At 43.3% G+C, this 72,089-nt stretch overlaps 1 protein-coding gene across 1 annotated transcript; it reads left to right on the top strand.

Annotated features, from left to right (window-relative positions):
* The first annotated feature begins 20,561 nt into the window (after positions 1-20,561).
* CCDC62 (coiled-coil domain containing 62) lies at positions 20,562-71,273 on the top strand. Its single transcript, XM_082262252.1, has 13 exons — positions 20,562-20,627; positions 20,763-20,832; positions 34,055-34,247; positions 35,729-35,895; positions 41,472-41,573; positions 41,810-41,981; positions 42,840-42,941; positions 55,728-55,816; positions 57,747-57,832; positions 62,637-62,781; positions 66,975-67,094; positions 69,701-69,783; positions 71,116-71,273. Coding segments are annotated over exons 1-13 (1,356 nt in total). The 5' UTR covers positions 20,562-20,601; the 3' UTR covers positions 71,117-71,273.
* Positions 71,274-72,089: the final 816 nt, after the last annotated feature.

Here is a 72,089-nt window from a genome sequence, read left to right as displayed (position 1 = left end):
ATGTGCTTTCTGCAACCAGGAATGAGTTAGAATCTCTGTCTGTGTGTAAATTGATGATCTAGAAAAGAATAAATTCTTCAGAATAAAGGAACCTTTGTTTTTATAGCTCTCTGTGTCTGCTGACAGCAGGGACTCAGAACACACTGATCAGCACTGCAGCCTATTGCTGACAGCTGCTGATTGATTGAAATTTTTCCAACATTCCCATTTGTCAAAAGTCAATCATTAGATCAACTTCTATCGAGCGGGAAAGGCCATAAATGGATCGAAATTCAGCCAATTCCAAGTCCACCGACAAGCTTTTTTACAGGGTGGGTGTAATATTGAGGTTTGCAGATTTATGGCTCTGCGTCATCCTGGATAATGTGGGAAAGCTGTGGTCCATTTACCAAGTTAAGGCTGTTTTTATTAAAAAGAAAAAAAAATGTGTGTGTGTGTATCCATGTTTTTTCTACATCAGTGCTTTCTGTGCTTTGTAATGGGGAGCTATGCTTACAGTTTGCATGGCTCTATCATTTGATCTGCTCTGCCCCAGCTGCAAGAGTATTCACACATGTTTTGAGTCTGGTCTTAAGAACCAGAAGAATTTCAGTCATCACTTATCTTGGCAATCTCATCATTATAGCCCCCATGAACCTGGTACTTGGCTTACAAATGTTACAGAAACCCTTATGGAACTTTGTGTTTTGGCCGGAGACACTGTACGAAATCTCTTTCTCAAGGCACATTTACACTATTGGGTTGAGGTTAAGCGCAGAAAAACACGTTACAAATGATGCCTTTCTTCCTGGATGGCGCCCCAATGCACCTTGCCAACAGGTGTGCATTGCAGCACAGCTCAATGCACTAATGTATGTTGTATTGCATTACCAGAAATGGCACAGGCACTCTTCCTAGTATACAGTATCTCACAAAAGTGAGTACACACCTCACATTTTTATTAATATTTTATTGTATCTTTTCATGTAACAACACTGAAGAAAGGACACTTTGCTACAATGAAAAGTAGTGAGTGTTTAGCTTGTATAAAAGTGTAAATTTGCTGTCTCCTCAAAATAACTCAACACACAGCCATTAATGTCTAAACCGCTGGCAACAAAAGTGAGTACACCCCTAAGTGAAAATGTCCAAAGTTGGCCCAATTGTGTTACAAGGTCTCAGGTGTGAATGGGGCAGCAGGTGTGTTGAATTTGGTGTTTTCGCTCTCACTCTGGTCACTGGAAGTTCAACATGGCACCTCATGGCAAAGAACTCTCTGAGGATCTGAAAAAAGAATTGTTGCTGTACAAAAAGATGGATAAAGGCTAGGCTATAAGATTGCCAAGACCCTGAAACTGAGCTGCAGCACAGTGGCCAAGACCATACAGCGGTTTAAAAGGACAAGTTCCACTCAGAGCAGGCCTCGCCATGGTTGACCAAAGAAGTTGAGTGCATGTGCCCAGAGTCATATCCAGAGGTTGTCTTTGGGAAATAGACATATGGGTGCTGCTAGCATTGCTTCAGAGGTTGAAGGGGTGGGGGGTCAGCCTGTCAGTGCTCAGACCATACGCTGCACACTGCATCAAGTTGGTCTGCATTGCCATCGTCCCAGAAGGAAGCCTCTTCTAAAGATGATGCACAAGAAAGCCTGCAAACAGGTTGCTGAAGACAAGTAGACTAAGGACAAGGATTACTGGAACCATGTCCTGTGGTCTGATGAGACCAAGATAAACTTATTTGGCTCAGATGGTGTCAAGCGTGTGTGGTGGCAACCAGGTGAGGAGTACAAAGACAAGTGTGTCTTGCCTACAGTCAAGCATGGTGGTGGGAGTATCATGGTCGGGGGCTGCATGAGTGCTGCCGACACTGGGGAGCTACAGTTCATTGAGGGAACCATGAATGCCAACATGTACTGTGACATACTGAAGCAGAGCATGATCCCCTCCCTTCGGAGACTGGGCCGCAGGGCAGTATTCAAACATAACGGCCCCAAACACACCTCCAAGAAGACCACTGCCTTGCTAAAGAAGCTGAGGGTAAAGGTGATGGACTGGCCAAGCATGTCTCTAGACCTAAACCCTATTGAGCATCTGTGGGGCATCCTCAAACGTAAGGTGGAGGAGCGCAAGGTCTCTAACATCCATCAGCTCCGTGATGTCGTCATGGAGGAGTGGAAAAGGACTCCAGTGGCAACCTGTGAAGCTCTGGCGAACTCCATGCCCAAGAGGGTTAAGGCAGTGCTGGAAAATAATGGTAGCCACACAAAATATTGACACTTTGGGCCTAGTTTGGACATTTTCTCTTAGGGGTGTACTCACTTTTGTTGTCAGCGGTTTAAACATTATTGGCTATGTGTTGAGTTATTTTAAAGAGGTTGTAAACACTTTTTTTTTTTTTTTCTTTTTCACCCTGCAAGAGAAACACATAATGAGCTAGTATGCATCGCATACTAGCTCATTATGAAATACCTTAGAACGAGCCCCCGCCATGCCGCCCGCTTAGCTGGATGACGGGCGACATGTCCAGTCGCCCGTCTTCCAGGATCGCGGCATCCGGCCATCTGATTGGCCGGAGCCGTGGTGACGTCACTCCCGCGCACGCGCGCGGGAGCCGACAGTCACGGCACGGGGCTCTGAAGAAACGGCACCAGCGGCCGTTCCTTCAGAGCGCATGCACCAGTGACGTCACTGGATGCATCTAAGGTAAATATCTCCTAAACGGTACATGTTTAGGAGATATTTACAGTACCTACAGTGGGTACAGAAAGTATTCAGACCCCCTTAAATTTTTCACTCTTTGTTACATTGCAGCCATTTGCTAAAATCATTTAGGTTCATTCTTCTTCCTCATGAATGTACACATAGCACCCCATACTGACAGAAAAACACAGAATTGTTGACATTGTTGCAGATTTATTAAAAAAGAAAAACTGAAATATCACATGGTCCTAAGTATTCAGACCCATTGCTGTGACACTCATATTTAACTCAGGTGCTTTCCATTTCTTCTGATCATCCTTGAGATGGTTCTACACCTTCATTTGAGTCCAGCTGTGTTTGATTATACTGATTGGACTTGATTAGGAAAGCCACACACCTGTCTATATAAGACCTTCCAGATCACAATGCATGTCAGAGCAAATGAGAATCATGAGGTCAAAGGAACTGCCTGAAGAGCTCAGAGACAGAGTTGTGGCAAGGAACAGATCTGGCCAAGGTTACAAAAAGATTTCTGCTGCACTTAAGGTTCCTAAGAGCACAGTGGCCTCCATAATCCTCAAATGGAAGACGTTTGGGACGACCAGAACCCTTCCTAGAGCTGGCCGTCCGGCCAAACTGAGCTATCGGGGGAGAAGAGCCTTGGTGAGAGAGGTAAAGAAGAACCCAAAGATCACTGTGGCTGAGCTCCAGAGATGCAGTCAGGAGATGGGAGAAAGTTGTAGAAAGTCAACCATCACTGCAGCCCTCCACCAGTCGGGGCTTTATGGCAGAGTGGCCCGACGGAAGCCTCTCCTCAGTGTAAGACACATGAAAGCCCGCATGGAGTTTGCTAAAAAAACACCTGAAGGACTCCAAGATGGTGAGAAATAAGATTCTCTGGTCTGATGAGACCAAAATAGAACTTTTTGGCCTTAATTCTAAGCGGTATGTGTGGAGAAAACCAGGCACTGCTCATCACCTGTCCAATACAGTCCCAACAGTGAAGCATGGTGGTGGCAGCATCATGCTGTGGGGGTGTTTTTCAGCTGCAGGGACAGGACGACTTGTTGCAATCGAGGGAAAGATGAATGCGGCCAAGTACAGGGATATCCTGGACAAAAACCTTCTCCAGAGTGCTCTGGACCTCAGACTGGGCCGAAAGTTTACCTTCCAACAAGACAATGACCCTAAGCAAACAGCTAAAATAACGAAGGAGTGGCTTCACAACAACTCCGTGACTGTTCTTGAATGGCCCAGCCAGAGCCCTGACTTAAACCCAATTGAGCATCTCTGGAGAGACCTAAAAATGGCTGTCCACCAACGTTTACCATCCAACTTGACAGAACTGGAGAGGATCTGCAAGGAGGAATGGCAGAGGATCCCCAAATCCAGGTGTGAAAGACTTGTTGCATCTATCCCAAAAAGACTCCTGGCTGTATTAGATCAAAAGGGGGCTTCTACTAAATACTGAGCAAAGGGTCTGAATACTTAGGACCATGTGATATTTCAGTTTTTCTTTTTTAATAAATCTGCAACAATGTCAACAATTCTCCGTTTTTCTGTCAGTATGGGGTGCTATGTGTACATTCATGAGGAAGAAGAATGAACCTAAATGATTTTAGCAAATGGCTGCAATATAACAAAGAGTGAAAAATTTAAGGGGGTCTGAATACTTTCCGTACCCACTGTATAGGTAAGCCTTATCATAGGCTTACCTATAGGTACAAATGTCAGAGGAGGGTTTACTTCCTCTTTAAGGGGACTGCAAATTTACACTGTTATACAAGCTGTACACTCACTACTTTACATTGTAGCAAAGTGTCATTTCTTAAGTGTTGTCACATGAAAAGATGTAATAAAATATTTACAAAAACGTGAGGGGCGTACTCACTTTTGTGAGATTCTGTATGTATTCCTTTATCACAATGGGGTAAATGGGCCCTTATGCGTTGCCAGAAAAAATAATAAATGTAGACGTGGAACTTGATTTAGCTCAGTAAACTGCTCTCTTCTCTTTTCAGCACCTTATTGGTCCTTCCTCTCCATGTCTGTGCAGGGACACACAAAAGATTAAAACCAAGGCAAATTCTGGTACTTAACAATAGTTGCCTATAAAAATGCAATCACCGATTTGTGATTGAATACAAAACTGCATTATTTTGGGTTTTTATATATGCCTGGAAATCAACTTTAAAGTAATTCTAAAGGTAAAAGTTATTTTTTTACCTTAACGCCTTCTCTGCAATAAGGTAAAAAACCTTTTAACATTGGCTTCACCCTAGCCCCCTCAAAATACTCACCTTAACCTGATCTTGGTACAGCACTGTGCACAATCTGTAGCAGCTCTTTTCCTCTCTCCTGGCTCTGACAGGCTTGGCTGAGAGCAGTGGGAGCCATTGGCTCCTGCTGCTGTCAGTCAAAACATGTTAGCAGGGGTGGGGCCAAGCCGGGCTGTGTGTCTGAACAAAAACAGCTCGGCTCAGGATCAAGCATGAACGAGTGCCCCCATGAGCAGCTTCCTATAGGGCAGTGGTTCTCAACTCCGCTCCGGACCCACTAACAGGCCAGGTTTGCAAGATAACTGAAATACATCCCAGGTGATATCATTTTCTGCTCAGTGATTGCAGTATTCTAGTCTGCATCTCCCCAAGGTAATACTTAAAATCTGGCCTGTTAGTGGGTCCTGAGGACCGCAGTTGAGAACCACTGCTATAGGGGCACTTAATAGGGGGAGGAGCCAGAAGCACCAGCAATGGACCTAAGAAGAGAAAGATCATGGCTGCTCTGTGCAAAACCATTTCTAAATTTTCGCATTTTTTTATTAATATTGCAAAGAATGAAAAGCGCAGAGGTGATCAAATACCACCAAAAGAAAGCTCTGTTTGTTGGAAAAAAAGGACGTAAATTTTGTTTGGGTACAGCGTTGCATGACCGCGCAATTCGCAGTTAAAGTCGCACAATGCCGAATCGCAAAAAGTGGCCTGGATGTACAGCAGGAAAATCCTCCGGTGGTAAAGTGGTTAAGTTCAATTCAGCTTTAAGACTAGAAAAGACCCAGGAGCTGGAAAAAGACAAGTTAAAAAAGCATTATCCCCATCTGCTGGCATGTCTTGGTATTGCAGTTTCAATTTACTAGCAAATAGTTGGAGTTTAGAAGCATATACACAACATTGACACTGCAGGCTGTCTTGCTGCATTCTTTGACCACAGGTGAAATCTACTCTGGTTTTTGGGGGGTGAGAAAAAAAAGATTTTTTGTATTGTATTCTTTGTATGTTTTTCTCCTGCTATCACTGAGATATACTGAGGCTATGTGACTTTACTTTGACTCTATGCAATACTTTGCTAAATGTGAAAGCAATTCTACAAATTATTCTACAAATAAGAATTTTTGGCTGATGTGCATGATTCTAACAGGCAGTGATTGCACCCTTAGGCCAGATGTAGATGGGCAGCCGGGGCATATAGTATGCTGCATTCTATCCATTGCCCCACCCATGCTAATTGGCGTGGTTGAGCACATCTCCTGCGCCGGATACTGTATTATGAAAACCAGCACCCACAGCTATTATAATACCCATACAGTGGCTGCCTCTGACTGTATGTAGGCACTGTTTGGCCAACACTTTTCTGGTTGAAGGATGCCAGGAGGGAGGATGCTGACAAATTCTCTCCGTTTATGGCCAGCTTAAGCTTGCTGATAGATCTATAGCATCTGGAACACTTCCAAATGTGTTGGGGCCTAGTACCTGGCTGCACTCTGTGCTTCTTTTTGCTGGCCTATGTCAATAATGTGTCAAGTAGAAATTTAGTAGACAATGGAGGAAACCACAGACGTGACTCCTAACTTTCTTAGATGGCAAATATGGACACCCTTTAGTATACTGGTGCCCAACCTGCAGCCCTTTGGTATATGATGTGTGGCCCTTGGGCCTGAGCAGTCTGTAGAGGGAACATTGATTAAGGTAATAGTATCAATTTCTACAAGCCTCAAGAAACATGCTCTTAGTTTAGTACTCTTTCGTCTTCTGCGCAGTGTTAATTTTGTCGACTGAAACCGACTAACGCCCCGTACACACGTACCGATTGTCGGCCGTAAATATTCGGCCGACGACCGTTCGGCCGATTGTAGGCTTGTTAGTATGATGCTTCCGACAGCCGACAGCGCATTTTCGGCCAAACAGAATCTGTCGTGCAGACTTTAAAATTTTTGTTGGCAGTCACCAGAACGGCCGATTGTTCGCCAGTCAGTACAGATTTCGGCCGACAGACAGCAGATTAGCAAGACTGGGCATGCTCGGAAAAGAAAAAACACAGGGAAAGTTAACCATCACATGACATCACTTCTGCAGTCGGCTGTTGTTGGCCGACAAAATTCGTGTGCAGTCTTTTGCAGTTTTCAGCAGACACGACAGCCCTGGACAAAAGACGGCCGATCGTTCGGCCGACGATCAGTACGTGTGTACGGGGCTTTAAACGCTTTAGTCGACTAAATTAACACAATTTTAGTCAACTAAAATACGACTAAAACTAAAACAATTCAGATGACTAAAATACGACTAAAACTAAAATGGCATTTTAGTCTTAAGACTATAACTAAAACGAAATCGAAATTTGCTGCCAAAATTAACACTGGTGCATGCTCAAAGCTTAATACCATAAATAATAACATATTCGATTTTTCACTCCAGGACCAGCAGTAGTATATAATGAGTTTGGAAACTGTAGAGAAATGCTTAACCACTTAAGCCCCGGAAGATTTTACCCCCATTCCGACCAGGGGGTATTTTACGACTCGGCACTGCGTGACTTTAACTGACAATTGTGCGGTCATGCAATGTGGTACCCAAACGAAATTTACGTCCTTTTTTTCCCACAAACAGAGCTTTCTTTTGGTGGTATTTGATCACCTCTGCGCTTTTTATTTTTTGCGATATTAATAAAAAAAGAGCGAAAATTTTGCAAAAAAATGACATTTTCAACTTTGTCTTTTAAAAAATATCCAATATACTCAATTTATGTATTTTTTTTTGGCCAAAATATATTTAGCTACATGTCTTTGACAAAAAAAAATTCAATGAGCGTATTTTTATTGGTTTGCGCAAAAGTTATAGCGTCTACAAACTATGGTGTAAATACAGAAATTTACGCAGCTTTAATTTTTGACTGCCTATCTTATTTCATGAAGTGCTAAAATGGCAGGGCAGTACAAAACCCCCCCAAACTACCACTTTTTGGAAAGTAGACATCCTAAGGAATGTTCTGAGAGGCATGTTGAGCTCATTGAATATTTCATTTTTTTGTCACAGGTGTTTGAAAAATGACTAAAAATGTTTTTTTTTTTTTTTTTTACACAAAGTTGTCATTGAAATGATATATTGCTCACACATGCCATGGGTATATGTGTAATTACACCCCAAAATATATTCTGCTGCTTCTCCTGAGTACAGGGATACCACATATGTGGGACTTTTTGGGAGCCTAGCTGTGTACGGGACCACAAAAACAAATCCCCACCATCAGAATTTCAAAGGGCGTACATTTTTCATTGCATTTTCTCACTACCTCTAACGGTTTAGGAGGCCCTGAAATGTCAAGATACCACAAAACCCCCCCAAATGACCCCATTTTGGAAAGTAGACACCCCAAGCTGTTTGCTAAGAGGCATGGTGAGTCCATGGAATATTTTATATTTTACCACAAGTTTTGGGAATATTACTATTTTTTTTTTTTATTTTTTTTTTTTACACAACGTTGTCACTAAAAGATAAAATTCTCACACATGACATGGGTATATGTGGAATTACACCCCAAAATACATTCTGCCACTTCTCCTGAGTATGGGGATGCCCCATGTGTGAGACTTTTTGGGAGCCTAGCTGTGTACAGGACCGCGAAAACCAATCAACACTCCCAGGTTTTCTAATGGCGTAAATTGTGCATGTCACCTCTGCACTACCTGTCACAGTTTCGGAGGCCCTAAAATTCCAAGATAGCAAAAACCCCCCCCAAATGACCCCATTTTGGAAAGTAGACACCCCAAGCTATTTGCTGAGAGGCATGGTGAGTCCATGGAATATTTTATATTCTGCCACAAGTTCCGGGAAATACATATATATATATATATTTTTTTTTTTTTTCACAAAGTTGTCAGTAAATGAAATATTGCTCACACATGCCATGGGTATATGTGAAATGACACCCCAAAATATATTCTGCTGCTTCTCCTGAGTACAGGGATACCACATATGTGGGACTTTTTGGGAGCCTAGCTGTGTACGGGACCACAAAAACAAATCCCCACCATCAGAATTTCAAAGGGCGTACATTTTTCATTGCATTTTCTCACTACCTCTAACGGTTTAGGAGGCCCTGAAATGTCAAGATACCACAAAACCCCCCCAAATGACCCCATTTTGGAAAGTAGACACCCCAAGCTGTTTGCTAAGAGGCATGGTGAGTCCATGGAATATTTTATATTTTACCACAAGTTTTGGGAATATTACTATTTTTTTTTTTTATTTTTTTTTTTTACACAACGTTGTCACTAAAAGATAAAATTCTCACACATGACATGGGTATATGTGGAATTACACCCCAAAATACATTCTGCCACTTCTCCTGAGTATGGGGATGCCCCATGTGTGAGACTTTTTGGGAGCCTAGCTGTGTACAGGACCGCGAAAACCAATCAACACTCCCAGGTTTTCTAATGGCGTAAATTGTGCATGTCACCTCTGCACTACCTGTCACAGTTTCGGAGGCCCTAAAATTCCAAGATAGCACAAACCCCCCCCAAATGACCCCATTTTGGAAAGTAGACACCCCAAGCTATTTGCTGAGAGGCATGGTGAGTCCATGGAATATTTTATATTCTGCCACAAGTTCCGGGAAATACATATATATATATATTTTTTTTTTTTTTTTTCACAAAGTTGTCAGTAAATGAAATATTGCTCACACATGCCATGGGTATATGTGAAATGACACCCCAAAATACATTCTGCTGCTTCTCCTGAGTACAGGGATACCCCATGTGTGAGACTTTTTTGCAGTCTAGCCGAGTACAGGTCCCCGAAAACCAGTCCCCGCTTTCAGGCTTTCCAAGGGCGTAAATTGTTGATTTCACTCCTGACTACCTATCACAGTTTCAGAGGCCCTAAAATTCCAAGATAGCACAAAACCCCCCCAAATGACCCCATTTTGGAAAGTAGACACCCCAAGCTATTTGCTGAGAGGCATGGTGAGTCCATGGAATATTTTATATTTTGCCACAAGTTCCGGGAAATATATATATATATATATTTTTTTTTTTTTTTTCACAAAGTTGTCAGTAAATGAAATATTGCTCACACATGCCATGGGTATATGTGAAATGACACCCCAAAATACATTCTGCTGCTTCTCCTGAGTACAGGGATACCCCATGTGTGAGACTTTTTTGCAGTCTAGCCGAGTACAGGTCCCCGAAAACCAGTCCCCACTTTCAGGCTTTCCAAGGGCGTAAATTGTTGATTTCACTCCTGACTACCTATCACAGTTTCGGAGGCCCTAAAATTCCAAGATAGCACAAAACCCCCCCAAATGACCCCATTTTGGAAAGTAGACACCCCAAGCTATTTGCTGAGAGGCATGGTGAGTCCATGGAATATTTTATATTTTGCCACAAGTTCCGGGAAATATATATATATATATATTTTTTTTTTTTTTTTACACAAAGTTGTCAGTAAATGATATATTGCTCACACATGCCATGGGTATATGTGAACTGACACCCCAAAATACATTCTGCTGCTTCTCCTGAGTATAGGGATACCCCATGTGTGAGACTTTTTTGCAGTCTAGCCGAGTACAGGACCCCGAAAACCAATCATCGCCTTCAGGCTTTCCAAGGGCGTAAATTGTTGATTTCACTCCTGACTACCTATCACAGTTTTGGAGGCCATGAAATGCCAAGACAGCACAACCCCCCCCCAAATGACCCCTTTTCGGAAAGTAGACACCCTGAGCTATTTGCAGAGAGGCATGTTGAGTGTTTTGCAGATCTCACTTTTTGTCACAAAGTTTTGGAAATTGAAAAAAGAGGAAAAAAAATGCATTTTCCTGTTTTTTCTTCATTTTCCAAAAAAAATTAGAGCTGCAAAATACTCACCATGCCTCTCAGCAAATAGATTGGAGTGTCTACTTTGCAAAATGGGGTCATTTGGGGGGGGTTTGTGCAATCTTGGCTTTTTATGGACTTCAAAACTGTGATAGGTAGTAAGGAGTGAGATCAACAATTTACGCCCTTAGAAAGCCTAAAGGTGCGCATTGGTTTTCCGGGTCCTGTACGCGGCTAGACTGGCAAAAAGTCTCACACATGGGGTATCATTGTACTCAGGAGAAGCAGCAGAATGTATTTTGGGGTGTCATTTCACATATACCCATGGCCTGTGTGAGCAATATATCATTTACTGACAACTTTGTGTAAAAAAATAAAAAAAAATAAAAAAAAATTTTTTCCTCGAAACTTGTGGCAAAATATAAACTATTCCATGGACTCACCATACTTCTCAGCCAGTAGCTTGGAGTGTCTACTTTGCAAAATGGGGTCATTTGGGGGGGTTTTGTGCCATCTTGAAATTTCAGGGCCTCTGAAACTGTGACAGGTAGTCAGGGGTAAAATCAGCAATTTACGCCATTAGAAAACCTGAAGATGTGGATTGGTTTTCGGGGGCGCGTACACAGCTAGGCTCCCAAAAAGTCTCACACATGTGGTATCCCTGTACTCAGGAGAAGCAAAAGAATGTATTTTGGGGGGTCATTTCACATATTCCCATGGCATGCATGAGCAATATATCATTTAGTGACAACTTTCTGTAAGAAAACAACAAAAAAAAAAAAAACAATAATTTTCCCGAAACTTGTGGCAAAATATAAAATACTCCATGGACTCACCATGCCTCTCAGAAAAAAGCTTTGGGTGTCTACTTTTCAAAAAGGGGTCATTAGGGGGGTGTTTGAACAGTTCCGGCATTTTATACTCAATCTTATCCACACATCACCCACTCTTCTAACCACTTGAAAACCAAGCCTTTTCTGTGCCTTTTTGTTTACATGAAAAAATATTTTTTTTTTACTAGAAAATTACTTTGAACCCCCAAACATTATATATTTTTTTAAAGCAGAGGCCCTATAGAATAAAATGGTGGATGTTGCAAATTTTTTTGTCACACGGTATTTGCGCACAGATTTTCCAAACGCAATTTTTGCGAAAAAAATACATTTTTTTTAAATTTATTGCACAAATACACTATATAATTCCAATTTTTTTGGTAAAATTTAAAAGATGATCTTATGCCGAGTTCATAGACACCTAACATGACATGCTTTAAAAATTGCGCATGCCTGCGCAGCGACAAAAACGTATGTACATTTTTGAAAACCTTTAAAAGTCTCTACAGGTTACCACTTTAGACTTACAGAGGAGGTCTACTGCAAGAATTACTGCACTCGATCTGGCGATCGCGGCGATACCTCACATGCATGCTGCAATTGTGGTTTACATATGACACTAGACCACCGCTTGCGTGCGCCATTGCGCGCAAGCACCGGGGGTAAGGGGGGGGGCTCAATTTTTTTTTTTTTTTTTTCTTTTTTCTTTTGCTTTTTTATGTTATTTTGACACCTTTCCTTTAATTTTTTTTTTTTTAAATCATTTTTATTGTTATCATAGTGAATTTAAATATCCCCTATGATAGCAATCTGTAGTGACAGGTACTCTTTTTTAAAAAAATTGGGGTCTTTTAGACTCTAGATCTCTCCTCTGACCTTAACGCATCTGACCACACCAAAATTGGTGTGATAAAATACTTTCCCAATTTCCCAATGGCCCTGTTTATTTCTGGCGAAACAGAAGTCATAAAATGCTCGTAGCCTCCGGCATCTTAGGCCATAGAGATGATTGGAGCCATTCTCATCTCCAATTAGCTCTATGGTTAGATAATTGAACCACCGGCTGCACTCTCGGGTTAACCGGTGGGACAGGAGAGCCCGAGAAAAACCATGGAAGGCTGCGGAAGGCAGCGGTGGGGGGGGGGAGGCCCCTCCCACTGCATGTAAAAGCAGTCTAGCGGCCAATTACCTGCTAGAATTGCTTTTACATGTAAGCCGACCGCTGGCTGTAAAAAACGATACCAAGATGATGCCTAAATCTGCAGGCATCATCCTGGTATAACCACTCAAAGTCCAGCAACGTACCAGTACATTGCTGGTCCTTGTTTGGCATATAGGTTTTTTTTTTTTTCATGCAGCCTGTGGGCTGAACGGAAAAAAAGAGAACCTATCAGAAATCAGCACAGGAATAATGCGTAGTATTACTCATCATTAACCGCCCAAACAACCACCCACTGAATTTAATGATGGGTATACACGACACTATCCACGTATACCAAAATAGGATTTTAACTGCAGTGCTGAAATCAGAAAATCACCACAGCTGCTATCAGCAAAGGTATCCATATATGCTGAGCGCAAACGCTGTTTGTGTCAGAATATATAAAATCAATGCGTGGTAGCCGACGAGGGACCTGCAAGAGAAACAGGTCACAAAAGAATGAAAAAACAAACAAAGGACATTGAAAAAAAGTATAGTAGGAAGGAGTAGAAGGACATATAAAATGACTGACAAAAACAGTTTTTGGATCTTCATCATTAACCGCCCAAACAACCACCCACTGAATTTAATGATGGGTATACACGGCGCTATCCACGTATACCAAAATAGGATTTTAACTGCAGTGCTGAAATCAGAAAATCACCACAGCTGCTATCAGCAAAGGTATCCATATATGCTGAGCGCAAACGCTGTTTGTGTCAGAATATATAAAATCAATGCGTGGTAGCTGACGAGGGACCTGCAAGAGAAACAGGTCACAAAAGAATGAAAAAACAAACAAAGGACATTGAAAAAAAGTATAGTAGGAAGGAGTAGAAGGACATATAAAATTACTGACACCACAACAGTTTTTGGATCCTTTTATTTTTCTTTCTAACTGTTCCTTTACTTCTTGATTTGGGAGGGACTGCGATCATCTGCGATCTTCTCTTCCAGCTTGGGTCTCTCAAAATGTCGATGGACATCCAACATCCTTCGAGACCCTGTGTTTATGTGCCCTACACTGTGTCGTGCTGTACCCTACGCTAATAATCCACTAGTGTATGGTAGCGCTCGAAACATTCCCCGATGCAGAGACCAGGTTGGTCAGGACATTTGGGACAATAATAACGGGTGTCACGCCTAAATCCGCGCTTGCTACAGACACGACATCTTCTTTGGGGCCATCTTTGGGTAGGGGTACTCGGGAGGACATGTGAAAAATGCCTCTCATGCAGCCGGCTCACTGCATCTGGAAGGGGAAGTTGGGCAGGCATGCCTCCTGGGTACAGGTAGGCAAGGATGATCTCTTCCTGGAATTCCCGGAAAGATCCAGTTCGTCCTGACGCCCTGTATAGGACAAAGGCGTTCAGCATAGCCAATTGGTATAGGTAAACAGACACTTTTTTGTACCAGCGTCTGGCTTTACGGGCAACTAAATACGGCGCCAAAAGCTGGTCGTTAAGGTCCACCCCTCCCATGTTAAGGTTATATTCGTGGACACAGAGGGGTTTCTCCATAACGCCAGTTGCCGTAGGAATTTGGATCGTCGTGTCTGGGTGAAGGGAGGACAGAACATAAACATCCCGTGTATCCTTCCACTTCACCGCAAGTAATTTGTCCGTTTTCAAGCAGGCTCTCGCCCCCCGACTAAGACGGGAATCTACAAGCCGTTGGGGGAAGCCCCGGCGATTAGGTCGCACGGTGCCACATGCGCCAATTTGTAAATCGAGAAGGTGACTAAATAGTGGCACGCTTGTATAAAAGTTGTCCACGTACAAATGGTACCCCTTTCCGGATAAGGGTGACACCAAGTCCCAAACGATCTTACCGCTGCTCCCTATGTAGTCTGGGCAGTTGGGGGGCTCCACACAGCTATCTTTTCCCTCATAGACCCGGAAACTAACTGTATAGCCTGTGGCCCTGTCACACAATTTATACAGCTTGACCCCGTACTTGGCACGCTTGCTGGGGAGGTACTGTTTCATAGCAAGGCGGCCAGTAAATTTAATCAGGGACTCGTCAACGCAGACAACTTGTTCGGGGGTAAACAAGGCTGCAAACCGCTGATTGAAGTGGTCTATGAGGGGCCGAATTTTGTGGAGCCGATCGTATGCAGGGTCTCCCCGAGGACGACAGAGTTCATTGTCGCTGAAATGCATAAATCGCAGAATTTGCTCGTATCTCGTCCTGGACATAGAGGCAGAGTACATGCGCATATGGTGAACTGGGCTAGTGGACCAATATAGCCGCAATTCACTCTGTTTAGTTATGCCCATGTGAAGGGAAAGGCCCAGAAAGATCTTAAATTCGGAAACCGTTATAGGTTTCCAGCCGAATTGTCTGGCAAGGTGTGAATTTGGGTTGGCGGCGATGAACTGTTGTGCATATAAATTTGATTGATCCACAATAGATCTGTAAAGATCTTCCGTGAAGAACAGCTCAAAAAAGTTCAGGGGCGTAAAACCAGCTGTCTCCACGTGGATTCCAGGTTGGGCGGTGAATGGGGGAAGTACTGGCGCTGTAGTATCAGTGGGTTGCCAATTAGGAAATGCCAGCGCATCAGGGAGGGCACTATGGGCTCTACGGGCCTGTCTTCGAATACGCGGTGGCCGCGGGCCACTACTTGTGCTAGCCACCGCACCAGCTTCAACTGCACTTAGGGGACTCGCCACGTCACCAGGTCTTACTGCAGTGCTGGTTGTACTAGGTCCAGGTTGTACTAGGCCGCTGGCGCTTGCCAGGTCGCCAGAAGGATGAGCGGCACTAGTACCCACACTCTGCTCCATACGAGCACCCTGCGATTCCTGCATCACAACAACTTCAGAATGGGGTCGGGTACGCCTGGGTCTAACAGGGACCCATCTGTCGTCGGAGCTATCTGTCAGGGAGCCGCTGCCGTCATCAGGTTCATATACTGACACTAATTCGGTCATTGTAGCTTCCCCTTCGCTATCAGATGACTCGGTCAGCATATAACTGAGAAGCTCTTCATCCCTGTACGAACGTTTGGTCATTTTGGTAACTAAATTTACTCGTACAGTGATGCGACTCACAGGTAATAAAAGCACCTGGTTGTCGAAGATTATTTCAAGCGCTACAAAAAAAACTGCTAATGCTAGCAGGGATCAGGCCTGACTCTGCTAACACAGCGGTTTTGTGTCTTGTGTTTTTTTGCAAGTGACAGTAATCTATTGATTACTACACTTGCCTGGGTGAAAGGGTTAAACGCAGGTGCTGGCCGGAATCAGTACTGATCGTGCAAACACCGCGTTTTGGGAACCCTAAACTATGGGGGCGCTAGTATAGTTCTGATCAGATATTGATCTGTTCAAACACTATACTAGAAATGGAAGTGTAGGTGCGTGCGTGCGTGCGTGCGTGCGTGTGTGGCAATCAAGGGGTTACTTCTAAACTATGCGCTGGGGATCTGGGGGGGGTGGCGGGGACCCTAAACCTCCTTTGGGAAAGAAACTAGCTAGCTAGCGCAACCTCAAGTCACAATGACACCAATACAAAATACAGTAAAAACAGTATATTATGTGTGTATTAGTGCTAATGTGACAGAGGGTGTAGGGGTTAACGGGATGTGATCAGGGGGGGATCAGGGGTTTAAATCTTTATTGGAAGGGACTGGCGGGTATCCTAAGGATAAAAGGAACGGTGGCAAGCGCTAAACCTGGTCACAAGTCACACTTATACGGGTATATAGAAAATGCTATATACTGTATACAGTGTGCGTTGTGGCAGGGGGTGTAGGGGTGATCAGGAGGGGATCAGGGGATTAAATCTTTATTGGGCGGGTGGCGGGGACCCTAAACCTCCTTGGGACACAAACTTAGTCGCCTGCGCTAATTCTGATCACAATCACACTAATACAAAAATACAAAAACACAGTATATTACGTTTGTATTAGTGCTGATGTGACAGAGGGTGTAGGGGTTAACTAGCGGTGATCAGGGGGGGATCAGGTGGGATCAGGGGCTTAAATCTTTATTAGGGGGGGTGGCGGGTAATTCAAGTGGAAAAAGGGGGGTCGCAAGCGCTAGACCTGACCACAAATCACACTTATACGGGTATATAGCAAAATGCTATATACTGTATACGGTGTGTGTTATGGCAGGGGGTGTAGGGGTGATCAGGGGGGGGTCAGGGGCTTAAATCTTTATTGGGCGGGTGGCGGGGACCCTAAACCTTCTTGGGACAGAAACTTAGTCGCCTGCGCTAATTCTGATCACAATGACACTAATACAAAAATACAATAACACCGTATATTGCGTTTGTATTAGTGCTGATGTGACAGAGGGTGTAGGGGTTAACGGCGGTGATCAGGGGGGGGTCAGGGGAGATCAGTGGGTTAAATCTTTATTAGGGGGGGGTGGGGGGTAATTTGAGTGGAAAAGGGGGGGTCGCAAGGGCTACACCTGTTCACAAATCACACTTATACAGGTATATAGGTATATGCTATATGCTGTATATAGTGTGTGTTGTGTCAGGTGCTGTAGGGGTTAATTGGGGGGGCGATCGGGGGTGAAATGTGCCTATCTAACTGTGTGTGGGTGTGCTTGGTGCAGTACTCACAGTAAGATGTGCTCTCCTCTCACGCTGGATCCAAAAAGACCGTTGTGGGGGGAGGGCACATCTCCTCTAAGCCTGTGTTTACATTTCACAGGCTTAGAGGATGATCTGATTGGGCAGGACCGATCAACAGGTCCAGACCAAAAATGATTGGCCTGGACCTGATGACTGATCGGTTCTGAACCCAATCGTGTCATCATCGGCGGCGGGGACGCGCGGGAGCGCGCACAGGGCCGGCAAATTGTGCTGACGTAGGCCTACGTCAGTTTGCCTGGCCGGGGCTGAGTGCCGACGTAGATCGTCGTGCGCCGGTCGTAAAGTGGTTAAATAATGCATTACAAATTACAATTGAACTACACCCATTCGATTATAGATGACTAAAATGAGTTTTAGTCGATCTAAAATGTAGGACGTTTTAGTCGACTAAAATGTACTGGAGTTTTAGTCGACTAAATACGACTAAAACTAAAACACTTGCAGAAGACTAAAATGAGACTAAAACTAAAATGCCATTTTAGTCCTAAGACTAAGACTAAAACTAAATTGAAATTTGCTGCCAAAATTAATACTGCTTCTGCGGCATATCCCCAGCCAGAAGTGTAGCATGTTCACACCCTCTGACCCTCATTTCCTCTATTAGCCCCCGTTCACACTGGTGCGACTTGTCATGCGATTTGACAGGTCAAATCGTATGACAAGTCGCACCCTTTTGTCAGCAATGGAACTGTTCAAATCGGTGCAGCTCCAATTTGAAAAAGCAGTTCCTGCACTGCTTTTGGCGATTTTAGGTGCAACTTACATAGACATCTGTGCAAGAAGTCGCACAGGTGTCAGCCAAGTCGTACCTGAAGTAGCACTGACATGCGGCTTTGATTTCAAGTGAAGTCGCACGATTTTAAAGCCGCATTCAGTGTAAACCCAGACTAAGTTCTACAGTTTCTGACAGCCCCCTTGAGCCACTGCTTTTGTACAATGTGTGTAGGCATAAGAAATTCCTTGCCACACCACCAGGTGCGTGGTCCAAGAAGCAAAAGCAAAAATGTATTTGCTAAACCCACAAGTGCTTATTGCACCTACATTTACCCCAGAATGAATGCAGGTAGCCTATAGAGGTGAATGCAGATGCAGCGACTGCACGGACACAGCCACCTGTCATAGTTTGCCATGTGTGCAGGACGTAGGCACACTGTGTGCGTTGTGTTCAGATTTGTGCACCCTTTCTTGCACGCATGTCAGATCTTTGCATACGGCTGTGGTGTACGTGCAGTCCCTGCATCTGCATCATACTCTATAGGCTGTCTTTGTGCTGCACGGGGCGGATGAAGGTGCAATAACAAAGGTAGCCTGCATGCAGGACAGATGTCAGCGACCATCAGAACGAACGCTAAGAAGATATGTATGAAAGATTTGGTGAAGTGTAACACTTTAGATAGCTAAACATTGCATTTATTATATAGGCCTACACATCTGTCCAAAATGAGGGACAACTGAGAAGGAGAGAGGGACACTTGGGAGATATGACCACAGAGCACAGCATGGCTCTGTGCGGAAGTGCGGAATGCTAAACATTCTTCAGTACGCTTAGATCTGCAACGCAGTTCATGATTTGGGCAGTAGGACAGGTAGGTATTAAAGTGGTTGTACATACCTCCCAACTTTTTGAGATGGGACACCTATTAGCAAATGTATGTAAGCATAGGACACACCTCCTTAAAGTAGAATTATACAAAAATAAAAAGATTAGTTAAACCTACAAGTGTTTTTTTACCACTACTATTCCTTTATAATGGCTTTTGAAATTTACAAATGTAGAAATTTTCGAAATTGGATGAAAGGTTTAGCACTGGGAAACACTTTTTGAAAGATAAATCATGCATTTTATATACAACTATATGCATTGAAAGCATGATACAGAGCATAATGCTTGTGCTGTGTAATTTGTCCCTCTCTGTATTCTAAAAAACCTGGTTGATCCTGCCTGTTCCTGTGTCCCCCTGTCTGTGCTGCCCACGGTCATGGCTGCCAATCCATGTTTACAATTGTTAGGTTAAAGCGGAGTTCCACCCAAAAGTGGAACTTCCGCTTTAAATAGTCCTAACCCCCTGACATGCCACATTCGGCATGTCATTTTTTTTTGGGGGGGGGGAGCGGGTACCTAGCTTTGACAGGTACCCGCTCCCACTTCCGCTCGGAGCGCCACGGCGCCCTGAGTGGAAGTTCTCCTCTCTTCCTCCCTCCCTGCAATCTTCTGGGACACGTCAGAGGTCACAGAAGATTGCCGGCCAATCAATACGCATAGCGCAACTCGCGCATACGCAGTGCGTACCCGGCTGTAAAGCTGCAAACTGTCACAGCCGGGTGCCCACATCAGTGATGCCGGCGCCGCGGAGCAGAGAGGGAGAACACGGCGCATCGCTGGACCGTGGGACAGGTGAGTGTGTGTTTAGGCTGGAACTCCGCTTTAACTGCCTCTATCAGCCCGCTGCTCTCCTCTCTCCCCCTCCCTCCCTTCCTGCCTGTCAGCTTGGTAGACTGTAACATTACTACTGACAAAGCCTTTAATCCCCTTGCTTACAGGATGATTTATTGTGCAGTAACTGTGTTTTTTTTTCTTTTTTTTCTTTTTGCGCAAAATAACTTATATACAGCGCTGCTGTGTGCTGACGTGACCTCCCGCCACTCTCCTATCGGGTGACGTCAGCAGGGAATCTCAGGCCCCTCCTTCTGTAGTGCTCAGAGTGGGGAAGGAGAGAGCTGGCAGGTCACATGAGTTCCCAGCGGCGCTGTAAATAAGATATTTTTTGCAATATTTAAAAAAAAAAAAAAAACACAGTTACTGCACATTATATCATCCTATAAGAGAGGGGATTACAGGATTTGTCAGTAGTGACTTTACAGCCACTTTAAGTCCTTGCTTTGCAATGATAAAATAGCTGTAAAGCCTTTAGATTGTAAGCTCCACGAGCAGGGCCCTCCTATTCATCCTGTATTAAACTGTAAGTGTACTGTCCCCCTTTATATTGTAAAGCACTGCAAAAACTATTGGCACTATATAAATCCTGAATAATAATAATAAAGCCACCATTTTCCTGTAGCCTGCTATACTAGTAAATGTAGACCAGCCTCTAGTGCACAGTAGTTGTTCAGCATGCCTATGGTATGCATAACCCCGCCTACCCGCCTTCTTGAATAGTGCTGGAGTTAGATGTAATGAAGATCACAGAAACTCAGAGTGAGTAAAGACTGCACATGTGTGTTTTGCTGCAGAGCAGATCTGTTAATACGCCAAGCTGCTGGCACCAGTTAAACAGAGAGAGTTTGACCCCAACCGTTATCAGACTGATTATTGTGCTTTTCCTAATACAGGGTAGTTTGGCTGGCTTACTACAAGACGAGTTCAACAACAAAGGAGTATGCTGCTGCTTCCTGCAAGGAAACAAAGTGAGTCTGTGTGTTAGAGAGGCTTTCCAATGTCCCTGGACTGCTTACACTTTATAAATGATAAACATGCATTATGGCTGATCATTTTCCACCCCCTTCAATTCACTTTGAAATCAACTCTTGTCAAGGCGGGTAGTGCTTGCAGGGCTACCCACTGCTTGTATTTTGGCCGATTCAACAGACATTCCTAAAAGACGTGGGTGGCACTACAAGAAACAAAAGTCCACTTAAAAACTGACTTTGCAGGGTGGAAAATGAACGACCGAACAGCACAGTCACTGTTTGGCTGTGGGAGACGTAGCTGATAAATACAGTAGATTTCTCCATCCACACTATTTAACGTAGATTGGGGGAATCAATCAGTTTTCTCCCGTTTAGCCTGCAGGTTAAATAGGAAAAAATCTGTCTGTGTACGGTGAACCTAATGGGCCATACACACTATCCAATTGTCTTTAGATTTTTTTCCTTTAGATTTACCAAAACCATATAATATGAGGTCAACCCTAAACACTTTCAATGTGTATGCAATCAGGCAGGCCCTTGCATTACATAGTTGAAGGTAAATCTAAAGGATATCTAACAACAAAAGTTGTATAGTGTGTATCCAGCTTAACACATTCACCCCCTTAATCAGTGTTTCCATTGGATTAAATGAACCCTAGCTGGCTACACACTATACAACTTTTATACAATTTTCTTGTACAACTTTCCTTTAGATTTACCAAAACTGTATAATATGAGGTCAAACCTAAAATACTTTTAATTTGTATGCAGTCAGGCCGGCCCTTCTACTACATAGTTGAAGGTAAATCCAAATCCAAAGGAAATGGAACAGCAAAAGTTGTATAATGTGTATCCAGCTTAAAGCTGGCTACACACTATACAATTGCCTTTAGATTTTTTCCTTTAGATTTTCCAAAACCATATAATATGAGGTCAAACCTAAATACTTTCAATTTTTATGCAATCAGGCAGGCCCTTGCACTACATAGTAGAAGGTAAATCTAAAGGAAATCTACCAACAAAAGTTGTATAGTGTGTATCCAGCTTTAGATAAGAAATTCTGACTTTTGTCCGACTTTCCTTATTTGTGTATTTGTTCAAGGTCAGCAACTCAGAATGTGCTGAAGAAATCCTCAATCGTTTCCCCTTCATGGATTTCATACCAGGATTCATGTAAGTATGATAACCCCAAATGGTACACAACGCCAGTCCTGCTGTTACAAACCCTAATGCAGGGAAAACACCAAGAGAACTAAAGGGGCTTGCTGTACTAACCCCCCCGCCATAACACACCAGTCAGCTCTCGCTGCGAGCGATCGACATTTGGTTTTCCAGCATGCCAGCGCTGATCCAATGGCGATCTACATTTGGTTTTCCAGCATGCCAGCTCTGATCCGATGGCGATCGACATTTGGTTTTCCAGCATGCCAGCGCTGATCGACATTTGGTTTTCCAGCATGCCAACGCTGATCCGATGGCGATCAACAGTAGTTTTTCCAGCATACCAGCGCTGATCTGATGGCGATCGACATTTGGTTTTCCAGCATGCCAGCGCTGATCTGATGGCGATCGACATTTTGGTTTTCCAGCATGCCAGCACTGATCCAATGGCGATCAACAGTCGTTTTTCCAGCATACCAGCGCTGATCCGATGGCGATCGACATTTGGTTTTCTAGCATGCCAACGCTGATTGACATTTGGTTTTCCAGCATGCCAGCGCTGATCCGATGGCGATCGAAATTTGGTTTTCCAGCATGCCAGCGCTGATCCAATGGCGATCAACAGTAGTTTTTCCAGCATGCCCGTTTGACAGAAGCCAGACATTCAGCCAGCTTCTGGCAGACAATAAAACTATTCAGAGTAAGGGAATACAATAAGACACGTGGCCACTCACTAAAACTAGAGGAAAAACGGTTTAACCTTAAAATACGTAAGGGGTTCTTCACTTATATAGCAGTAAGGATGTGGAATTCTCTTCCACAAACAGTGGTAACAGCAGGGAGCATCAATAGTTTAAAAAAACTGTTAGATGGGCACCATAAAGACCACAACATACAGGGGTATACAATGTACAATTAACAGCAAACACACACACACATCATAGGTTGAACTGGATAGACGGATGTCTTTTTTCAACCTCACTAACTATGTAACTATGTAAGATGCTTGTACACATGGGCCAAATGCTGGCTGGTTTCTGTTGAACTGGCTGATACCAGCTGACATTTGGCCCACGTGTACCAGACTTTACCCATTATTTGTTCTAAGGCTCCTGCCCCCATAAACTACAATAAGACTGGTAATACTTATCTAGTATAGGGAGATAATGAGAGGAGTCAGAAGCAGGGGCATTGTTAGACCTGGGCCGGGTGCCTGGGGTCTAGAAAAGTTCCTGATGGCACATCCTGCTATTTTATCTGCTGTTAAAGTGAAACAACATGGACAAAGTAAAGAAGTGCAATTTATTAGATTTTGCCATTTTTTCTTTGAAAATTGTGGTATAATGGGAAATATTATTTTTGAGCAAGGATTTATTGGACAACCAAATCCCTATTTGCTGTTGCTGTGTTAATGCTGCTTTTCCTATACATCCACAGCTGTTTCATTATCTGAAGAAGTGACCATCAAAGAGCCCTATGAACATCTCAGATATTTCATCACCAAAGGTACATTCAGTTATTTGTATACACAGCAGTGTCTCACATGTTGTGGCTCGTTCTCACATGTGGCAGCCCTTGCCACCACCTGAAAAGCGATCTGCAGTGGTTCACTTTTCAAGTTTTGACAGGTGGTGAAGAGGGGATTTGTCACCTCCTTACAACCTGTTTTAGCCCTGAAAATGGTGACTCACCGTGCCACAACCAAGTGCATTGCACCTGTTTGCAGGGCGGTGGTGGCATGGTCCCATTTACTTGAATTAGTCACGTACAGTTGCGGTACCACCCACCGAATGAGACTTCCCCTCTAATTTTTGAAATGAGGCAAAGTGCCATGGCATGTGTACAGCCCTGAGCAGCTGCACCCCTTTGCTTAAGCGGGCAATAAGGGGTCTGCTTTTACCACCCCCTGGCTGCATGTCTGAAAAAGCCCTTAGTTTGCTCTGGCTTAGAAGCCTTTTGCAAAGAAAAGTATTTGTCTCAGATGAAGTCTGAGCCCCGGTTCACACTTATGCGATGCTGGAAGGCTGCGAATCCGCAGCCTGTTCGCGCATCGCAAACGCACTCCCGGCAGTTCACACTGCCATATGCGATACGCTGGGGGTGTCAATGTAATCTTAACGACACCCCCAGTTTGATCGCATATCGCAGTGCGATCTTGCAGTTCGCACAGGATCGGATCGCACAAGTGTGAACCGCTGTGCGATCCGATCCTGATGCGGCTGCCAAAAAGGGTTCTGTGCGTGTTTGCTGCGGGTGCGGTGCGAATTTAGCCATACAAAGTGTATGGCTAAACTCGCACCGCACAGCCAATCGCATGTAATGAAGGAGCAGTGCGCTCCGACATTACATGCGAACGCCGCAGCCGCAGTAATGTGAACCGAGGCTGACACACTCAGTCTGCAGGATGCATTCTAGTTCTTGGGAAGTGAACCTATATAGCAGTACTAAGTCCCGATTCACACCGAATGCAGCTTTGAAATCGCACTACTTCAGCACAATTTCCAAAGCCACGATCAGTGCGATTTCATGTGGGGTTTGCCGCCATCTATGCTATTTCCTGCCAGATGTCAATGCAGGTCGCACATGAAATCGCCAAGATAGTGCAGGAAACTTATTCAAATTAGTGCAAGTCGGAGTTGCATCGATTTTAATGGTCCTAAAGTCACAAATTGGGTGTGACTTGTCATGCAATTTTGAACTGTCAAATCGCATGACAAGTCGCACTGGTGTGAAAGAGTGCAATCGCTGCCTATGAGCAGTCGACATGTCTGACTTTGATATTATTCATCCAGAGGCTGCTCTAGTCAGAAGTGATAGGTATAACAATTGTAATACAATCCAACCAAACCTTCTAATATGTGTGGCTGCCTTTGAATTCAGTAAAATATTACACAACAAGAAAAAGTTTTAGCCAGATAGCCTGAAAAGATCTGCTTGAGTCTGACTCCTGTAAAGTATATGGGTCCTTTGCCAGTGTAAACGACACACCAACCCAGACTGACCCCATGGAAAAAGTTATTGGTTCAGTGTGTTTTTCTGAGCGACCTTTAAAATAATAGATGATCTACGATATCACTCTCACCTTTATTATTCTTCTCTATTTTTATTTTTACTCCTCTACTTAAACCTAAAATTCCTCAACTAGCAGCCTTATTGACTATACCCTCCTGTACCACAATATGATCCCTTGAGGTAAATTTATTGGTGTAACTCTATTGCAGACATCCCTGCAACAGCATTTTAAACTGGAGAGCTTTGATAAATGTAAAAAATGGCGACAGCATTAGATGTCAATTTATTGATGCTTTGTCTTCTGATGTTGGGTTGAACTGAAAATCAGCCAGTTCAGCAGATACTGGCTGACTTTTGGTCTATGTGTACAGCTGTCTGTTCAAAAGAAGCTGGTATAACGACGACTTCTGTTGAACGTGCATGCTGGAAAACCAGCATTCCATCAGCACTTGCAGCCAATGACTGCAAGCACTGATCAGTGTATTCTGGCAGGGGAAACGGGAGTCCCTCTGTCAGATTACAATGTTTCACCTGTTACAATGTATCTCTTGTGTTTGATGTAAGGCAGGGATTCCCAAACTACGGCCCTGCAGTTGTTCAGGAACTACAATTCCCATCATGCCTAGTCATGTCTGTGAATGTCAGAGTTTTACAATGCCTCATGGGATGTGTAGTTCTGCAACAGCTGCAGGGCCGTAGTTTGGGAATCCCTGATGTAAGGATCTGCTGGTTGAGCAAAATAAACTGTATGTGTGTACCCAGCTCGCTCAAGAGTGTCTTAATAGACTGTAAATTTACCTGATTTTATACTAAGGCTCCATGCACACTAACGTTTTTTTAACCACTTGCTACCCGCCCACCGTCAAATGACGGCGGAGCTGTGCATCTATTGTTCTGGGACGCCGTCATATGATGGAGCACCAGAACGGCCTCTCTCGGGGGGGCGCGCAGAGCGGCGATCGTGGCTGCGCAGTGTTGCTAGGACACGGCGCGACCCCGATCTTGGTAAAGAGTCAATGACATGACTCTTTACCCACAAGACTCTTTACCCATGGGATCGGCTGTGTCCAATCCTAGCCGGTCACATGTAAATGAAGAAGTGCCGTTTATCCGCTCTCCTCGCCTCATACTGTCAGAGTGTGAGACGATCAGCGGCTTCTCCTCACAGGGGAGACCAGGACAGGTAATCAGTGCCCTGATTTAAAGAAAAATGAAATAGAGTGCCAATCAGTGCCCACCATCAGTGCCCATAGTGCTGCCAGTCAGTGCCCATCAGTACCTGCTCATCTAGGCATGTAATCTAAAAAAGCATTATTTCCAATGAAGGCCGATCACATAGATACAGCGCGATTATTTTTTTTTTTTTTTTTTTTTAGATCCGATTTAAAAAAAAAAAAAAGGTCCTGTGCGAGTTTAGTGCGGGTGCGGTGCAAATTTAATCTCCAGCTATACTCAGTCCCCTCAAAAAGTGCAATAAATTCTCACCTATCACAACAGAAATTGCATCAGTGTGAACCTGGACTCAGTATGCTGTAACAAATACAGTAATGAAATAGCTCCTCAAAAGAAATAAGTAGCAAGATGAAGGCTTCATGCATCAACACGTTTAAGCTCATCAAGCGCTTGGGCGTTTGTTTACTTCATTGATCAGTATATTTATCCCTTCCTGCTTAAGAGTTTATAAAGGCTGGGAGACGGGCATTGGGGTCATGTGACCGCTGTGATTGGTTGTCACAGCGATCACATGAATGGAAAGCTCCCAATCACAAGTGTGTAACAGGAGCTTTTTGGTCCCTGCCAGTAACTGTGTTGGGGGCATGCAGGGCACGCGCTCTCAGCACAGAAAAGTGTTCACGTAGGCCCGCATATATGTGGCCTCTCGGCATTAAAGCCCACCTGCTGAAAGGCCACATATATGCCTACCATTGGTCAGAAGATGGTAATTTACTCGGGCCATTGAAATGAAAAAAAACCCCAAGCGCTAAACAAGCCTAGTACGTTAGATTTGTTTACAAGCGTTTAGATGCATTGGGATTTTTTTTTCTCCCCAAAAGCTCCTCTTCTAAATGCAATTTTGGTATGCTCAGATTTCTGACCCTAAACGCCCCATCTCTAAACTCCTCTAAACACCTATGTCTGCATGGACACATAGGCTAACATAGAGGGGCAGAAAAGAAAACATCAAACCCCTGTTAAAAAGGCGTTAGGCCTCATGCACACTGCAATTGTCAAAGTGGCTCCAACCACTGATGAGAAAATTAGGATAAGGTTAAACAGGGGGTGGGGGGGGGAGAAGTGAGGATTGACATGCAATTCTGGGCCTTTTTTACCCTTAAAAGAGGATGAGAGTAAAAAGATTGCCAAGGTGGAGGGAACCCAAGTCGTTAAAGGCCTCAAAATTTAGTTAGTGAGGCAGGTTCAAAAATGGGTGGTAAATAAAACTTGATCCAAAGTGTAATGTGCTTTTTTTTTTTTCCATTATTTTAGGTATGCTGTGGGAATACGAGCACATAAAAACATACAGTGCCTTTAAAGTATTTATGCCCCTTGAAATTTTCCACATTTTGTCATGTTGCAACCAGAAACGTAAATGTATTTTATTGGGAATTTATGTGATAAACCAACACCTAATTGTGAAGTGGAAGGAAAATGATAAATGGTTTTCAAAGTTTTTTACAAATAAATATGTGAAAAGTGTGGCGTACATTTGTATTTAGCCCCCTTTACTCTGATACCCCTAACTAAAATCTAATGGAACCAATTGCCTTTAGAAGTCACCTAACTTTTGAACTAAATTGAGCGTCAGGCGTCAAGTGTTCTACAGTTCTGGATCTTCTGAGTTAACAAACAAGTTAAAGTCGCAGTTCCAGCACAAGTTCAGCATAACAGTATCTTCAAACGCCAGGAAGCGCTGGTCGGCATTCAGCGGGCGTCAAGACAGCGCCAACGGGCATTTTTGCATAAAGTCCCAGTTAACCTAGTTGAGCCAGAGTAGTATGCCACTCATTCCCTTCTCCCATCCCCAAAATACAATAAACAAAACCAACCAAAGATGCCGGAATGGTCATTGTCTCAGCTCTCACACTTGGGTTCACAACTTAAATGTGTTGGAAGTATCACCTGTAACAATGGCAGACCCACACCAGGCTCAAGGCCTGGAAATATTGCTACATTTATTTGTAAAAAATGTTGAAAAGCATTTATCATTTTCCTTCCACTTCACAATTATGTGCCACTTTGTGTTGGTCTATCACATAAAATCCCAATAAAATATGTTTTTTTGGTTGTAACATGACAAAATGTGGAACATTTCAAGGGGTATGAATACTGTTTCAAGGCTCTGTATAGTGTGGTTTTCTCAAATTTTGGCTGCAAGTGTAGAAAACGGAAAATTTATATCAAATACTTACCGTAATTTTCCTTTCCTGATGGACTCCATGGCAGCCTACGTGTGGGTTAGTCCCGCCTCCTCCTACCTCATAGGACCCCACTCCCATAAATTTCACTCTGCCCTAGAGACCATGTTCCATAAAATAGCCTCCTCCGGCAGATGGGTGGGGACTCCGGCTGCCATGGAGTCCATCAGGAAAGGAAAATTACGGTAAGTATTTGATATAAATTTTCCGTTTTCCTGACAGACTCCATGGCAGCCTACGTGTGGGAAATAACTAGCCAAACACACCAGGGTGGGCAATCTGCTGTTCAAAAGAAATTCAATTTGCACCATCAACTGATAGTATCCGCAAACCAAAATCAACAGATGATAAAGAAGCTGGCTCGACACAATAATGAGCAATGAAAGTATGAATTGAAGACCATGAGGCCGCCTTGCATACAACTTCAGGAGCCACATGATGGAACGCTGCCCAAGAAGTCGACATTCCTCTTGTAGAATGCGCTGTCACAGCCTCCGGGGGAGCCAACCCATTAGATCTATAGGCCCACTGAATGGACTGGACAATCCAAGATGCGATCGTTCTAGATGAAGCACGCAAGCCTTTATTCTTCCCATAGAACAGGACAAACAGATAATCCATATGGCGGAAATGAGATGTGGCTTCCAGATATAGCTTCAGAATTTGCCCTACATCCAGTGGATGAGTCGCAGAGTCAGAGGATTTGAATGTTGGCAAGACAATTTCCTGATTTTCATGAAAAATAGAGGATACTTTAGGATGAGAATCCAACATGGGAATCAGAACCACCCGATCCGGGAAAAACGTCAAAAAGGGTTCTTTGCTGAGACCCTTTTTGCTGAGGTGACTGCCACCAGGAACGCTACTATAAGAGACAATTCTTTGATGGAGAGTTGAACCAGGTTATCTCTTCTGAGGTCTGCAAAGAAATCCAGAACAAGCGGAAGATCCCACTTAGGGAATCTGGGCTTCCTTTGTGGTCTGAGCCTAGAAGCTCCTCTGAAAAATTGCCTCACTAGGGGATGCTTTGCCCAGGATGTTCCTGTGAAAGCCGAGATAGCTGACACTTGAACTCGAAGAGAGCTGACTGATAAAGGCAGATCCAGGCCAGATTGTAGAAAACTCAAAATATGTTGAACCTTTGGAGTGCCTTGCACATCCATATTTCCGGAGATATGAGACATGAACTTCTTCCATATCCTTACGTAGACTCTATTTGTTCCAGCTCTTCTCGCATTCAACAGTGTGGAGATAGCTCCGCTTGGACACCCTAATGCCTCCAGCCTTTCCCTTTCAAAAACCAGGCCATCAGGTGCAGATGGGCCAGGCAAGGGTGTAACACCGTTCCCTGAGACAGGAGATCCTGCCTGCAAGGTAGTGGAACTGGCTCGCGAAAGCTCAGCTGTAGCAGCATCGGAAACCAGGGCCTGTTCGGCCAATATGGGGCTATCACAAGAGCCTCCACTTCTTCCGACCTGAGTCTCGTCAGGAATCGAAGGAGGACTGGAACTGGTGGGAAGGCGTAAGCCTTGTGAAACCTCCACTGCTCTGTTAGGGCATCCATCCCGAAAGCTTGTGGGCATTTGAATCTCGTGTAATACTTCTCCAACTTGAAGTTGCACGGGGAAGCGAACAGATCCACTTCCGGAAGGAACCCTAGGGATTTTAGCCAGTGAAACACATCGGCATGAAGACTCCACTCGTTGTTGTCCATGGAGACTCGTGATAGAAAATCCGCCTGGATGTTCTGTGATCCTGGTAGATAAACCGCAGTGACGTTGGATAAGTGTTTGAGCCCAGACCATTATTGGCTCGACTTCTTTCAATAGAGAGTGACTGCGAGTTCCCCCTTGATGCTTTATATACAACACTGCCGTCGTATTATCCAGCCTCAGGAGGACAGATGTTCCTACTGTAAGGTGATGAAATGCTTGGAGAGCTTGAAATGCTGCCCGAAGCTCCAGGATGTTAGAGACTTCCCTGTGTAACCGAGGATTCCATTTGCCCTGGGCTATCTCTGATAGGCAGTGAGCGCCCCAACCTGTGTTGCTTGCGTCCGTGGTTATCGTGACCCAGGAGATGGGAAGGATAAAATGGCAATTGAGTAGATTCCTCTTCTGCAACCACCACAGGAGACTGTCCCGCATTACTGGGGAAATCCAAATCAGATGATCCATGTCGCCTGGGCACCATTGGCAAAGAAAACCTGTTTGAAAAGGACGCATCCTCCATTGAGCCCATTTCACCATAGGTGTCGTGGCCACCATAGTACCTATTATTTTGAGGCACTGTGAGGCCCGGAGATGGGATGATGACATAGCCAGCTGTACTCTGTCTCTGATAATCGGATTTTCTCTAGAGGCAAGGAGATGGTGCCCTTGACTGTATTGAATTGAGCCCCGAGAAAGATAAGTGCCTGTGTGGGCTCCAGATGGCTCTTTTCCAGGTTTAGCAACCAGCCGAACTCTAGAAGAGTCGCAGTGACTAGATCTCTGTGAACCAGGAGTTGCTCTCGATCTTGCGACAGAAGTAGTAAGTCGACTAAATAATGGTGAAGACGAACTCCCTTGATTCTGATCAGGGCTACCACAGCCAATAAGAGTTTTGAAAATACTCGAGGAGATGTTGTGAGCCCGAATGGGAGACATGTAAACTGAAGATGGTGTTGATCCACAGCAAACCGCAGGTATTTCTGGAACTCTGTTGCTATAGGCACATGGAAATATGCATCCTTCCAAGTCTATTGACACAAGCCAATCTCCTGGTTGAACCGCCTGGCGGATTGTCAATAGTGTCTCTATTTTGAATTTTTCCTTTTTTATAAAGGAGTTTAGATGTGTGAGGTCTATGACCGGTCTCCAGGAGCCATTCTTCTTCACTACTAAGAAGAGTGGAGAATAGAGGCCTTGAAACCTCTCTTTGGCTGGTACTGGAACTACTGCGCCTTGAAGCAGCAGCGCATCTACGTATGCTGAAAGGATTTGCCTTTTTTCTTCCGACCGTGGAAGAGCTGTGGGAACGAACTTGAGGATAGGTGGACTGCAGAACGACCAAGTGTGGCCTGTGGAGATTGTCCTGATGACCCAAAAATCTCTTATCGAGGCTGCCCAGATGTGTCGAAACCGGAGAAGGCGAGCACCGACCTGAACCGTCTGGACAGGCCCAACATCAAAAGGACTTAGCCGCTTCCCGGCTACAAGAAGAGGCTCCTTTGGAAGCCTTTTGGTTTGAAGATAGATTTTTCCTCCATGTTTTCCAGGAATTCACGACCAGGCCTGTAACTTCGAGCATCCTTCGCTCTATCCGAAGATTGTCAGGACTGTGTCCTTCTCTGACCCAGCAGGCGACGATCCTGCGGGAGGAACCCCGACTTACCGCTTGTGGCCCGCGAAATAGCGCTCTCCAGCTTGTTCCCGAAGAAGGAAGACCCTTCGAATGGAATACGGCACCAAGCCTGCTTGGAGGAAGGATCAGCCAGCCAGGGGAGCAGCCATAGAGCCCGTTTAGCTGTCACTGAAGAGAGCATGACCCGGGCCACCAGACGAATAACATCTAGGGAAGCCTCCCCCAGAAAAGAAGCCGCCAGTCTGAGCTCATTCACTGAAGAAGCTCTGGCTACTTCTTCTGATACAGACCTTAGATCCGAATCCACCTCTAGTGTCCAGGCCTCCATGGCCTTGGATAAAGCCGCAATGGCTAGGGCTGGTTTACAAGCCATTCCATTTTTCTTTCCAGCCCATCTTTAAAAGACACTGTGTCTTCGAGTGGAAAAGTAACGTGCCTCACTAATCTCATGAGGGCGGCGTCCACTAGGGGCGCTGACTCCAGGTGCTTCACATCCTCACTCTTGAATGGGTACATCCTGGAAACTTTGGATACCAGAGAATTTTTCCTCTCTGCACATGCCCACTCATCCGAGATGATTTCGCCAAGCTCACCTAAAAAGGGAAAATTATGGCGCTCTTTCTTTAGGTGTTTCAAGTACCTGCTTTGTTTAGATGGAGACTCTACTGGCTCCTCCCACTTTAGGGCTCCCTTAACTGCCTTAACCAGGGTAGGGACCAAGGCAAAATCAAAGCCTGTGCCAGGAGTATCCGATTCGTCCTCACTATCCGAGGAGTTGAAGCTGGAAATGCTCTGCTGAGAAGGGCCGGGAGTACTGAGACTATCCCTAACAGGGATGTCTGCCATACCAGCCGAGGGGCTACAGGTGCGGTCAACCTCCAGGTTTTGTAGGGATTCTTGGACCACCGGTCTAACCAGGGATTCCACCTGCTGGTTATCATTCCCCCTTTCTCTAGAGGCATGGGCAAAACATGCATCACATAGTGATTTGCCATCAGAAACACGTGCTCCACAACCCCAGCAAGATCTTCTATCAGGGTGTCTTTGTGCTGATGCCAGCGTGGAGCCTTCCTTGTGATATTTGGTAGAAGACTTGTGGCGACTAGTGCCAGGAGATGTGTGATGACGTTGTGACCTAGTAAGGTCCTTATCTTCGCGTGCTTTCGTTTGTTTATCAGACCTAGAAGGGCTAAGAGAAAAGGGAAAAACTACCCCTACTGCCCTAAATCCGAACCGTACAGGGATAGGTAAAAATAATACCATTCTTACCTGTAGAGTAAGGGTTGGCCACTGGGGGGCGGTGAAGTATCCATACTGCTCTTAACAGGAAGACTGTAACAAACACAGGAATGCACACAGACATCCAGCAGGATTAAGTTTACCACTAGCAGAGACAGATCAAACACAGGAAAGCCGCCGCAAATGCCCGCAGTACAATCCCAATGTGACCCACTGTGACAGCAGTTTAAATCTGCCGCCAGATGATGACGTCACCGCCCCCCCCCGTGACAGACAGCATCCGTGCGCATGTGTGAGCACGAACAGCCACTCCACTGCGCCAGCACCGCTCCCAGACACCCAGCGGTGACCCGGAAGCTGCGCTGGGACACAGGAAGAGCCGGGGGCCGCAAGATGAAACGCACCTGCGTTCCAAAACACAGCAAGACAAAATACATATACAAAAAATGGCTGCCATACGTTACCAAGCACGCTCCAAACCACGGTCTGACCTGGGACACGAAAACCTCCAGCGCATCGATTCGGGGTGTATTAATGGGCCTCCCGCTAGTAGCTAGGACGATTGGCCATATTCAGCTTGCCCGCCAGTGGCCAGGCTTTATGCTTCTCCAATGCATGGGATTGCACACCCGTGTCCTACCCCGCTAGTAGCTAGGGCGTACTGGACTCTTCAGGAATTCAGCCTGGAATCGATCGTGTAAATCACCAGGAAATAGACCGAAAATCTTCATGAGGTAAGACTTGATATCCATCCAACAGGAGGAGGACAAAAAAGGAACATGGTCTCTAGGGCAGAGTGAAATTTATGGGAGTGGGGTCCTATGAGGTAGGAGGAGGCGGGACTAACCCACACGTAGGCTGCCATGGAGTCTGTCAGGAAATGCATTTTAACACTGAGTTTGCTCACTGGACTGGCCCTAAAGCTTGAAATATATGAATAGACATATTACTTTGTCTCATAGCTGAATCATGCTTACTATTCACTACATGGGCATGGAAATATTTCCTTCATAACTACTTTAGATTTATTGTTTTTTTATCTAAAGTTCTTATCCACAGATCTGGAAAATTCTACTATCCAGAAACAAAGAAAAGAACTGCAGCTGCTGATTGTTGAGCTGAAGGATCGCGATAAGGAGCTCAATGATATTGTTTCCCTGCAACAAAGGCAGCTGCTTGGTTGGCAAAATGATCGACAAAAAATTCTTACACTGGAGCAAAAGTGTGCCAGACTAGAAAGTAAGTTATTTTCATGTTTTTTTTTTTTTTTATTTCCTTTCATTTAAAGAGAGAATGCACATTCACAGAACAAGGAAAAAACACTTTTTTAACCCCTAACTGGTTTAGTTAATGTCAACAGCCATAAGCATTATTCCAATACAACACAAGTCATCAAATAAGCATATGCAAAAAGAACTGGTGCAGAAATTGGGAGCTCTCAGAGGATTGTAAAATGAGAAAACATGGTGGCCTACCATCAGGGAAAGCAAATGAATTGTGGTATATCATTAGAAGGAAAAGGAGTCTTGATTCCTCTACATAGATCTTTATTGAGTCCTCATTTGGAATATCGTGTCCACTTCTCGAGACCTCGATTGCAAAAAGATATTAAGACAGGGAGGGGGAGATATTCTAAAACTGGGGCACACAGAATCTGGTGCAGCTGTGTGTAGTAACCAATCAGCTTATAGGTTTTATTGTCAAAGCCTAATTGAACAAGCTGAAGTTAGAAGCTGATTGGTCCAGAGATGGGGAACAAAAATGGTGCAAGGACTGAGGCAGAGCTGGATCATCCACAAGGCAAACTAGGCATGAGCATAGGGCCCCGTGATTGTCTAAGGCACAGGTGTCAACTGGCGGCCCTCCAGCTGTTGTGGAAATACAAGTCCCACAAGGCATTGCAAGGCTGACCATTACAAGCATGACTCCCACAGCCAGAGTCATGATGGGAGTTGTAGTTCCGCAACAGCTGAAGGGCCGCCAGTTTGACACCCCTGGTAAGGTATTCATCTACACTCTTCATGCCCCTACAGTAACCTAAGGAAAATGTTCAATTGGTCAAATCTATGCGACTGTCCGTCACTTGACAAGGGATGGTCAGCTTTTAAGGCCTCATGCAGGTGAATGCTCAGCAGCTCCTATGTGCTGGGGTGCAAAATCCCTGGCAATTTCTGGCACCCAGGGAGCCACACGTGTTGCATACAGCCGCCAATACAAGTGAATGGTTGTACACAGCCGTTCTCGGGTAAACGCAGATGGCTTTCTGCATCTGTGTTTACACACTTGCTTACAGAACTTCTCCCCAAACACACCACTGGCTGTATTAAAAAAATGTATTTTAAATATTTTAAAATGACATCTGTTTAGAATATGAGGAAATAGTATGGAGAAATGTACAGTAAACTGTGATTTTACTTTCTTTATTAAGTTCTGTAAATGTGTTAAGGAATGCGTTTTATAACCAGTTTGGCGTCGGTGCTACTGATGACATAATAATATTTACCCTAATTGTTGCTGTTTTTTTCTCTTATAAATTCTGCATACTTTTTACTAAGTAAAACTAGAATAGCAATGCATGGCCCATCAGAGATGTTAAGATCTACATTAGTGGCTCCACAATTTGACGTGTTCTGAACTCATTTTAGACATTGAGGGTTTTAATTGCTAGAAAATTACATGTTGATAGTAGCAGTAATGGGATAAGTATGTTTAATTACTAGGTGATCTGCAGAAAAGGAACAATATAATCAAATCATTAACCAAAAGGATAAAAGTTCTAGAAGATCAACACCATGATCGCAGGACAAACTTGGAGAACACCCAGCATCAACTTCAGGAGATTTCCCTCATAGCAACAGAAGCCAATAATCATTGCCAGGATTTGGAGGTAAAATATTTGGCATGTAAAGAGAATTCAAAATAAATCAGCAGATATAATAACCAAGAAGTACCACAGGGTGAGACTATATAGCCAACTAAAATGTATTTATTAATATAGCTAGGCAACCCATAGACATGAAACATATTTAACCATATAGGTAAAAGAAAGCTGGCAGCTCGATCTTCCGCAATGAATTAATTTATTCATCCAGTTGTAGTACACAATAATACAGGGCTTACGCGTTTCAGTGTGTAGCCTTAAGCTGGATACACGCTATCCAACTTTTGTGGTTAGATTTCCTTCAGATTTACCTTTTCTATGTAGTGCAAGGGCCTGCCAGATTGCATACAAATTGAAAGTGTTTAGGTTTGACCTCATATTATATGGTTTTGGTAAGTCTAAAGGAAAAAGTCTTCAGAAAATCTTATAGTGTGTTTGGCCCTTTAATAAAAATGATGGCTATGAGTAACGCTACACGTTAAAATACGTAAGCCCTGTATTTTGTACTACCCCTGGATTAATAGATTAATTCTTTTACCTATATGGTTAAATATGTTTCATGTCTATGGATTATCTAGCTATATTAATAAAAATATTTTAGTTGGCTAGGGTCCACACTGTGATACTTCTGCTGAGCATAAGGCTGCGTTCACACATGTGCGGTGCAAATTGAAGCTCAGTTTTCACAACAAATTGACAAAGTAGTTGTTCAGGGTTTCAGTTTTGGATCGTTATCAGGTCAGGATTTTATCCTGTTCACAACTGAATGACAGGTGCGATTCAGAAGAGTTCCCATCATAGTCAGTAGACCTGAATTTGTACCTGAGCTGAACCACACTGTTCAGAAAACTGACAGGACTCTTTCAGTTCCCACTGAATCCGTACTCTGGCTGCACTGGACATATGTGAACAGGCACAATAGAACACAAAGTTATTACACGTCATGCGAATTCAAGATGCATCCAATTCGCATATGTGTGAACTTAGCCTAAAGGGTAACTTTTGCAGCAGCACAAGGATTGTTTCTCTTTACGTGTTTGCCTGGGTGCTAGGAGGACACTACGTGCCAGTGCACTGACCGCTTACCACCTCAGGGAATTACAACGGGTGTTTTCTACTATATTTAATATGTAAAGCATAACTCCCCTTTTTGTTGAGAAAAAAAACATTCCCCTCTGGGTGATCTATTTACATTGCAAGGATTATAACAACATTTTGTTGCAGATTCCTACCTTTTGCTATTCTGAAGAAATCCTTGTTTATTCCTCTGTGCCCCTGTGCTGAGTGAGTCTAATGGGAGTGGTTTCATAATTATCAATCAGCTTTAGCAGCTGCAGGGCTGTAATGAGGAAATCTGCTGGGCCTGCATCCCTTTAGACGTGTGTCATTGAGAGTATCTCACCAAAATTAAATTTTTGTTCCAGGGAATGCCAGAAGTCAGACTTGTATCTTAGTGCAGACTTCTGGGAAAATTCGTGAGCCAATCACACAAGGAGGAAATTAAGTTTCTGGGGGATGTTCTGTGTACAGAAAACTTCCCGGTAGCCATATTGCATAGAATTTTCAGAAAATTTCGGAGCTGCAGATTCAAAAGAAAATGGGGGGGGGGGGGGGATTTTTCTTTGGCTAGCCGTTTAGACCCCTTCAGGATGCCTAAACACCCACATCACACTTGGAAATACTCCTCTGTTTCCACGACATTGCTCTATTGATGCTGAGGAAGATTCTGCAGTATTCCTGTTAGTGAAGGAGCAATGCCTCGCTCATCTGGCCAGTGAGGGAGCAATGCTGTGGAAAATGGTGAGTAATCTCCTCCCTTTTTAGTGGTCTATTTCTGATTGTCCTTAGCAACAGGGTTGTCAGTGTGGCATGGCTCTTAGGTTTAGCAATGTAGTTTCCCTTATTTCTTCTCTTGCCTGCTCACTAGAAAATGATTCAGATTAACATCTCTATCCAGTTGGCAGGAAGTAGTAAGGCTTAACCTTGAAGTGTTAGAGTGAACTTTAAAATAAATGGTGTCTAATCTATAGTAATGTTTGAAGAATATCTATTAATCTGACCACTGAACATCCCCCCCCCCCCTCCAAAATCTCCCCCCCTTTTTTTTTTTTCTCTCATCTCTCTCTACCTTTCTCTCTTTCTTTTCTCTGTTTCACTCCTGCATTGTTTCTGTGATTTAACCTTCCTTTCATTTAAACTTCTAAAATTTAAGGGGTAAGGATGTGATGGTAGTGTGACAATTCACATACAGCACAGCTGTTGCTACTTTTAACATGTCAAAACAGAGGATACTTACATTTGACCATGCAACTGTGTCTTTTTGAACGTAATAAAGATAAGTGTTGGTAATGATCTACATTGGTATATACAGTGCCTTGCGAAAGTATTCGGCCCCCTTGAACTTTGCGACCTTTTGCCACATTTCAGGCTTCAAACATGAAGATATAAAACTGTAATTTTTTGTGAAGAATCAACAAGTGGGACACAATCATGAAGTGGAGCTAAATGTATTGGATATTTCAAACTTTAACAAATAAAAAAAAAAAATTGGGCATGCAAACTTATTCAGCCCCTTTACTTTCAGTGCAGCAAACTCACTCCAGAAGTTCAGTGAGGATCTCTGAATGATCCTGTAAAACTAAATGACTAATGATGATAAATGGAATCCACCTGTGTGTAGTCAAGTCTCCGTATAAATGCACCTGCACTGTGATAGTCTCAGAGGTCCGTTTAAAGCGCAGAGAACATCATGAAGAACAAGGAACACACCAGGCAGGTCCGAGATACTGTTGTGGAGAAGTTTAAAGCCGGATTTGGATACAAAAAGATTTCCCAAGCTTTAAACATCGCAAGAAGCACTGTGCAAGCGATAATATTGAAATGGAAGGAGTATCAGACCACTGCAAATCTACGAAGACCTGGCCGTCCCTCTAAACTTTCAGCTCATACAAGAAGAAGACTGATAAGAGATGCAGCCAAGAGGCCCATGATCACTCTGGATGAACTGCAGAGATCTACAGCTGAGGTCCATAGGACAACAATCAGTCGTATACTGCACAAATCTGGCCTTTATGGAAAAGTGGCAAGAAGAAAGCCGTTTCTTAAAGATATCCATAAAAAGTGTCATTTAAAGTTTGCCACAAGCCACCTGGGAGACACACCAAACATGTGGAAGAAGGTGCTCTGGTCAGATGAAACCAAAATCAAATTTTTTGGCAACAATGCAAAACGTTATGTTTGGCGTAAAAGCAACACAGTTCATCAACCTGAACACACCATCCCCACTGTCAAACATGGTGGTGGTCAGCATCATGGTTTGGGCCTGCTTTTCTTCAGCAGGGACAGGGAAGATGGTTAAAATTGATGGGAAGATGGATGGAGCCAAATACAGGACCATTCTGGAAGAAAACCTGATGGAGTCTGCTAAAGACCTGAGACTGGGACGGAGATTTGTCTTCCAACAAGACAATGATCCAAAACATAAAGCAAAATCTACAATGGAATGGTTCACAAATAAACATATCCAGGTGTTAGAATGGCCAAGTCAAAGTCCAGACCTGAATCCAATCGAGAATCTGTGGAAAGAACTGAAAACTGCTGTTAACAAACGCTCTCCATCCAACCTCACTGAGCTCGAGCTGTTTTGCAAGGAGGAATGGGCAAAAATTTCAGTGTCTCAATGTGCAAAACTGATGGAGACATACCCCAAGCGACTTACAGCTGTAATCGCAGCAAAAGGTGGCGCTACAAAGTATTAACTTAGGGGACTATATAATTTTGCACGCCCAATTTTTGAGTTTTTTATTTGTTAAAAAAGTTTGAAATATCCAATAAATTTCGTTCCACTTCATGATTGTGTCCCACTTGTTGTTGATTCTTCACAAAAAATTACAGTTTTATATCTTTGTTTGAAGCCTGAAATGTGGCTAAAGGTTGCAAAGGTCAAGGGGGCCGAATACTTTCGCAAGGCACTGTACATGCTATCATGGTATCAATGTCAACTTCATGTTGCTGTATTTTCTATTTATCTTTGGTTTTTGTACCTGTTCATCTAGGGCTGGGCGATAAATCGATTTATCGATTTTTTTTACTTAGAAACGTTTTTTTTTTTTTTGAAACTCGAGTTTTTTTGTATAATACTTTTTTCTCCCTTGCAGCCGAACTCCGCACCGCCGCGCCTGGATGTGACGTCAGCTGCGGGGCGGGCGGTGCGTCTGTACAGGCCGGGGGTGCGGCGCGCTGTGATAGGTAAAGTCTCCCCGGCCTGGATGTGACGTCAGCTGCCGGGAGAGGAAGCGGGCGGTGCGCCTGTACAGACGCACCGCCCGCTTCCTCTCCCAGCAGCTGACGTCACATCCAGGCCTTGGGAGACTTTACCTATCACAGCGCGCCGCAGCCCCGGCTTATACAGACGCACCGCCCCGCAGCTGACGTCACATCCAGGCGCGGCGGTGGGGAGTTCGGTGGCTAGTAGGTGGCGCCGCTGTATATATATTGTTTACAACAGAAATACTGCTGGGGCTGCCATTTGCTGGGGAGTCATGTGGAAAGATGGAGTGCTGAGCCAGGAGGGGGCCCCCAGGTGGAGGGGGGTGCTGCCTCTGGCTGGCTGTGTGGTTGAGGTGTGTGTTCCTTCGCCACAGTCAGTACTGGTTGCTGGCATTCCTAAAGCTAGTGAAGAGCAAGCACCCCAGTGAGCTGTACTGTGAGCAACCATTCCCCTTAGAAACAAGGATCAGAGGTAGTGGGGCATCTGTACGTTTAAAGCTCTATAGGCAGACAAAGGGAAAGAAGCAGCCAGGCACAGGGCCCAGCTAGTTTCCAGAGATCCCAGGAGGGATTACACCCCTTGCTTTAGGAGGACTGTGAGATTCTGTATTTAGAGACTGTGGGTTTCTTGGGTAGTCTAAGGATTACCTAAAGAGACAGGGTCCTCAATGTATAAAGTTAATGGATTATTGGCAACCTGGATGTTTCCCATATCCCATCAAAGTTTAAATCCCCCAATAAAAATAAAAACAATTACATTGACTGTTTTCTGACTGCTGTTGACTGTTACAAATGCTGGTTGCTTGGCTGCCGGGCTGAAATGCCACCCGCCTGGCTGCAGACACAAGGTGAACCTTCTTTTAAAACTAGTAGCCCTCAAGGGGGTAGCGCTACAAACCTATTTAAAAAAAATGCAAAGCATATATGCCTCATTTTCAACTGTGTTCTATGGGGCCATGTGACAGGCAAGGTCCCTCCTCTTTTTCCTTAGCATTGGTTTCGGGTGGTCTAATGTCTAGTAGTCTATTGTTTTGGGATTCTACGCATTTTAACTCTTGAGGAGTTAAAATAGCAAAAAAGTTGCACTTTTGACACTATATCTAATCTCTGAAGTCATTTTTTAAGTGCATTGGAAAAAAAATCGAAAATCGAATCGAAACTCAAATTTTTCTTTAAAAATCGAAGATTTTTTTTTTTTTTAGGCAAAATCGCCCAACCCTATGTTCATCCTTTTTTTCTCTTTGAAAAAAAATAAAATATTTGGGGAAAAACATGGTGTCATTTCTACAGATGTCCTTTTTTTGTCTTTTTAGGGAAAAAATCGGCGCTTGAGCGAATCAGTCTTGAAGTTGTCAGCACAAGTTGGGCAACTACAGGCCCAAGAAGAAGAGCTTTCCACTTTATTAAAGTTGAAGGTACATATATATAACATTAGTCTATAACCTGGGACAAATGGGACCCCAGGAGCCCTGATCAAAACTGAAGGCTTTGATTTTCTCCACCTTTGACCTTACAGCATGGTAGTTTTATTTTTTTTTTTATTTCTTCTAAAGTTAGGGTGAGATAAACATTTAGGGTTATGTACAACTCCTTCATTAATTCATATACGATCGCCAATTATAATGTGTTGTTCTGTCACTGTTCATTGCAGGATAAAGACATCATAGAAGCAACTGAACACATCGAAGAGTTTACATCTCGGTTTAAGGATTTAGAGGCAGAATTGCGCAAGACTAGACTTAGGGAAACTACGCTTATGAAGGAAGCACAGAATTTTGCTCCCAAGCTAAAAGGGCTGAAGACTGAAATTTATAAGCTGAAAGGCATAACATTTTATATTTGTTTTATTTGTTTTACAATTGTTTTTTTATATAACTTATTGTCTTCCCCCACACTGTAAGCGCCGGTTCACACTGGCGCGACGCTACTTTCAGGGGCGACCTCCGAGATCGCGGTGCGAGCAGCGCGCCGCGACCTCGGAGCGGCCGCCACAGACTTCATAACATTGAAGTCTATGGCGGTCGCCTCCTGGTCGCCCCAAAGAAGCTCCGGACCCTTTTTCTAGGTCGGAGCGACTTGTGTCGCTCCTATTAGAACGGGTCCGTAGCTTCCCTATGGGAGGCGACCTGCGGCGACCTGTGAGGCGACCAGGTCGCCTCACAGGTCGCCCTAGTGTGAACCGGGGCTAAAGCACTGCGCAAACTGTTGGCGCTATATAAATCCTGTATTATAATAATAATAATAATAATAATAACAACTTAATTACCTACAATGAGTAACATTTTTTTCCCTTTTTTATTAGCATTTTTTGTACATCATCCCCTAAATTACATCTAAGACATTCTTCAAGAAAAAAAAAAATTATTTTTAAAAAATGTACTTTGTGCAGATGGTGCTAAAGAACAGTTTAGTCGAATAGCTATTTAGTCAGTATATATTTCATGGTCCCTAAAAGTGGCTGTTAGCTCCTATATTTGATAGCTGGGATTCTGAATTCTGCATTAGCTCAGAAACTTCTGATATATGCAGTTAATTGCATTATGTGTGCCCAGGACTGGTTTTGTACTTTACCTATCAACCACATCATTTGAATGTTGTCTTGTATGCATAAACTTCAGTGCAGCTTTTCAATTTGTAAATTGTCTTCACCATGTAGTAATAATTGTATTTGTCCATTTAAGATGATTTGAGCCAGATGACAGTGGAAAACAATGAGCAGAGGGAAGAGATCATCCGCCTAAAACAGGAAGGTGCCTACTCACAGGCTGAACTGGTCTTTGCAGGTCAGTGAATTTCTTTCCTCCAAATTAAAAGTAACAAAAAATAACTATTTTAAGCATTTGTTTTCCTTTTCTATCATTATGTTCATCATAATGATCACCAATTCCAAAGCTCACTTATACCAATACCGCGGATCATGAATTGCAATTAAGCTAAACAAGCACTTCACCCAGAACTATTATTTCAGTTTTGAGAGAATGTTGGAGAGTTAAATCACCAAACAATTCCTTAGTTATTCTTTCCTCTCAGGAACTCTGAACTTCTTATCATTTAACCACTTCAATACAGGGCACTTTCCTCCCTTCCTGCCCAGGCCAATTTTCCCCTTTTAGCGCTGTTGCATTTTGAATGACCATTGCGTACCTTCACCAAATTTATGTCATTTCCCCCCCACAAATAGAGCTTTCTTTTGGTGGTATTTGATCACCTCTGGGTTTTTTCCTTTTTGCTAAACAGATGAAAAAAAGACCTAAAAGTTTGAAAAAGTTTTTTTGTTTGTTATACAATTTTGTAAATAAGTTTTTTCCGGCACTGATGGGGTGGCACTGATGGGGTGGCACTGATATGTGGAACTGATAGGTAGCACAGATATGCAGCATTGGTGGGCACTGATAGGCCTCATTGATGGGCACTGATAGGTGGCAGTGACGGGCACTGATAGGCGGCATTGGTGGGCACTGATAGGCGGCATTGGGCACTGATAGGCGGCATTGATGGGCACTGATGGGCGGCACTGATAGGCGGCACTGGTGGGCAATAATGGGCACTGGTGGGCGACACTGAAATCTGGCAATGATGGGCACTTGTGGGCAGCACTGATAGGGAGGGCACTGGCGGGCAGCACTGATGGGGAGGGCAATGGGGGGCTCCCTGAGCCCTGATTGCCATCCCTGGTGGCCATAGTGGGCATCCCTGGGGTCATAGGTGGGCATCCCTGGGGTCATGGGTGGGCATCCCTGGTGGTTCTAGTGGCCTCCCCCCCCCCCCCCGAGGGTCTGCACTGGTAATCAATGATCTGATTACCAGTGCCGACCCCCCCCCCCCCCTGTCAGGGGAGCCGCCGATCGGCGCTCCTTTACTCGTGCCTGTCAGGCACGAACTAAGGAAAGCCGATTAACGGCTCTTCCTGTTTGCTATGTGACCAGCCGTGATTGGACACGGCTGATCACATGGTAAAGAGCCTACGTCACCTCGCATCACCGATCGCCGTCATATGACGTCCGGTCAGGATAATACAACCACATTCCCGCCGTCAATCTGTTATAGGGCGGGCGGGAAGTGGTTAAACATTGAGGGTTTGAATTGCTAGAAAATGACATTTTGATAATAGCCATAATGGGATAAGTATGTTTAACCACTTTAGGACCGGAGGATTTTCCTGCTTTACGTCCAGGCCACTTTTTGCGATTCGGCACTGTGCGACTTTAACTGATAATTGCGCGGTCATGCAACAACGTACCCAAACAAAATTTGCGTCCTTTTTTTCCCACAAACAGAGCTTTCTTTTGGTGGCATTTCAGAACCTCTGCGCTTTTCATTTTTTGCGATATTAATAAAAAAAAAGCGACAATTTTGAAAATATAACAATATTGTTTCTACTTTGACAGTTAAAAAATATCCAATATATTCAATTTTTGTCATATATTTAGGCCAAAATGTATTTAGCTACATGTCTTTGACAAAAAAATTTTCAATGAGCGTATTTTTAACCGCTTTAAGACCAGAAGATTTTACCCCATTCCTGACCAGGCCATATTTTGCGATTCCTTCTTCAGGGAAATGTGTAAAGAACATGTAATCGCCACATCAACATCTAAAAATATATAAAACATGCATGGAGATTTTTACAGTGTGCACAGCTGTTAGGCCATTTTTCCATCAAAACAAAGCAAAAGAATAAATTGGAAAGTATTTAAATGCATCCACTTACCGCTTGAAGAAGGAATCGCAATTTAGATTCCGAAACATGTTGGACGTTTACATCTGTATCAAGAACCAGTGATCCACACTCTCACATTGGGCTACATGCAATACTATTCGAACATACCCCTGTGACTATGTTCTTTCGTTTTTATTGTACTATGTGTTTTTTGTCATTGTAAGTTTACATTTTAATATGAAACAATAAATGTTATTTTTTACTCTATTTTTCTACTTCTTCATACTCCTTTACTACTCAGCCTTGTCCAGTTAAATTCCCCAGGGACACCTCCTTGGTTTCTTTCATGAATTAGTTTGGGGAAGGGACAGTAGGCTTTGGTTTTGGGCACACTTATGTATCTACCCTTTATTTGTATCCCTAGTGCTAACTCTGGGATCTTTCTCTTCCTGATCGCCGCATGGTGTGCAGTTAGCTTGGTGCTGTAAGTGCCTAATCAGTGATAGTGAGTCTTTTTGTGGAGTTCTCTCTTCCTCTCTGCTATAGCAGCAGTAGTGTGCTGAGGCTCTGTGGTGCCGACAGCGCGGTGGGGGTGTCCCTAGCAGTTCATACACCTTTTTGTGTGGGTCCCCCTCTTCACAAATGGAGTGCCTGGAACACATTTTCCCACCTGATCCCCTCTCACAGGCTGCCAGGCACTCCAGGTCACAACAATCCCTGACTGCACTGATGGCAGTTCTGGAGTCCTTAGTGTCCAAGGTGGATTTGGTTCTGGGGAAAAGGGCTAGTAAAAAGCGTCCCCTGCTTCATCTGTCTCATCAGATCCTGAATCCGATTCGGCCGCTGCGGATGTGAGTTACCCTTCTGGGTCTGCGTCCACGCACCCTGCGTGCTCAGATAGTGAGGATGATTCCTCTGCTCCTCTAGCCTTCTTTTGGCTGCAAGGTTTTGCTGGCTGCTGTTTAGAGGACCTGGTCCTTTTTGAGGATGTATTGTTTTTTTTAAGGTGAACTCCAGTTGTTTATGGTTGAGCTCCATGTTACCTGGATGACTACAGCTTAGCCTTGGGAATTGTTTCTTACTGTTCCCACCCCTCATGTTTGACACTGCTTTGGGACGTCCCAATGGTCAAGAAGATAAGAAGCTGTGTCCGTCAATGAACGAAAGAGAAGATGGGATTTTTGACTTACCTCTGATGTTCATTGACGGACACAGCGCTCACCCCTCTGTGGAGTTGTAATTCTTTTCACACTGCTTGTAACAAAATGGAATGCCTCTAGCTGAGAGTGAGTGTATACCCCCTGGTACTGCCCCATAGGCGTAGTCAAGCTTTTTCCTGCCTAGTGTCCTACTCCTGTAGTGGGGCAGTATAACCCAATGGTCAAGAAGATAAGGAGTGATGTCTGTCAATAACCATCAGAGAAATGGATTTTATGGTAAGTCAAAAATCCAATTTTTTGTTGCAGGCGATGCCTGCAATTTGACTTGTACCTTAAGGCAGACTTCTGGAAAATTGGGGAGCCAATCACACAAGCAGGAAATTATGTTTCTGGGGGGGGGGGGGGGAGTGTTTAATACATATTCTGTGTACAGAACACCTCCAGGTAGCCATATTGTATTGGATTTTCATAAATTTACAGAGCTGCATATTGAAAAGGAAAGGTAATTTTTATTAACATCCAGTTACAATATGGCTTGTGTCGCAATTGTATATGCTATATTATTTTTTATTTGCTATATCTTTCCCCCTACGGCAGTGGAGTTACCCTTTTAAAGGTAACTAAACCCAAGAATGAAAATGCAATATATTGCAACTTAGTCCTTGAATGTGCTGACTGTATTCATTTTCTTTTTTGTTCCAAGCTACAAACTTTTTCAGCAAATACAAAAATTACCTGTTCACAGGCAGAAAAGCAGTACCCTTGTAACTTACTGTAGGCTGCACAAATTTTCTTCCTTCCTAGCTGTCTTATGTAAACTACTAATTGGCCTGCCCCACATGTAGTCCAGATGAAGAAACATAGTCCATATCCGGGGAGCAGCTTAGGGTGACAACCATGACTCCCTTTATAAATTGATAATTACTCTGGAACAGGTCCTGTGATATTCACTGGACTACCTGGTGAAAGTTAAGCACAAAAAGCTTGAAAAAAGTGTTTAGATACACTTTATATGGCCAAGTTTATTGAGCCATTTACTTTGTTTACCCCAGATGCAGTGGCAGCTGGTGAAAACATTTCTTTTGGGGGGTGCAAACCCCTCCAGGTCCTTACCTGCAAACTGAGCCTCCATCGCTGTTAATGAATTTTGATTAGCTAAAGTCAAAAGTGGGCGGGTTCTGTGCCCCGAGTACAATGTTAAACAAGCCAATTAGAGCCTCAGGCTCTAATAACGTGCTTGTTAAACATTAGAGAGCCTAATGGACTTCTATTAGTCCGGCCCCCTGCAGTGCACTACACACACAATGAACGATTTATTTTAAAATCATAATATGACTAACATTTTTTAACTTTAAGATGCTAAAACATGTTAGTCATATTATCCTATACTTGGAGATAAATTGTTCTATGAATCGCATTCCTATTGGTCAAAACATTGGGGGGGGGGGGCGGCGCCCCTTAGGGACCGGCTGCCACTGCCCAGATGTCAGAAAGCATTAATTAGGTATCAGGAACACAGCGCTTAACTTTTTCCACATTTTGTTATGTTACAGCTTTATTCCATAATGGATTAAATTCATTATTTTTCTCAAAATTCTACAAACAATACCCCATAATGACAATGTGAAAGAAGTTTGTTTGAAATCTTTGCAAATGTATTCAAAATAAAAAAAAAAACAAAAGAATCACATGTACATAAGTATTCGCAGCCTTTGCTCAATACTTTGTTGAAGCACCTTTGGCACCAATTATAGCCTCAAGTCTTTGAGTATGATGCTACAAGCTTAGCACACCAATGTTTGTGCAGTTTATTTCATTCTTCTTTGCAGGACCTCTTTAAGCTCCATCAAGTTGTATGGGGAGCGTCGGTGCACAGCCATTTCCAGAGATGTCCAATTAGGTTCAAGTCTGGGCTCTGGCTGGGCCACTCAAGGACATTCACAGAGTTGTCCCATAGCCACCCCTTTATTATCTTGGCTGTGTGCTTAGGGTCGTTGTCCTGTTGGAAGATGAACCTTTGCCCCAGTCTGAGGTCCAGGACGCTCTTGAGCAGGTTTTCATAAAGGATGTCTCTGTACATGGCTGCATTCATCTTTTCCTCGATCCTGACTAGTTTGCCAGTTCCTGCCACTGAAAAACATTCCCAAAGCATGTTACAACCACCATGCTTCACTGTAGGGATGGTATTGGCCAGCTGATTAGCAGTGCCTGGTTTCCTCCAGACATGACGCTAGCTATTCAGGCCACAGAATTCAGTCTTTGTTTCATTAGACCAGAAAATTGTGTTTCTCATTGTCTGAGAGTCCTTCAGGTGCCTTTTGGCAAACTCCAGGCGGGCTGTCATGTGCCTTTTTACTGAGTGGCTTCTGTCTGGCCACTCTACCATATAGGCCTGATTGGTGGAGTGCTGCAGAGATAGTTGTTCTTCTGGAAGGTTCTCCTCTCTCCACACAGAAAAGCTGGAGCTCTGTCAGAGTGACCATTGGGTTCTTGGTCACCTCCCTGGCTAAGCCCCCCCCCCCCCCCCCCACACTGCTCAGTCTGGCTGGGGGCCCACTCTAGGAAGTCCTGGTGTTCCAAACTTCTTCCATTTACGAGTAATGCTTATTGGGAATTTCAGTGCTGCAAAAAAAAAAATTCTGTACCCTTCTGATCTGTGCCTCGGTACAATCCTGTCTCGGAGGTCTACAGGCAAGTCCTTGAACTTCATGGCTTGTTTTGTGCTCTGTCAACACTGTCAACTGTTGGACCTTATGTAGACAGGTGTGTGCCTTTCCAAATCCTATCCAATCAACTTAATTTACCACAGGTAGACTCCAATCAAGTTGTAGAAACATCTTGAGGATGATCAGTGGAAACAGGATGCACCTGAGCTCAATTTTGGCAAAGGCTGTGAATACTTATGTACATGTGATTCTTTTCGTTTTTTTATTTTTAATAAATTTGCAAAGATTTCAAACAAACTTCTTTTATATTGTCATATGGAGTATTGTTTGTAGAGTTTTGAGGAAAATAATACACTTATCCATTTTGGAATAACGCTGTAACATAACAAAATGTGTAAAAAGTGAAGCGTTGTGAATACTTTCCAGATTTTACTTTGTAAATGTCAGTGCAGGTAGCATTTAAATGGACCTCACTCTGAAGTCAAAGTAACTGTCAGGCCTCTTGCACACTAACAATCATTTACTGATGTTCATACTCAAGATCTTGTTGATAGATCCTGGGTAAAATGTTTCATAAAGACCATGAATATACATACTAGAGTTGAGCGAACAGTTTGAGCCGAGCAAAAGTTCGGCCCAAACATCACCTGTTCGCCCGTTTGGTGAAAACCTGAATTTGTGGGGCACAGTGCATTCTAGGGCCATAATTGGATGAATCATGGTCAGGTGCAAGACTTTGCCAAATCAGGACACAGAACACAATCGGAGCCTTGATTGGACAAAGTCATGATGAGTTTGCTCAATTATGGCTCGGTGTTCCTAGTCCTGCCCCACAATATAAAAGGTTCCTTCCCACAGGAACCTTTTTGCAGTGTGTTGTTGGAGTGGAGATAGATAAAGCAGGGCTCTGTTTGCTACTAGTGAATTAGTGTGTTATTGTGACTGAGTGTAGTGGGTCAGTGTAGTGTTAGTATAGTGTAGTGTCAGTGTAGGGTGAGTATAGTGTGTCAGTGTATAGTATCACTATAATGTGAGTATAGTGTTAGTGTAGTGCAGTGTTTAACACCGCATTAAATAACATTTAGTGCTGTATACAGTGCTGTATATCCCTTATTTCTTTGGTTGCTACCTGCCTGCACTCTTTTTTTTTTTTCTGTCAGCCTCAGTTTTTTTCTGACTGCGACGCTGTTGTTCCCCCTTTTTTTTTTTTTTTTTTTTTTTGTTTACATTTCTTTCAGGGGCAGTCCTCAAACTAAAGTGCACTAAACACCACTTTTCATTGAATAAAGTGCATCCAATCACATTTCCCAGTATCTAGGAAATTTGGGTAATAAGCACCCCTTATCATGTCTGGGAGGCCAACAAGGAGAGGTAGGTGTTCCCATGCCACTATGAGGGGGCCAGCAGTGTCTGTGTCCACAGGCAAAGGTGGAGGTGGTCCGTCCTCAGGTCAAGGCCTGTTTTTTTCTCTGTTTTAGTGATGTTGCCCGTGCTATCCAGCCACAGCATGCAGAGGAGGTGGTGAACTGGCTTACTAAACCCTCCTCATCTTCTATCGCCCAAGCTGAGACTGCACTGCAGCTGCTAGAGTGGCTTATTCTGCCTCCTTGTCCACAGCTACTCCTGCCATAGCCCCAGCACCATGCATGGAGGAGTCAGCTGAATTATTTGAACACTGCATCAACCACTTGCTTCTTGACGATGCACAGCCATTATTTGCTTCTAATGTTGGTTCTGAGGTTGAGGAAGGGAGTAATATGAGCCTACAGAAAGGGGAGAACACTGATAAACAACAAATTGGGAGTCCTGTTGTGGAAATCAATAGGGCTTGGAGCATAGGAACCCGCTCAGTGCGCTCAAGATTAATACGCACCAAATGCTATTAATAGCTTGTACTGAAAAGTACAATGTACCGCTCTTTTGTATAAAGTTTCCAACGCTTGGCAGCAAAGAAATGAACAGACACGCTTGCTGTAGACAATTCGATGCTATCTGGAGGTTTCCTCTGAGTAACTGAACTCCTCCAAGACACAGTAGATTTATTTAACAAAAGGGAGTTAAAGATAGTGGCTTCAAAACCACCAATCACAGAACATGTATACATTCAAAGTACAATAGAAACTGTAGAATGGATGCCCATGAATGGACACAGCCGAACAAAAGGGAATTCCAACTGTAGCACATGATTTCCCATTGTTCACCCATGTCAATCCATAAACATGTACTCATACTTGTTAGTGGGTCCAATCAAATATGATATATATATATATATATATATATATATATATATATATATATATATATATATACCAAATGTGACAGTGACCATTCTATTTGTTCCAGTTGATGAGGCTTTATCTGCATAAGATAATAGCAGCAGCCCCTCAGTCACACAGATCGAATGTGACTAAAACGTACCATCTAATAATCTTGGTAAAATGATAAGAATTTCCATATCACAAACATAACTCCGTACAGGGCCCCGAATTGCAGATCTGTGCGATGGACTCTTTGCTACTAGTATTGTGCCATCTCATCCAATGGAAGGTTTTCTCTAACAAGTCTTTCCTGCAATAACCGTTAAAGCGACAATCACTGTGAATAGCGATTATCGGTAAAACCGACACTGGGAGACATTATGACTATTTAACTAAAGAAATGTCCACAATCAAATTTTCCACAACACCTGTTCCCCCAGCCGCAGCGTACTGCCAAGTTGGCTCCAGTGATGATGAGGATGGAGAGGATAATAATGGAGTCACTGACGCGACTTGGGTTCCAATAGAGCAGAGGGGGAAAGTGAGGGGGAGGCACAACGAGGCAGGATGTCCGCCAGAGGCAGTCATCAGGAAACAGTAGACAGCAGCCACCCTATTCCATCAGCTTGTGAAGCTGTTATCTCCCGGCCCACTTCTCACAGCTCATTTGTGTGGGCCCTTCTTAGGACATGTGCAGCTGATTGCACTGTTGCAATTTGCAATCTCTGCAGATCAAGCGTGGCAAAAACACCAGCCATTTGGGTGCCACATGTTTGCAAAGGCATCTAACCTCCCACCACTAAGCCCATTGGCAAGAGCACCTCAAATCCACACAAAAGGTACACAATTCCCCTTTGCTTGCCCAGGTACACAATTCTTCTTCTCTTCACTCCTCACCTTTGATGTGTACCACCGCTATATCCCATGACCTCTTAGCAGCCTCCACTGACAGGGATGATGGTATAGCAAATGATGTCACATGTCCTTGCAACACGTCTGCCAGCAGCACAACGCCAGTTGTAGAGTACAGTGGGCAAGTTTCTCTGCCCCAGCTGCTGCATTGGAAACCAAATGGACTCCCTGCCACCCACATGTGGAGTGCCTAAATTCCAGCTTGTCCAAATGGCTGGCTTTACAGCTCCTGCCTTTCCACCTGGTGGATTCTACCCCCTCCGTGAATTTGCAGAATGTGGTGTACCACAATGGCAGGTTCACAGTCGCTATTTCTTTGCACGTAAGACCGTTCGGCTCTGTACCATCACGTGGAAGGCAATGTTTTGCAACGTTGGGAAAGGCAGTCTGCAGCAAGGTCCACCTTACTGCTGACATGTGGTTCAGCAAAAATTGTCAGGGAAAATATATTTAGTTCACAGAGGGGTAACTGCTTGCAACTAGGAATGATGCAGGACAGGGCTCAGTGCTGCAGCTTGTTTTGCCGCCACGTCTCTCCATACAATTGGTGGTGATGATGCAAGATCTATCAGCTCCACACTGTCCTCCGCCTTCTCCTCAATGCTCTTCTCTCCTGAATAATCCAATAATATCCTATATTATCCACCAATACAATAATAAGCGTTCAAGGGGCTATTCAAAGAGTCAGGCTAAAAGATGCCATGCAGTGCTTCAGCTGGTCTGTCTAGGGGACAGAAGACACAACAGAGCAGAGATTCTTTTTGCTCTGCAGGGGCAGGCCCAGAGGTGGTTCACGCCATGGAAGCTTGAGCCAGGAATGGCACCAACTTTCTGTCCGTCCTTTGTAGCACTGCCCCTTTGAGGACTGCTGGATTTTTCACACTTTCGGGTCCCCCCTGGGTTACCGTTAGCAACATTGATATTCACACTCTATCACTTTACTTCTTGGCTCAGTCAATAATTGATCCAGGGGTTTGTAGTTTTTGTTTTTATTGTATAAATTGGGGATGGAAGAAGGGATTAGTGGGATACTCCAGATAACCAATGCACAAAGTTTGAAGGACATCTATCTGTTGGTACATCCAGGCTGTTGATCCACCTTGCCACTAGATGGATTTAGGATTAAGTCTCTCTTTCCAGAAGACTTGATGAACTAAAGTTATCTTCAGGACACTCTCCTAGTATCCACTTTCTTGACCACTGACACCCGTTCACTGACTATACTACTCCAGGGTGACCCCCCTCTGGTCAGGCCCCTTGACATGATCCCTTGTACTAACGATACTGTTTTTCTACGGTCTCCAGTCTCTCCTCCTCAGCTTTCCTGGACCTTTGGGTTTAGGTCCGTTCCTCTGGCCCTCAGGATGACCTCCTGATGCCATGTGCCACTGCTACAGAGGAGGAGGCAGCCGCCGCCCTCCATCTGGCACTCTGCCCACCAGCCAAAGACCCCGCTTGACTGTTTCTACCTCCTGCAGATCAGCTTCTCTCCTCACTCCTAAGGGGGTAGCGCTACACCTTTCTCCACTGTAGAAGAGGCATACACTTCTAGCCCTTCTGCTGGCAGAGAGGGTAAGGGATCACACCTGGGGATAACAGGAGCTAACAGCTGCTTCATCAGATCTGTGTTGGTCCCAATGATCAACGAACGTCCTAGAAACTCTGGTAACTATGGGCACACAATGGCCACTGTCTCGAAGTTCTGAGGCTTTCCAATCCATGGACCACACGATAACTTGATCTGCAGATAGCCATCACAAGGGTAATCTTATGTCTGAATACCCTGAATCTTGATATCTTCCAACTTACTCAGAGGTATATATGACAAATACCTCTCGCAAAAGTCTCTAGTCGGCAAAGTCACCTGAGCACCTGAATCAAGAAGGGCTCTTATGTAAATTCACTACACTACACTACAGACAGAGGGCCCACTAACTTGCCAGAAGGTTTGGTGAGAGCATTTGAAATGTTAGGCCTATTGGACTGGATTCACACTTCTTTTCTCTTATGGTGCCGGATACGCTGTTTCCGGGGATTTTTTGGAGGTCGGTAGGCATTTTTCACTGAGACAGCATAAGTGGATACATAGGCTGCGGCCTGCTGCAACCTCCTATCTGTCTGCAAACTCAGCCCTGGCGGGACGGATGTTCATCGCAGCATCACAGATCTGGTGAAGGCTGTGGGACACACCTAGACAGCAGAGTGCAGCTATCCTGAGGCCACAGAGCGTAGAGGATTGCCATTGCCTGTCATTCCAGGACCCTCATTGATGGACATCAGGATTTGGTGAGAGAACATCTGCTCAGAGCTCAGTCCGCATTTATCACAGTTCTTGTCACACTGAACACAAACACTTTGAAACTGAAACAGCTACCAAATTTCTTAGGAATACAATCAGCTATTCTGCATTTCTTGCTATACACTAAGTCATACTGGAAACAGTTTATTACATTCGCTCCAACTGGCGGTGAAGAATATAGCAAGGCCTTGCAGAGGGACATTATTGCATGAGTACTCATAAAGGGGACACGTTCTGGTTTTGAGACTACCATATCTCTCATTAGGATACAGATGGTATAGGCCAGCTCAGGGTTCCACCTTTTAGTTTGAGTGCTGCTTAACAAAATAAGTGAGATTTACTTGCATATTTTAGAAGATTGTGTCTAGTGATATTATCTGATGTTATAACATTCAGTTTCTTTATTGTCTTTGATGTCAGTCTTGCTGAACTCTAGTAGTTTATTCAGGGTTTAGCTGACTGACCTACTTCTACACGTTTATCTCTTGAGTAAAGTTAAAGCTTGTTCATATTGTGTCAGTGTGTCATCTAAAGGTATACACTCTCAAGTTACCAGGTGTGCCAGTGGGGCGGAACTTGTTCTTGGGGTTGAAAGGCAGAGTGCGGGACCCGCTTTACTTAAGCGACTCCTAAGGGGGTAGCGCTACACCTTCGACAGGGAAAGTTGACACGTGCCATGTTTGCACATGTTCTCAATTTGGTGGTGCAGTATTTCTGCCATGCCACCCCCCCCCCCCCCCCAGATTTTTGTTGAGCCCTCCCAAAGCCAACCATCCCTCCCTTTCCACCACAAATACTCTGCAGAAAGGTGCATGTTCACTCTCCTTGCAGCTTTGTAAATGTACTGCCCCTCTGCATCGATGATCAGATCAACAGGGGGCCCAGCTGGGCTTTGTGTGGGAAGGAGGAGCTCTGCTGCCTGTGCCCAGGCTGTGTACAGTACAGGGACGGGAGAAGGAGCTTTACGGAGTGCCCTGCCATACCAAAAGTGACCCCTGTCCTCCACCCTGCTGACCCCTGGACACTGCCCTACAAACTAATGGCCTCTCTACACTGCCCTTATCCTCTTCCCTGCTGACCCCCTGTACACTGCCCTGCTGACCTCCCATCCCCTGCACCCCAAATCAGGCAGGCTAGATCCAGCCCTGAATAACAATGCAAAGACTAAGAAAATGCCTTGTTTCCTATGGTGCATTGCGGTAGTGTGAGCTGATAAAAAGTACTACGTGCAGTAATTTTTTTTAGTGCTGCAGGAGAAAGCACTGCATCCCAACCCCGCTGTGTGAATAGAACCTAAATGAAAAGTCACTGGTGACATTTTAATAAAGTTCTACCAAGAAAAAAGAAAATAATACAATGCACTGGAAATAGTGCTTCTGCACCATGTCCTCTCAGTGCACACCAGCAGCTGTACGTTCAGTGCAGCTGCTGGTGTGAATCAGCCCTAAGCTTTCTAGTAATAGACAAATGAGCCATCTCCCCTGTAGCGCTGATGATTCTCATAGCTTTTATCTCAGTAACTACAGCCTACAGTATGCTTGATATGAATGTTTTTATGAATATTTAATTACTGGAATTGATGTTTACAGTCAGCATCAATGGTTCTTGTTATAGCTGAAAGAGAAAAGCGAAAAGATCAACTTCTTCTATTGGCAAAATCAAAACAAGACAGAACAGACATAGAGCTGCAAAACCTGCGTCAGGTAAGGATATAAGATCACGGATCACGTATAGGTCACTTCTTTTCTAATCTGAAACATTTATTTTTATAATCTGTTTAACAGCAGTTTAATTGGAAACGTTGCCTTTAAGCCCATTGAGTCATCCATTTGCTTTTAAAAATTTCTTGACCACCTGTCTACAGATATCAGTTATACAGCTTATAAATTGTACCTGGCGGTGATTAGAGAGAGCAGGTGTCTGGAAACCATCTGCTGTGGGTGCTGAGGACCCAGTATTTTATTACTTAATATGGCATAGAGCAATGTTCAGTAGGCCATTGCAGCCTGCCCTGTTTATCTGAATGTTATTTACCTCGCTGTCCTTTCTTTCCACATAACGTGAACCTGTCATGTCACCAAAGTGTGTAAATGAATATTTCTGGTAAAGTACAGTCACCTTCCGTTTAAAGGAAACCTGTTATTTGAGAAAAATGGAGGCTGTCCTAACGTCATCGTCTGAAGATACTAGCTGCCTGTCTGTCACACTTGCCCCTTAATTTATGTACTGTGTTAAACTGATTGTAAAGTCTCATGTTTTTTTTTTTTTTTTTTAAATAACAAACATGTTATACTTACCTCCTCTGCGCAGTTGGTTTTGCGCAGGGCACCCTGGATCCTTCTCTTCTAGGGTCCCTCTTTGCTGCTCCTAGCCTCGCCCTCCTGTCGAGTTCCCCCCATAGCAAGCACCTTGGTTTGGGGGCACCTGAGCCGAGCTGCAACTCCATGTGTCCATTCAGACACGGAGGTGTTGTTTAGCCCCGTCCCTTTTCTCTCCTGATTGGTTCACTGACTTTGATTAACAGCCACAGGAGCCAATGGCACCACTGCTGTCTCTCAGCCAATTAGGAGGGAGAGTCCCAAGCAGCCGAGGGACTCGTGGACATCGCTGGATAGAGATGGGCCCAGGTAAGTATTAGGGGGGCTGAGGGCGGCATAGAATGCATTAGGATGAAAAACCTTCTGCCGTTACAACTCCTTTTAATAACTTACCTGAAACATGCATACAAATAAGGATTTCTGACTTTTTTGACTCAATGTCAAAAAAACGACAAAGAAAAATTCCCAGCCCACTTACCAGCCCACCTGCAACAAAATTATCCTGTCTAACAGTTCACGTTAAAACCAGGGGTTTCATTTGTACACCTTTGCAAATATATGTGTAAGCTGCTGGCCACTTCACTGCACCCTATTGTACTGCAGTCCTATAAATTTTGAGAGCCTCCCAAGTTGGAGCATATATATATAATAATGGATAGATTGAGGGCAGGTATGCCTGGAGGGAGCCCACCCCTCCTTAAAGGTATAAGGACGCACGGGACACCCAGCAAAAACACAGTGGCAGAGAAGGTATCCAGTGTGTCCCCTCACCAATTAACCAACAGTGCAAACAATTGGCAACCACCCCAACCTATAGCTGGCCTTTGACTGGATGACACCCCCCCCCCCCATACATATCTCATGACCAATTTACTTCAGATACCTATACTTACTTTCTTTAGATCATTTGTCTTGTACGTTATGAGGACCCTGGACTAAAAGTTCATGCTTCATACAGCTCCTTGGACTCAAAATTAAACTTGACTCTTCCGGATGCCAATTCCACCCCTGCCATGGTAGCATTCCAATACCTGAGCCCTTTTGGCCAATAGCGGCTTTTCAGTTTGACAGTTGAATGACAAGGGGTTGGGCTTAATTCCAGCTTACAGAGAAGAATTGGCCTGCATCTAGAAAACAGGGCCCTATGCTGGTGTTTAGAAACTACAAAGGACTTGAATTTTACTAGGGCTGCTGGCTTACACACTTTGTACCTGACAGGTTTACTTTAAATTTTAAATAGAAGCAGAAAGGTGATTTCTTGTGTAACACATACTTGCATTATTTTGCCCACATATGGATTTTCATCTTGTGATAGATTTACATGAAGCAGCAACATGATTTACAATTTCTTCATCTAAATTTGGAGTTCAATGATAAAGCACAGACAGACGCAGATGCCAGGTAAGTAAAAATACTCCTCAGTTGCCTGCGTTATACACCATAACAATCTACCGGTTTCTGTAAATGGGGGAAAAAAGTGCTTCCGGTATGAGCACACTCCTCATCTCTCACTGTGCTTTAGGCACTATAAGGAGTACTTTTGTTCACTAATGACCAGATGTAGAGCTTATAAAGTGGGTCAAAGAGCTCCTGTCCCCAACATACTGTAAATTTTCGAGTGCATTACAGGCATTAACAAATCTGACACAAACAGCAATAAATGCTATATCAAGTATTTGCCAATATACTGTAGAAAACTATAAAAATTGTGAAAAAAAAAGAAGAAACAGTAATAGTATTGTCTGGCTGCTGCTTTGGTACTTCTAGGCACTGACCCAGAACAAAGATAAAGCATGTGACACAGAGTGAAATCAGAATACCGGATCTGCATATTTGTTCTGGTCATTGACTATGAAAGTATTGAAGCCAAAGGATCACTATGACCTTCAGGCAACTAGAACATTTTCACAAGGAAATCAGCTATAGCAGCATACAGGTTTCTCTTATAAAAGGATGCAAAACAACCAATTAAATAAGTCTCTGTATATAATTTTTTTTTTCATAGTAATAAGAGAAAAGGAGTTGGATTTTAATGTATTTGCAGAAGCTTGTGGGAAAAATCCATATGTTTCCTATTTACAGTACTCGTTCAAAACAGCAGATATGTGCGCTGCTGAATTTAACCTGGCAAGATGTACAAAGAGGAGAGGCCAAGGAGTTTTTTTCCTGCATACCTAAATTGTACTTCATTGTTAGACATAGGGACAATGTGTTTTTTTTTTTTTTTTTTTTTTTTTCTTTCTTTTTTTTTTCTTTTGTTTTGGGAACCTGAGATAGTTGTAGCAAAATTTTCTAAATGGTTCCATATACAGGAGATTTTTTCACATTCCCAAAATATGTGTGAGAATGAACCTGGTGAAGTGCATCCTCTAAAGCAGGGGTCCTCAAACTACGGCCCGCGGGCCGCATACGGCCCGCCAGGGTCCGGAACCTGGCTCGCCGAGGCTGCCTAACCTATGATCAAAACGGCCGCTCTCTGCTTTTTTTATGCGAGTGCAGGAAATCGGCTCCTTAGCTGAGAGGAGGCGGGATGGAGAGAAGACCTCCTCGGGTCTGAGAGGAGGCGGGACGGATTGCTTAGCTGGGAGGAGATGGAACGGAGGTAGAGAAAACATTTAATCAGCCAGCTCTGCATTATTACAATTATGCTCGACCTCCGTCCCGCCTCCTCCCAGCTAAGCAGTTCGTCCCGCCTCCGCCCTGCCTCCTCTCAGACCCGAGGATGTCTTCTCTCCGTACCGCCTCCTCCAGCTAAGCACTTCGTCCCGCCTCCGCCCCGCCTCCTCTCCGTCCTGTCTCTTCTCGGCAAGTAATCGGTTCCCGCCTCCTCCTGTCAGCAGTGACATAATGGCGCCGGCGGGGCGCCATTTTTAAATCTTAAGTAAAGAACTGCAGTGGCCCAGCAGTGGCGCGTGCCTCTCATCACGGCCAGGTAAGACCCCCCTCCACAGCCTCTGACCACCTCCCCCTGTACCATGTCCGCAGCCTCTGACCATCTCCCCCTGTACCATGTCCGCAGCCTGTGACCATCTCCCCCTGTACCATGTCCGCAGCCTCTGACCATCTCCCCCCGTACCATGTCCACAGCCTCTGACCATCTTCCCCCTGTACCATGCCCGCAGCCTCTGACCATCTTCCCCCTGTACCATGCCCGCAGCCTCTGACCATCTCCCCCTGTACCATGTCCGCAGCCTCTGACCATGTCCCCCTGTACCATGTCCACAGCCTCTGACCATCTCCCCCTGTACCATGTCCGCAGCCTCTGACCATGTCCCCCTGTACCATGTCCGCAGCCTCTGACCATGTCCCCCTGTACCATGTCCGCAGCCTCTGACCATGTCCCCCTGTACCATGTCCGCAGCCTCTGACCATGTCCCCCTGTACCATGTCCACAGCCTCTAACCATCTCCCCCTGTACCATGTCCACAGGTAAGTGTAAGTTCAACTTTACTGAAAATCTGTTAGGTGATCTTACACCCCCCCCAGTCCCACTGACCCCGGAGTCCTGCGATCACCCGCTGTGGGACATTGGGTCATGGCTTTACCGGTCCGGGGTGTGAAATCCCCATGCCACTGCTTGCACATTAGTTCCTGAGGCCATGGTTTTAAATATTGTATTGTTTTTCCTGTTTTTTGTGCACTACAAATAAAACGTGCATAGGAATTCGTTCATATTTTTTTCAAACTATAGCCCGGCCCCCAACAGTGTCCGTGGGACAGTGAACTGGCCCCCTGTTTAAAAAGTTTGAGGACCCCTGCTCTAAAGCATGTTTGGGGTACTGTAGGAAAGATGGCATGTAACTTAGTGGGCGTATAGTACCATCTAGTAAGAAGTTTGGTAGAAGTCTCTCTGACCGTAAGAGATCTTGTGCATTTACGAAGGTTCATAATACAATCCTCTGTAGATAGGGATATGCTGCATTCTGACTCCCATTTTTTTCATACATGGTAACTTCTCCTGTGTATCGAAGGCCACTTTCACACTTGTCCGACTTATCCTTCAACTTGGGACTGCAAAGTCACATGGCAAGTCTTCCCCCATAATTTCCAATGAGTACTGTTCATATCTTTGCGACTTCAAAGTAGTCCCTACACTACTTTGGTCCGACTTTGATGCGACTTGAGGTCCATGGACCATAAGATTACACAGGCATTGCTTCAAGTCCAGTCAAAGTCACAGCAAAGTCGCACGCCTTTCAGGTCGCACAAGTATGAAAGGGGCCTAAATTCACCATATTGCTGTATATATGTGAGATTAGGCCTTGCCCTCTAGGGGATCTCTGACATATTTTTTCGTAGAATGTTGGAGGGTCTGTGTTTGATGATTGAAAGGGTGTAGTAAGAAAGTGTCTAATCTGCAGAAATCTGCAGTGTTCATTATTGGGAGTTTGATATTTTGCTTGTAGAGATGAAAAAGAGCTGAAAGTAGAATTTTCAATACATTTGGAAAGAGTGGTTATATTGTTAATCCACCGTGCAAAGTCAGTGTAACTGGGAACTGGGATCACCTACAAAGGAGGTTTGTGGGGGGTGGCTGAAGTCATATTATATTGAAACTCAAATTGGTTTCTTGTTGCTAGGGCTTGTTGTGGGATATTTTTACTCAAGAGTCCTGAAATCGAATAGGGGGAGATTGAGTCTCTCTCAAATCTGACCCATGGGATCTTTGGTTTATGTATATGCCATTGGGCTATTTGCGAACAACGTGCAGCTAAATAGTACAACCAGAAGTCTGGTAAACTGAATCCTCCACTGTTTTGCAATTTGTGTAGGACCATTTTGGAGAAGCGTGGGTGAGAATTTGACCATACAAATTTATTGACTTCTGTTTGGAATTTTGTATATTTTTTCTAATAGGGAGTGCTCTATATAAGTATAATAGTTTTGGGCAGTATCGACATTTTATTGGCTGTAATTCTACCTAAGAAGTAGCTATGGTAGGATTTCCATAATTTAAGCGTTCCCTCTTAATTTTTGTATTAATGGAAGGTAGTTTTTGGCAAAAAAAATCTTTTTAATGTCAGGGGTTAAATTAATGCCCAGATATGAGAGAGACTCTATTGACCATATGAATGGGAAGGAATTATGTAGTGTGTAAATTGCGAGGGTAGTATATTGATTTGCATACCAATAGATTTTGAAATGTTAACCTTTAATCCTGATATCTGTGCGAAGGATTGTAAAGTTTGTAACAGATTAGGTAATGCAATATTGGGTTGAGTAAGAAATAGTAACATGTCATCAGCATACATGCTTAGTTTGTAAGTAGTATTTCCAGCTGTGTACCCTTTAATACCAGGGTGTTTTAAAATTGATGTAGCCAGAGGTTTCTATGGCAAGCGCAAATAGAAGAGGGGACAGCACTGCCTCAGGGCCATCTTAACGAATGGGCTTGCTGGGCAGTTGCCCGGGGGGCCCCACCTGCCCAGTGACCCAGCCAAGCATTAGTCCTGATTCCCGTGTGCATCCTGCTGCCGAACTTAGCAGGTGGCAAGCGCCTGTCGGCCCTGCGCCGCTGTCAGGCCACTTGGGCCGTGGAGGGGGACCCCATGCCTGCAGGTATGCCTGCCTGCCTCCACGGGAACAGGCACACAGGACAGTCCAGTCTAACTCCCGAACCTGGAAGTTGTCATTAGCCTGGCACTGCTGTACCAATAAATATCACCTTATCGATAATTAGCATTTTTATTCTCAGAGGTGATTGTATAGGCAGAGCCCCAGTGCACTGCATTGCCCGGGGGCCCTTTTAATGCTCTTACGATGGCACTGCCCTGCCTCGTCCCCCTCTCAACCTCAAACTCAGAATTGCAGCCTGGTAATCTTTTTCTTGTGTAAGGGTTATGGTGTAATGCCTGAAAAGCGTGAAGAAATTCACCCTGGAAACCATATCTGCGTAAAATACTGTCTAGATACTTCCATGAGACACTATCGAAAAAAAAAAAACATTTTATGCTGATGTTGTTTTTTTTTAGAATCCTTTTTTGACAGTTTGCCTGTTAGTACATCAGGTAAGCTATACTAAAACATAGCAATGAGAATGTGATGCAGCTTTTATTGTGTTTCATGCCTATAGTCATTATTGGAAGGTTAAAAACAGTTAAAACTTTTTTTCTTAAGAAATGTTTAAGCTAGGGTTGGCTTTGTGTTCAGTTTGTCTTCTCTTAGCATTGTAGAAATAACTATACCATTTTTTTCCCCCAAGCAGTGGTCCATTGAACCTCAGTGCTTTGGTCTCTGAAAGGGAGGAGTTAATTGGAAGCCCTCAAAGCCTCCATTCCAACTTCTTATCAGACCTGAAGGCTCCATTGATGCAGTCAAGCCTAAAAGACTCCGGACCTTTGAAATGGCAAGTCAGTATTTTAGAGTGTGCATTAGATATCATTGATTGTTGAAATTCTCAAAAATGTTAAAAATGCAGATTAAGGGCGTATTCACACCTATGTTCTCTTCTTTGATGCAATTCCGTTTACATAAATGGAACTGCATTAAAACTGATGCCACTACATTTGTAAGGACAAATGTCAATGCGCATCAAATTGCATTCTAATTGCAAATTTACATTCTAATGAATTGCATTCTAATGCATGTCAACATATCACAACCCGTAAAACACCGCAGAGCTCTCATCTTGCTTCCTCGCGGGTCTTTGTTCTATGATGACAGGCAGGTGTAGCTAGATATTCCTTTGCCCAAAGTTGCCTGCATACAATGGTAGGTAAGTAAGTGTCACTTGCCCTGTTAGGTCTCACTAGACCCTAGACACCAGGCATTAGACCAAGGGCACATCTTTGAGGCCAGGTTCACATATGTGTGAATTGGATGCGGTTTTTGCTGCATCCAATTCACATGACATGCGAGTGTGACTGGCTCTCCTTGGAGGGTCCTGTGCATCTGGGTAGTTTGGTGATGATTGCATTCATGTTTTTCTCTCTTCAGAAGGTAGGTATTTATTTGTCAGACAGTACAATATACCATCAATGCATTTTGTGTTATCAAACTGGCCATTTCATCAGGACAAGTGTGTAAAAACACTTTAGGGGTGAAGAGTGTGTGTGCAAAGCTGCAGCCTAATACTTCTTGCTATTTGGAGCCAATTCATGCAGTGGCATAGGGGGACAATTCACTCTCAGCGCATTTTTCAGATTCCAAATTTGCTTCATCAGACTTGAAAGAGGAGGATATGTCAAAAATACATCCCACAAGTCATTTATTGGACTTAAACCTACCCTGTATATGGGGAAATTTGCAAAAAAGTCCCTGAATACCATCCTTATAATATTTTAGCTCCAGCTCCAGCGCCAATGGCCACATGGACAAATTATTTTGTAATTTAAACAAGCTAGGTAGCAGCCAATAATTCAATATGCATGTTGTCTGGTGCTAGAATGGAATATTGCTAATTTCAACCTTTTTTTTTTTTTTTTATAATTTTTTAAATTATTTTACACACTTTGATAAAATTATTTACATTTAGGTGATCAGTTTGACATGTATATTTAAAAAAATGTTAAAAGAAATTTCCCTTTTCATGAGTGGATATTAATGCCCTGTACACACGTGCAGATCGTCGGCCGAACGATCAGCCGTCTTTTGTCCCCGGGCTGTCTTGTCTGTTGAAAAGTGCAAAAGACTGCACAAGAATTTTGTCCGCCGACTACAGCCGACTGCAGAAGTGATGTCATGTGATGGTTAACTTTCCCTGTGTTTTTTCTTTTCTGAGCATGCCCAGTCTTGCAAATCTGCTGTCTGTTGGCCGAATTCTGTATTGACTGGCGAACAATCGGCCGCTCTGGTGTCGGCATACAGAAATTTTAATGCTTGCACGACAGATTCTGTGCGCTGTCCACTGTCGGAAGCATTATACTAACAAGCCTACAATCGGCCGATCGGTCGTCGGCCAATTCTTTTCCGCCGACAATCTGCACGTGTGTACGAGGCATTAAGCCAAAATAAGCCTGTCTCAGATTATCTTCAGCAATCAGTGTTGATAGATTACAAGTCAGGAACTTGCTACTGATGGATAGATAAATATAGATTCTGTATAATTAAATTCATGAATGATTTGAAGTATGCAGCATTTTCCTACATGCATATGTAATTTGTACGTAATTGGTATTTTTATACAGTATATAATCAATTGCTTACCTTTTTTTGTTTTGTTAGCAAAAGTCAGTTAACAAAGATTATACCAGGGTTTTCTGCCCTTAGAGTGACTCTGTCGCTAAAATAAAAATAGTCAACAATGCGCCCCCTCCAAAGAAGATATTTATTACTGGCCTCTCCTGCTTCCCACGTGGCCAATTGTTGCCATATTGCAGGGAAGTCACTGCTGGAGGAATACTTTGAATCTGACACTTGTGGGAGTGTCTGATTCCTGATCATTAGCCATGTTCTGTGGTTCCTCTCCGCCAGCCCCTACGTCACTACAGGACACAATAGCAATGTAGGAGCCTTTAGTAGGAACCATAGCACTCCGTTGCTAAAAAGACACTAGCTTTTTTTGGCATCAATAGTGAAGTAGCTCAGGAAAATGGAGCTACTAAAGTGATGCAGTAAAATACGGATTTATTAGAAATAAAAAGATTAAACAACTGTGTGATTCTGTAGTACTACTATGCATAAACCAGATTATGCAAAGCAGCAGACTTAGTGCCCATAAAGAATCCTGATGGTGAGTTTCCTATACTGTCTCTATTGTATTTATGTGATTACACGTGCTTCCCAGCCATCCGGCGGTGGCACGGCCCTTACTTGCATAGAGCCAGTTGCCTTGACCTTGTTTATCCTTGTAAAGTGCCCTGTAATATATGTGTGCTATAAACAAATGAGGACACACAGCTTGCAGAAAGTTACGAGTGGCACATTCCTAGCAGGTATCTATCTGTGCGTCATAGTTCTAAATCCAGTTTAAAGATGAAATACTTTATTATTGCTAGGGGTCACCTAATTTCGGTATTTCTACTTTAATATATTGTCCATCATGTCGTTTATTGTTAATCATTTACCTCTTTATTTACTTGGTTGCCAAATTCATGATATGATCATGCAAAATCAAACCACTAAATTATTCCAGATAGGGACCTAATGTGTGTGTGCAGGTATGTTTTCCACAGTCTTTATCAGGTTATCTCACTAAAGTTTCATAGGTACATTTTAAGATTAAAGAGGAATGGAGACCAGACAAATAATTTATATTAACCCATAAATAAACTGATAGTTTCGTAGTTTTGCCATGTATAGGACATTTACACTGCCAAGATTTTTTATTTATTTTTTTAACAAATGGAACAGCAGAATAAGACACAGCGATGTTTTCTGCAGTCAGACAAACTACTTTTATTTTTGTTGAAGAAATAATATTAAATCTGAGCTAGGATAAGGTTTTTCTTTTGCCTTCCTCTGGATCAACTAGGGGGGAATAGAATTGTGTATATAGAGGATATATATATATATATATAATATATTGTGTTCCCCCACAGCATACTTGTCACACTGCTATAGTTCGGCTGGCCTAATAAACTACATTCCTCAGTTTGCAGCTTAGTAAAGCAGAAATTGGTTTATTGCCACTTTCTCTGTCATAAAATATAAGTTGCAATTGTTAGTAAAATGTTAACCCTTTCCCACTGCCGCCCATCTCTTTAAGAGAATCTAAACGCGGGAAGGTGAAGGCGGGCATCATATGATTAAGGTGATTGGCTCCTAAATATTCTAGGCACAAGAATGTCGATACAAGTCACTGACTAGGTGTTAAAAGACTCCAGATCCCTTACACACAATGTACCCGCAATGCCCTCCTGTATGTTGAAGATGCAAACTCCATAGGGGCAAACTCCTACTTAAATTTTGGGAATGCTCCATTTCAAGCAAATTTTGGAAAACCCTTTTGGTGTCCTAAACTTATTGAGTGACACCCCAATGACCTTTGTACTCCATGTTAACTCCCTCTACACTAAGAAATATAGAACTTCATTCTTGATCCATTTACTGAATGGCTCTCTGGCTTGCATTCTAACCTTGTGGAAACAACTCCCCTACCACCAAATCAATAGGACCATAAAAAAGGAACACCTTACAAAATCCCTCTATAACATAAACATTTTCTAACTCCTTTCCCCCTTCCTGTGTTCCTCTTATTTACGCTGCTCTCCCCCCATCCCTAGGAGGTCACTCACTCAGCCTGGCACTAGTTCACAGTACATCTTGTGTTTCACTGAATACAAGGTAGTCTCTGATGGGACAAAGTAGTGATTGTGATGTCATTGCCTTACCTCTCCACCTTCATTAAAAAAAATACAAGATGTTTTATGAGCGACCCTCTGTGTTATCTATGCAGAAGGGCAGCCATTCAGCACAGGACTTGGCAGACAGTGTTGATAGCTTTAGTACCAATGACTACTACAGTGATTCTCTGCTTCCACAATGGTGCCACAAGCTGGACTAATGTAACTATGCAATAAAAACCATACCTGGAGTTCAGCTTTAAGCATTACTTTTATGGTAAAGAATATTACTGATTTTGCCTATTTTTGTTCATTCATAGCAAAATATGAGCTCACCAACAATGAAACTGCAGCGTTTGTTAGTGGAGTCTCGACAGCTTGTTACAGATATTGAACTTGGCAGTCTGCTTTCTACCCCATATTGTGGCTCCAGCCAGGTGGTAAGTCAAAAATGGCAAACAAAACTTTTTTTTTTTTTGTAGGGTTTACTTATTCTGGATGTAGACATTGCATTCCAAACTACTTATTTTGACTGGGCTAGTAGTAGGTTTTAATGCTGCAATAGGAAGGTTAATGTTTTTCCCTCATCCCTTGATAAATACTGTATGGAATTTCTAGTTGAAGTAATTTTTATGCTGTTTCTAGCGTTCTGGCACTAGAAGGCCCCTCAGAATTCATTATGAAATCTGCTATGGAAAAACTGGCCCCTAAAAACCCAAAAGAACACCACACGTTTGGGCTGTATAAGATGTGCTGGCAATAAATAATGTACTCATGTGGAGTAATTTGAGAATTTTTTTTTAATTCTTGGGCAATCTTGTACAATGAATGTAAACCGGATCGGCTTTTGTAAATGTACATCGTAAAGTTCCGTTTTTTTTGTGTTTTTTTTTTTTTTATTTTTTTTTTGCCAAATTAAGAAAAAAAAGAAAACCGAACCTGCAGAAGGATTATACTCACCTTTCCCATTCCTCTAATCTTTGCTCTGTTTAGGAGCAATGGCCTCTTCAAATCCAACACACTTCCTAGAGCGTTCGTTGCCTGGTCCCCTGCTGCTCTCATTGGTTTCTCCTGTCAGCCCCTACATCACCACAATAGTGACAGAGGGGACAGCAGAAGGAACTGCTCCACATTGGGGACCTGATGGTTCTGGAAGTTTAATGTGAAGATTTTTCAAGTGGCCATGGCTTTAAAACAGAGTAGATCAGAGGAACAAGTGACAGGATAGGTGAGCAGTATAAATCCATTTCTTTTGTAGATCGTAATTTTATATTATTATTTTTTTTAACATTCTTTTTACCTTACTGACGATAGTCTATTGAAGGTAAAAGAAAAAAAAAACACCTAAAGACAACAAACTTAATTTGCAATGTGCATGTACAGTGAAATAATTGACACACAAATATTTTAAATAGAGTGCACATAGAAGAATTTATGGTGATTTTTGAAGTGTAGAGTCTTTCCATAAGGGCTCTTTCACAGTATCTGTGGTGTTCTGCATAGAACAATGCAGGTCACAACTAGGTCCCATAGAAAACAATTGTGCCCAATTCCTACTGTACAATGCAGCAGTGATGTGTGGTTTGGAAAAATGCAGACATGTTGCAATTTTCTCCACTCATCAGATGACACCACAGGTCACCGCTGTGTGAAGACTTTAGTGTATTGTACACCATCCATAAACAAAAGTTCATTGCATTTATGCAATATTTCCCTAAACAATTAACAAAAATAAGTCTGCTACCAAAAGCAAGTCAAAACAGAAAATAAAAAGGAGTTAAAAATGTATGTGTGTGTTGAAACCACACACTGGAAAAAAAAATGTAAGAGTTGGTTTGGGTGAGTGTACATAATAATTTTCTTGGTGGACAGTGCATGCGGTATTTTTTGTAGTCCTCACACCACAAGTGAATAAAAAGGTGATAATGACCGCACTTCAAGTGAATAATAATATATATATTGAATCAGTTTGTCTTCTCGGATGAGTGGAGGGAATGAGTAACTCCTTGGCAGATGCTGCCGCTGCCCCTCCTCTATAGGTACCTGAGGATGCTATCTGATTTCCTCCCCCCCCCTTTTTTTTTCCCCTTGCCCCTCTCCCCCCTACCTGCCTCATAATACCTCTTATGTCTCCCCCCTTTTTTCCTTTCCCCTTCTCTTCTACTTCCCCTGCCAGTACATCATTTTTTTTGAGAGGGGAAAAAAAAAATAGAAATTTTCTGGATACATGTGAATCACGCTTCGTATATGCAGCACAAGCATAACCACCAGTCGCTGATGATTTGCTAAGTCAATCTCTGCCTTTTGCTGACTCCAACTTGCGTTTCCTCTAAGGATTGTTCTTTGCATTTTTCATTTGTTGGCTTAACTCTTCGTATCTGCTGATTTTTCACTGGTGAAACTACTGAGTATTTGTTGCTATACGACTGTTGTATTTATCTCTTTTATGTTCCTAAATAAAGAATTTAAAAAAAAATTGTTTTTTATATATATATATATATATATATATATATATATATATATATATATATATATATATATATATTGAAAATTAAATTGAAATCAAAATACAAAATTGTGAAGAGTGAAACAAAGTGCCCAAAAGTCCCAATTAATTGTTTAACAATTTATTGGGACTTTTGTGTACTTTGTTTCACTCTTCACAATTTTGTATTTTAATTTCAATATATATATGTTATTCACTTGAAGCGCGGTCATTATCGCATTTTTTTCAATTGTTAAGCTTTTGCTTTATGACGTGCTGCTTTATGTAATAATTTCATCACTAATTTCTTTGGGTAATTTTTTCGCAAGTGCGGGGGTATTCATTTACTTTATGTACCACTTTAATCCTCACACCACAAGTAAAATATATAATTTTTCTGCTTATTGCATTTTGAATTAGAGGCAAAATCTTAGGACACTGTGAATATACAGTGCAATTGTTGCATATGTGGAATGGTTTAAGCAGAGGGTATGGAAATAATGATGGTGGATTTATTGCTGCTTATTGTTGTCTATATTATTTTCTCTATTTTCAATGCAGTATATGGCAGAACGCCCACGCCAAGCAAATATCCAAGAGACGGACAGTATTGGCACTAGACAAAAGAATTCTGATAGTACATGGTAAGAGTTTGGGAAACAAAATAGATCATATACCCATGTCACATTTTAGGTGATTCTGTCCCTGGAATTCATAAAGAGTGTAGTAGAGGCTCATTAGAAATCGGTCTCACATGTAAAAAATGGTGCAACTTGCAACAGTTTCATATAACTGTCAGGTGTATTTGAATTGTGACAGAATTTTGGCTGAAATGCAGTACTTACACATGTGACACAATTCACTCCAATATGGAATATGTCTTATTAGCCTAATATACAGTACTGATATGGATATCCAGTGATATGGCAGTATTTAGTAACTTGTTGCAGCCATAGAGAAAGAATGGAAAAGTGTCCTGCATAAGACTTACCAGACACTGGAAATGGCAAGAAAACTGTTACACAACTTTTATGATTTTTGGGCAGAACTTTCTGATGCCATTATACGAGAAACGTGCTATATTGAATCAATGCCTATATTTTTTTAAACTGCATTTGATCCAGTGCTTTTCTGTAAGCATTAAAAAATACATGGAACCAACCAGTACATGTATTTGGGTTGTTATAATATCTTGGGAAACTGGGTTAAAAAGGTCACATTCTGTGCAGTGTTAGACTTAAAAAAGATCTATCTTTAGAATTTTGTTTTTATTTTTTACAGTTCTGTCCCCTATGGGACGAATTACATGTAGTACATTGTCTCATGTTGCTAAGTGCTTTCTAACCCTAGTTAACAAGGTCCAATTTGCCCCCCTCCACACCTGCTGTGGCCAATCTGACAACAGCTACGAAAGAGATGGCTGATTCATAGCTACAGCTTATCTCGGTTGTGAGATCTTTACCAAGACAAACAATAGCAAAAGGAATGCAGAGGGAGAAGCGGACCTGTCAGACCCTCTTGCCCTTGCTTGTCTTGGGCACCTGCATCTACTATTATTTCACTAAAACAGTTCTTTTATCCAGTCATGTTTTTCGGGTTTTTATGTCTTCTTGATTATTGTAGAAGCTTCAAATCCAAGGCAAGCTAACATGCAAATTGTAACACTTCTTGAAGTGCTTAGAGCAGCTCTTCCCTCCCAGGTTCTTCTATTTACCAGTAGGGCCACCAATCATAGTGATCTGCCATTATAAATTCAAGAGGCTGGAAGGAGTGGGCATGTTTTTGACAGCACTGGGAAGTGTTAAAATTTGCATTATAGAGTATCCCTGGTATTTGAAGCTCCTTGGATACTTGAGAAGACATCGAAAAGGTAGGCCATGCCTATATTTGATCTTGGGGCCAATTTAGTCTTATTATACTGACGTGTATGTGTACGTTTGTCACATATGTTTTTTTTTTTTCTCTTTTCTTAACAGACTTAGACCTTTTCTTTATTCCTATTGTTAAACAGTCACACTCTTGTGATGAATGAAGAAACTTGTCACGTTGGGTAATATTCATGTGTGTCACTATAAAGGTTTTTGTTTGTACAACAGATTGCAGTGGAGATGTTGTACTATTTTTACTGTTCTTGAGCATATATCAATCCTTTATTAAACATTTGAAATATTTTTGTACAAGCCATTTTTACTGCTATACTGTAACATGTTACCTGTTCAATTTGTAAACTCTACCAAAAGCTTAAGCCAGTATTAAAAAAAATTCTAATGAAATGCAAAGCTTGATTATTTTCTGAAATCCTTAGCAACACTTTTTTTCTGGAAGGTTAATATGTACACTTTCTGAGCCAGGACAGAGTCTTAACCCAGCCCTTTAAAGTGATTCTAAACACAAAAAATAAAAAAATATATAAACATTCCTAAGTACATTTATTACCTATGTGTGGTGCTGGTTTTAATAGAATTGTTTTCTTTAGAAGCATTTGCCAAGTAATCCTGGCATTACTAGGGTTTCCTCCTTCCTGTTGGCAATGATCTGCAGGCTCTATAGACTTGTAGATCTTTGCTACCAAAGTGTGTATGCTCCCCTTTTTGGTGAAGCAAGTAAGATGTGTATTTATATACATGGCTTACTTACTAGGGGTCAGGTGATCGCTGTTCTCATCCCTGCCCAGTTGGGGGTGAAGCTATTACAGAGGGCAGAGCTACCATTTAGGTATTACAGGCCATTCAGAGCGGAGCGTGGTGTCAGTCAGGAATATACTCCACCCCCCCCAGGCAGATCAGATGCTTGATTGGCAGCATCCTCTCCTCTGAACAGCCTGCAAGGGGAAGGGAATGTGAAAACGAAAGCGACCTCACCGGACATATGACACCCTGTGTCTCCACTCCTTCACCCACTCCCAGGCCATTCTACAGTTAAAGTAGGAAGAGTGATCACGTGACCAAAG

This window comes from Pelophylax lessonae (genome assembly GCF_965119305.1).
Source record: "Pelophylax lessonae genome assembly, chromosome: 1".
In the NCBI taxonomy this organism is placed as follows: domain Eukaryota; kingdom Metazoa; phylum Chordata; class Amphibia; order Anura; family Ranidae; genus Pelophylax; species Pelophylax lessonae.
This window is presented reverse-complemented; position numbering and strand designations above follow the sequence as displayed.

Excerpts from the sequence above, each read along its gene's own strand:
- CCDC62 (XM_082262252.1), top strand. The coding sequence starts at position 20,602 with ATGAAGATCACAGAAACTCAGAGTGA. Across the intron at positions 35,896-41,471 it reads ATCATTGCCAGGATTTGGAG|GGAAAAAATCGGCGCTTGAG; the intron begins GTAAAATATTTG and ends TTGTCTTTTTAG. Across the intron at positions 55,817-57,746 it reads AGCTGCAAAACCTGCGTCAG|ATTTACATGAAGCAGCAACA; the intron begins GTAAGGATATAA and ends ATCTTGTGATAG.